The sequence below is a fragment of the Rattus rattus genome, chromosome 9, assembly GCF_011064425.1.
Source record: "Rattus rattus isolate New Zealand chromosome 9, Rrattus_CSIRO_v1, whole genome shotgun sequence".
Taxonomy (NCBI): Eukaryota; Metazoa; Chordata; class Mammalia; order Rodentia; family Muridae; genus Rattus; species Rattus rattus.
In genome coordinates, this window is record NC_046162.1 from 55,326,031 (window position 1) to 55,396,884 (window position 70,854).

At 50.2% G+C, this 70,854-nt stretch overlaps 2 protein-coding genes across 2 annotated transcripts in view; one reads left to right on the forward strand and one right to left on the reverse strand.

Annotated features, from left to right (window-relative positions):
• The first annotated feature begins 28,514 nt into the window (after nt 1–28,514).
• Tns4 (tensin 4) lies at nt 28,515–49,398 on the forward strand. Its single transcript, XM_032913349.1, has 13 exons — nt 28,515–28,609; nt 31,905–32,411; nt 37,629–38,007; nt 39,262–39,686; nt 41,791–41,877; nt 42,161–42,286; nt 43,432–43,524; nt 43,660–43,737; nt 45,323–45,394; nt 46,665–46,833; nt 47,396–47,464; nt 47,696–47,722; nt 48,710–49,398. The coding sequence occupies exons 2-13, from the start codon at nt 31,997–31,999 to the stop codon at nt 48,849–48,851; spliced, it is 2,082 nt and encodes a 693-aa protein (XP_032769240.1). The 5' UTR covers nt 28,515–28,609; nt 31,905–31,996; the 3' UTR covers nt 48,852–49,398.
• A 14,290-nt stretch (nt 49,399–63,688) lies between these two features.
• The window catches only part of Igfbp4 (insulin like growth factor binding protein 4), a 12,434-nt gene continuing 5,268 nt past the window's right edge, over nt 63,689–70,854 (reverse strand). The window contains exons 2-4 of the mRNA XM_032913410.1: nt 68,456–68,601; nt 67,560–67,694; nt 63,689–64,959 (exon numbers count right to left, since the gene is read on the reverse strand). Of these exons, the coding sequence (XP_032769301.1) occupies nt 64,825–64,959; nt 67,560–67,694; nt 68,456–68,601 (416 nt within the window). The 3' untranslated portion in view covers nt 63,689–64,824. The remainder of the gene's footprint in view (nt 64,960–67,559; nt 67,695–68,455; nt 68,602–70,854) is intronic.

The window sequence follows — 70,854 nt, forward strand, 5'->3', positions numbered from 1 at the left end:
CTGCTCTGAAATTCAAACTTTGGAACTTATTTGAAATTTGTCAAAGTAGATTCCTTTAAATAGTGAAAGAGAGCATTGAACAGAGAATGACTCGATACCAAGGTCATGGAATAATAATAAAAAGAAGCCATTGAAAATTTGTTGTCAAAGAACTGCTTTTTTTTTCTTTCTTTCTTATTTATTTATTTATTTATTTATTTATTTATTTATTTATTTATTTATTTATTTTTGGTTTTTCCAGACAGGGTTTCTCTTTTGTAGCACTGGCTGCCCTAGAATTCATTCTGTAGACCAGACTGGCTTGGAACTCATAGAGATCCACCTGCCTCTGCCTCCCCAACGCTGGAATTAAAGGACCTTCCTGGCTGAAAACTGCTTTCTTTAAAAGATCTAAGGGACATTGTTTCTTTATTCTCTGTCTCCCACCTTCAAGAGATTATCTCTAGACAATCACACTCAAAGCTTTTAAAAAAAAACAGAAAATTCATATTACAGGATGAATATAGACCTGCTACATAAGCCTAACAAAGAGAAAAGATAACCAATTAGTTAATGACAATTACAGACTAAGATAATTTATAAGCTGAGAATATCAATGTTTCTCTTTTCTTTTTTTCTCCTTTGTTTTATTGCAACAAAAATTGGAATAACTTCCTAAGAGTGTGTGGGGAGCAAATAGTCTTAATTCTTGGGGGTTTGCTGTTGTTGTTGTTGTTGTTGTTGTTGTTGTTGTTGTTCTTCTTCTTCTTCTTCTTCTTCTTCTTCTTCTTCTTCTTGGGTTTTGAGTTTTGTTTTGTTGGTTGTTTGGTTGGTTGTTCGGTTTTCTGAGACAGGATTTTTCTGTGTAGCCTTGGCTATCCTGGAACTGGTTCTGTAGACCAGGCTGGCCTTAGAACTCACAGAGATCCATCCACCTCTGCTTCCTGAGTGCTGGGATCAAACACCAGCATCCTGCTTGGGTGTTTTTAAAATCTCTTTTGCTCCAGTCCCAATAGACAGTTTAGCTGGGTATTGAAGTTTAAATTGAAACTTACTTTCAGCTCCTTCTCCTTCAGCTCTTCGGTCACCTTGTTCTATTGCCATCTGGCATCTAGAATTGCTAATGAGAAGACTGGTGTTTTTCTGATTTATGGTCCCCCTTTTAATAGTTATTTTATTTGTAATCATGTGTATGCATATGTGTCTGAGTTTGGGTGCCCAAGGAAGCCAGAAGTGTCAGATCCCTTTTTGTTAGTCTTTCCATGTGGGTGCTGGGAGTCGAACTTGGGTCCTCTGGAAGAACAAGAAGCATTTGTAACAATTGAGCCATCCCAAACCTGCGTCTGGTTTGTATTCTCTGGAATTATAAAAATCTTCTTATTTTCCTAGGCATTTCACAGTTTTCAAATCCTGTGTTTTTTTCTTTTCTTTCTTTTTTTTTTTTTTTCCGGAGCTGGGGACCGAACCCAGGGCCTTGTGCTTGCTAGGCAAGCGCTCTACCACTGAGCTAAATCCCCAACCCCCTGTGTTTTTTTATGATGGGGTTTACAAAGCCCTGTTTGTCTGAAAACTGCACATCTTTTCAGTCTGTGAAGTTCTGTTTAATATTCTATTTTGAAAAAAAAATCTTCCCCTGCTTTCTCTCTTCTCCCTGAAATACTTACTAATCAAAAATAAATAAATAGTAAATGAAGGTGGAGACGGAGGTCATTTGGAAGCGTGCTTCCCTAGCAATCATGAAGCCATGGGTCCAATCCCTCCCCAGTACCTCATTCTCTGGTGTTATGTCACCAAGAGGTAATGAGCCAGGAGTTCAAGGTCATGCTTAGCTACTCAGCAAGTTTGTAGCCAACCTGCGCTACATGAGTTTGTCTCAAAAGAAGAAAGAGGAGGAGGAGGAGGAAGAGGAAGAGGAAGAGGAAGAGGAGGGAGAGGATGAGATAGAGGAGGAGGAAGAGGTGGAGGAAGAGGTGGAGGAAGAGGAAGAAGAGGAAGATGATGAGATAGAGAGGGAAGAGAGGGAGGAGAATGAAGAGAGGAGGAGGAAGAGAGGAAGAAGAGAGGAGAAAGAGAAAGAGGGTGAGATAGAGGAAGAAGAGAGGGAGGAAGAGGAGGAGAGGAGGAAGAGAAAGAATGAGATAGAGGGGGAAGAGAGGAAGGAGGATGAAGAGAGAGAGGAGGAGGAAAGGGAACAATACTGGTCAAATGTGGACGTAGTGCAGCAACTGCTTTTTAATATCTCAATCTTTTATCTAACAAAACTTCTTTTTTTTTTTTTTTTTTTTTTTTTTGGGTTCTTTTTTTTCAGAGCTGGGCCGGACCCCAGGCCCTTTTGTTCCCTGGGCAAGCCTCTTCCAACCAACTAAAATCCCAACCCCCAACAAAACTTCTTATTCTTTTCCTTCTTGCTTTATTTTCTATTTCAATATCCCCACTGAGTGTGTGTGTGCGCGTGCGTGCGTGCGCGCGTGCGTGTGGTGTATTTGTTCAGCTGATTTGTTTGCTATGTATTCCCTTTTCGCCCCACTGCTCATGTTTAATAGATACAGGATCTTGTTGAACTCTTTCTTTTAAAGTTCCCTCCCACCTAGGAACTGTCTCTGTTCCTTTAGAGGTCTTATTTTCAGTTTATTTATCTTAGTCTTTCTAGTTCATATTTCAGGCTTCCTCAAATAGCTCCTGGCTTATGCTTGTCCATTCACATTAACAAATGGAGCCGTACAAAGTTTCCTGGAAGCCCTGTGAACACGGATAAGAGGATATGAATGGAAGGCTTTGTTTCCCAGCGGCCTGTTCTCTCTGCCTGGAGACTTCTAAAGGCCAGCCGCCAATGGGCTTTGTTCAGGGAGCCACCTTAAATCTTCCCCCAGACAATTTAATTTTTTTTTCCAAGAAGATCCTCTAATGTGGGAGAAGGAACAAAATGGGGAGCAGAGCAATCACCTGGCTGATGGAGCAGCCCCCATGAAACAGAGAGGGTCGATGGTCCGTTGTAGCAACCGTTCTCAACCTGTGGGTCGTGAGCCCCTTGGGGTAGCATATCAAATATTTACATTATAGTTCATAACTAGCAAAATTACAGTTATAGAGTAGCAATGAAGTGATTTTATGGTTGACATGAACTGTAGGAAAGGCTCCCAGTGGTAGGAAGGTTGAGAGCCACTGCATTACAGACTTTCAGTGGGACCCTCTCTCTCTGGGGCACTGGGCCCATCAAAGTCCTAAGCTTCCCCCAGGCTCCTCAGGCAGCTCAGCTCCTCCTTCAGCTCTGCCAGGCGCATCCCAGGCTGCATCCTGCACTGCCCTCCCGACTCAACTGCCATCCTCTGTACCAAACCCCTTTCCCTCATGTTTCTTCTTGACTGTTTACTGTGAAGGCATTTCTGAAAGAAGAGGGAGAAGGGGGGAAATTTAGGTTGAAAATCCAACTGCCTTGTCATGGAGACCAATGGGCTTGGAAGGTGCTCACTTCCATATTTATATATGTATTTATGTATATATATATTTATAAGTATATATGTATGTGTGTGTGTGTGTGTGTGTGTGTGTGTGTGTGTGTGTGTAAACACATATGCCTATGTACAAGTGGATGTGGAGACCCAAGGTTGATTTCTGATATTTTTCCCTCCGTCTTATGTTTGGGGATATTTTTCAGTTTATTTATTATTTTTTGTATATGAGTATGTTAGTACGGTGTCCACTGAGGTCAGAAGAGGGCATCGGATCCCCTGGGACTGGAGTTAACAGTCCACCAGGGTGAGCTGCCGTGTGGGTGCTGGGAATTGAACCGGGATCTTCTGCGAGAGCAGCAAGCACTCTTTAATCAACTGAGCCATCTCTCCAGCCCCCGAGAGATATATTTTAAAGATTTTTATTCATTGGTAGGTGTGAGTGTTTTGCTTGCATGGACGGATGCGTATCATGTGCGTGCTAGGTGTCTGAGGAGGTTAGAACGGAGTCTCTGATCTGTTGGCACTGGAGTTATAGATGCTTGAGAGCCTCCATGTAGGTGCTGAGAACTAAACCTGGGTCCTCTGTAAGAATAAGCAGTGCTCTCTCTTAACCACTGAGCCATCACTCCAGCCCTCCATATTTCTCTGGTTGGGTTTCCTTTGGGTTGGGTTGGGTTTGGTGTTTGGACAGGCTTTCTCCCAGAATCCAATTGATTTCACTAGATTGGCTAGCCAGCAAGTCCCCCCAAAGGATCCTCCTGTCTCCGGGTCCTCAGGACTATGATTTCAGGCAATTGCTGCTATGCCAAGCTTCTTACATGAGTACTGAGGACCCGAACTCAGGACCTCAGCCTTGTGTGGCAAACACTTTACTGAGCCATCTCCCCCAGTCCCAGTTGCTATAGCTTCACGCAGACCTGAACAGTTTGTGCAGCCTTTCCTGTCGATGGCATTCGTAAAGAATTCAAAAATAGTCACAGGCACGGAAGAGATGCCTTATGTTACATAACACATCTCAGTGTCTGTTGATCATATTTTAAATGCGAAGCTAAAAATCCTTAAATCACCTCTGCAGAACCCTGAAAATGTTACGGAATAGAAATCGTATGAACTATGTTCAGGGCACCACTGGCATAGTTAAAAAAGCACACACACAGATCAAACGAGCCCCATTCACGCTGCCCCAACATCTACATCCTCCAAGTCAGGATGCACTTGACTCGTCTGTTCCTAGCCACTCAGAGTTCCGGGGGACGGAATAAGAGGATGCACAGGCAAAGCACCCCACACAGCGCTTGGCGATTGTTAAGTGCTGGTTATGTTGGTCCACCACCGCCCCGCGTCATAGTAAGTTACTTGCTCCTCTTCGAACTCCCTTACCATTTTGCTCTGTCTTTGCACAGCCCTTTGGCCACCTCATGAGTCCCTACTCAGTCACAGTCACCTTTCTCAACGTTTTTTTTAAAGATTCATTTATTCATTTTATTTATACGACTACGCTGTAGCTGTCTTCAGACACACCAGAAGAGGGCATCAGATCCCATCACAGATGGTTGTGAGCCACCATGTGGTTGCTGGGAATTGAACTCAGGACCTCTGAAAGAGCAGTCACTGCTCTTAACCGCTGAGCCATCTCTTCAGCCCTAAAGATTTTTTTTTTAATGTGTTTGGATGTTTTGCCTGCATGTATGTCTGTGGACCACACGTGTATAGTACCTATGGGAGCCAGAAGAGGGCAGTAGGCCGCCTAGAACTATGGTTACAGTTGCGAGCTAGGCGCTGGGGATCCAACCTGGGTCTCCGAAAGAGTGAGCGCTCTTCACCCCTGAGACACCTGTGCACTCGTTCCTCAAGGTCGGCTGCGTTAACCCTCTTCCCAGACCTCCCAGACATCCAACTCCTCTGTCCTGGGTGCCCGGCTTTCCGCAGCGCCAGTTCACACCCTTGCCATATAGCTCCACTCTCTTTGCAACATGCAGAGAGCCGTGTCCACACACGCCTTCAAGTGGGGAAGGAGTCCTTACAGACAGCGTCCTGACCTTACCCCCATGTTTCCCAGCATGCACTCTAGTCTGAGCCTGCGGGGCGTTCGATCCTCAAGCTCAGATTTCTTGTAATTGCAACAAACTAAACCAAAGTGTGAGCGGCTTTTAACCCCCTGCTACGCCGAGCCGTTCTGCCCAAACTATGACCCACACGGACAGATCCTGACTCGTCCGCGACGCAAACATTTTGTTCCTTTCTTGCAGAAGCTTCTGAGCTGTTGTCATCCTGACCTCCACCCCCACCCCTGCCACCTTGCCAAACACAAGCAAACACGTTCAAAGCCACGAGAGAGAAAGATAGAGCTTTGGTTTGGCTTGGCCCCTGCCCCACCCGATGAGACAGTCAGAGGAGGAAAGATAGTTGGGCCAGACACAGCTTACCTGGAACTCTGAGAACCTCCTGGGTGGGGCTGGGATTTTTTTTTTTCATGCTCTGAATGACATGTCTAGCTCTGGGGCTGGGCTGGGGCAGGCTGTTTTTCTGTCATTTGCTCAACCTCCTTGGGCAGCGCATGACAGGAGACACTCTGTGCTCTGCCAGCTCCCCTCCTCCTTCTACCTTCTCAGGCAAACACAGAGAGAGGATCCAACCAAGAGCAGAATTCTGTTCTGGCGCTTCAGGCAGAGTCCAAGGTCAGAAAGAATACGGTCCACAGGAGTAGTCACCATCTAATAAAGATCTCAAAGTCCCTGTCATCCAGGAGCCTCCAGTCTAACAAAGGGACAGGGGAAACACGTACAGCCACCAAGTGGCTCTTGGTGTGTTGAGACAAGATATCACTACATAGCTCTGGATGGTCTTGAACCTGCAGTATAAAACAGACAAGCCTCAAACTCACAAAGATCCACCCGCCTCGTCCCAAGAGGCTCTTACATTTCCATGCATCTGTCATTCAGAAAACACCAATGGATTGTGGGAAGCAACAGGTGCACACAAGAGCATCCAGCAGCAGTCTCTGCACACATGACTTCTTCTCTCACTCAGAGGACGTCCCGTCTTCCCTTAGAGCCATTGCCGGGATGGCTCGGCCATCAAGGAAAGCAACAGGAAAAGTGAAGTGGCCGCTTCAAAACTCTTTCCTTGAATTTCTCCTAACCCTAAGCAAAGAGACTCGCAAGGCCCAGAGATGCTTCCCCGATCCCTCCCTCAACCACCGTCTTCCTTTAACATCCAGACGGCTCTCAAGGCATGAGCTGTGTGCTTGCTTTTAATCTCAACATCCCAGGAGCAGAGGCAGGCAGATCTCTGTGAGTTCAAGGCCAGCCTGGTCTACACAGCAAATTCCAGGCTAGAGCTACATAGTGAGACCTAATTTCTCTTCTCTCCAAGCCCTGCCCTGATTCTCTTTTCCTAGCTCTCTTCCATGTTTTATGTCAGAAATACCCTTAGACTGCTCCAATAAGCCGGCACCTTTCTTAGAGCACAAAGGAGACCAATAAATAAATCAATTTTTATTATTCTTATATTTATTTGTTTGTTCATTTGTTTTTAGTATTTCGAGACAGGGTTTCTCTGTGTAGCCCTGGCTGACCTGGACTTTGCTCTGTAGATCAGGCTGGCCTTGAACTCAGAGATCCACCTGCCTCTGCCTCCTGGATGCTGGGATTCAAAGCATGGAGCACCACAGCGCAGCTTAATCAGGTTTTTAAAAATTGAGTAAGTCATCCTAGAACTTTCTCCAGTGAGCAGAGAGAGGGGAAAGATGAGGAGAGACCCACACTGCACACTTCCCTTCTGTTCATGAAAGGTCGCCTGGTTTAATCCTCACAGCCATAATACAAGGGAGTCTCTAGCATCCCTAGTTGATAGATGCTAAGGTTGATCTTAGCAGGAAGCCTTCACCAAAGCTTGCCCAGCCTGGAGGAGACCTTGAATGTAAGAGCCTCCACACTTGCACAGAACTCAGAAGACAAACGCCTCTGTCCGGTCCACAGTGCCCCTGGCTGTTTGCACTGACGAAGATGCTGACTAAAGGGTTCAGAGACTGCTCTGAGCACAGCATTCTCCGGGGTGTGGTGAGATCCTCTTAATTCTGCAGGATGTGCATGTGTTTATATTGCTATGTCTCCAGGGACGTAAGGTGACCACAGGGAATTCCCTTGGGGGCTGGGTCCTACAGCTCACTGGAGGGCATTCCACACAGAACCATTCATCCTGAGGAGGCTGGGAGCCTGGGGAGGCATCACCAACGTGAGGGAAAGTGTGTGGACTCTGTGAAGGTCGGAATGGACCAGACTCCAGGGACAGCAGACAATGTGAGAGTAGAGTTCAGTCACCAGGGTGGTGTGACAGAGTGTGCAGGCTCTGCCTCCTGTGGTCCTGCTTCAGGGACGTTCAGCTTTTACAAGTAAGGAAACAGGCCCAAAGGAACTTCTCCCATGGAAGCGAGTCAGGGTCAGGCTTCTGGCTTTTGGTGACACCTCACAGCCAGTCCAGCTGCGAGGGAGTAAGACAAGCTATGCAGAACATGGTGTCTCAGAGATACCGAGGGACTCAGGAATCAAAAATCTCTGCATTTTGGTACCTGGGGCTAGTTACAAGGAAACTTCTGTTCTTGGGGCAGGCTAAGTTTCTCCACGGATAAAAGCCATGCCTTCCCCTGAGGCCATGCCCAGGGGTCACTACTCCATTCTGTTATCTGCCAACCTTGTGATCTTTCTATTGTAACCCAGGTGGCTCTGCCCTGTCCAGTTTGAAAGCTAGTTTTCCTTAGTCCTTCCAAAGGAGAGTTTGAAGCCCCCACCACACTCTCTAAACTTCCTCTTGTGCACCTCTGGGTCACCATGGTCAGTTCACTTATCTAGACTGAGGAGTCTATGGCTCCTGTTGTCCCCAGCAGTCTGGGATTGGGTGCGCTCACTTCTCTTGGGCATCTTTAACCGTGGTCCAGGGGGAATGGGTAGATAGCATGGGTAGTAAGTTCAGGAAAAGAGAGAATGGGTTCCCCCCAGTGGGCAGCTCAGGTCACTGAGAACCATCCTGGCCTGTGTCATTTGAGTAGATAATCCTGGGGGTGGGGAACAATGGGGCTGCTTCAGACCTACCCCACCCTGCCACACACCCTCTCCACCACACACACATATACCCCATTCCACCCCCACTTCCCCACTGACCACCCCTGCTTCCAACCCCCTTGCTGGTCACCGGAAACTCTCTTCCATAAGACTTGCAATCTAAATGTTACTTCTTACCCTCCCCTAAGGTCTGCTGAGCCGTCTGTAAAGCACATCTGTGAAGCTGGGTGGGGAGCCAGATGCCAGAGAACTGGACAAAAATCAGCCCTCTACCCCGGGGCAGACAGGAAAGGAAACAACATCTGGAGACCAGACTCTCTAGGTCCCTAGCAACCCTGTTAACATTGACCCTATGCAAGCACAGTCAGAGCAGGGAGTGGTGGACCTGGGCTTCCTGGGTGACAGGGCCTGGATGGCCTCTTTTTTTTTTTTTTTTTTTTTTTGGTTCTTTTTTTTCAGGGCTGGGGACCGAACCCAGGGCCTTGTGCTTCCTAGGCAAGCGCTCTACCACTGAGCTAAATCCCCAACCCCGCCTGGATGGCCTCTAATGAGAAAGCGCTCTTCTATGCGGCATGCTGTCCTGGCCCCCACAGCTGAGCCCTTCAGAGTCACAGACAGCCATCAGTGTCAGGCCCACTCAGTGGGACCGGGGCTGGAGGTCCTACAACCCACCCACACCCATACATCGTTTGCAGGTTACTGACACCAAGGCCTCCACACTCCTGGTGGGCTCCTAGGAGTTTCAGACCCAAAGCCAAGGAGCATCCAAAGCCCTGGAGAGCTTCCCCCCGGAAGGGGAGACTCAGACCTTACTCTGGGGTTGGGGCGGCTGTTAGGTTTATGCACCGACAACCTCAGGGTTCCTCTACTAGCCCCTCCTTTAGGGAAGGGTGTGGGCTTATGTGGGAAGGGTGGAGCTCCATGAGTAATCAGGTTACAGAGGAATGAACTTCCAAGAGCCTGAGTCAGAGGCAGGAAGAGGAGACAGGGTCTGGATGCCCCCTCACTGGCCCAGTTGACCCTCTAAGAACAACCCTCAGGCCTGCTCCTTTCAAGAAAAGGGCCTTTGCCAGGACATGGGGGCATACCCTAGGAGTTACACAAGAAGATCCTTAGCACCAGAAATTCTGCAGTTTCCAGTGTGTGTGGGGGGGACCTTCATGGCTGCTCTCCCAGGGTCCCATTTGCCCACTGCTGCATGTGAGAGAGAACTTTTCCCACCAGCCACGTGCCTTTGTCATGTGCAACCTGAAGATACCTCAGGACTTTGTCCTTTCAGCCTTTCCCGATGGAAGGCAAAGTTCAGCAAAGCTCCCAGGCTCCCTAGGGCAGATACCTGAGTGTGTCCACTGAATTCGTGACCTCCAGACAAAGCCAGTCATGTTCCACCCTGCTGCTGCCTCTGGGCAGCTACAGTCTTAGAACTCACTCTTTTGACCCTTTGCCCTGTTGTCTGTTAGCCTTTCAAAACACAGGATCGCTGATGTTCTGTTGCTTCTCACTGAACTAGGGATAAAGCCAAGTGTCTAGCCCGGTGCTCAGGGGCTAGCCCTAGGCTACCTCCTTAGGCTCATCCCACCGTTTGTGAGGTAGGTTGCACTGTGTGTGTTCAGTCCTTAAGAGGCCACCACGTCTACCCACCTACCTCAGGACCTTTGCGCATGCAGCTGCTGTCACCTGCAAGCTCCTCCCCGTCCCTCTCTGTATAGCTAACACCTATTGTCTCCGGGGTTTCTTGTTTGTGGGTTGGTCAGTTTTTGTTCGTTTAGGGGGACTCCTCCCTGATGTTCCAAAGTCAGATCCCTTATTTTCAAAATGCAACTTTCTCTCCAAGCACCATCGCAGTCTGATTATACACGTTCCTGCCTGTTCTGTCTCCATCAAGCCTCCATCCCTAACATCCTCCTGCAGGATGTGGATCAAGACCCAGCCCCAGTGCTGACTTCTGCCTGCCAGGTGGCGTAGAACCTGACCCAGGAAGGCCTTGCCCCCCAGGGAAGGGTTTAGAGAGACCTTAATCTAGCTAACCACCTCTCTCTTGTCCCAGAGAAGAACAAGTAGAGGTGTGGGAGGTGGGAGGTGGGGGGTGGGGGCGTGGGCGCCTAGGAGGAGTCACCTAGAAAGAGAAAGCCAAGGATTGTTTGCGGGGAGAGAGATAAGGTGGTCAGAAAACAGGAAATGGTAGGCTGGAGTTGTTGGCTGGGACGGGACAGTTGAGAATCGAGGTTTCAGATCAAAGCCACAGGAAGTGGTGGTTTTCTCAGAAAGGGAAGAACCTGATCAAAGCCACACTTTCCCATCTGGGTGGGGTAGGCAATTCATTCACTCATTCGCTTAATCATTGGTATTTGAAAGTATGAGAGGGCTATTAAACAAACATTGAGCACCGTCTGTGTGCCAGGCACTGTGCTATGCCCCGAGGACGCAGTAGTAGAGTAAAAGAGATGATGAGCCCTCTGCTCTCCTGACGTCACAAGCATTAGTGTCTAGACAGTTTCCAAGCCACCATCTGCAGCCCTGGTCATAAGTTGCTGCCAGCATTTTTAAAAAAGTACAGCACAGAGGCCAAAGCAGCGGTTCTCAACACAGGGGGTCACCGCAACATGGGGAACCGCACCAAAGGTCGCAGCCTTGGGACGGCTGAGAACCTCTGAGCTACAGAAATGGCTCAGGAGTTAAGAGCACTTTCTACTCTTAGGGAGGACCCGAGTCTGGTTCCCAGCATGCACAACTACCTGTAACTCCACTCCAAGGGATACGACACTCTCTGCAGACCTCCACCAGCACCACACTTAAATGTGCACAACCCACCACACACACACACACACACAGAGAGAGAGAGAGAGAGAGAGAGAGAGAGAGAATTTAAAATAAACCTTTTTCAGTTTTCTTAATTATAGATAGATAGATAGATAGATAGATAGATAGATAGATTGAGAGATAGATAGATAGATAGATAGATAGATAGATAGATAGATAGATAGATAGATAGATTGAGTAGATATTTCCCCCTGCATATATGTCAGTGTATCACATGTGTGCCAATGCCCTTAGAGGCCAGAAGAAGATATCTGATCCCTTAAGGCTGGAGTTGTAGATGGTTGTGAGTTGCTACGTGAATGCTGGAGATCAAACTCAGGTCCCCCAGAAGGGCGGCTAGCCAATGCGCTTAACCGCTGAGCCAAGTCTCTGGCCCTGGGACATTTTTAAAGCTAGTACTTCTCAAACACCTCCCTTCCATCGCTCCCTCAGTTCCACAGCTGCCTCCTTCCCTAGCAGGTCATCTCTGATGCAGCCAAGAAAATTTCCCCAAACACAGGCAGGCTTGGTAGTGGAGACCTTTAATCCCAACACTCGGGAGGCCGAGGCAGGTGGATCTCTATGGTCTACAGAGATGGAGTTCCAGGACAGCCAGGGTTCCCAACATTTCCAAAACACACATCTCTGGGGCGGGGCGGGGTGGGGTCCTGCCAGTTTGAAATCCCTCAGGCCCCTCCACTCCTCTGAGCATAAAGTCCGTGCTCCATGAATCCTGGGGTGGAAAGACCGGGTGCTCTCCTCTGCTAACAGACATCTTAATACCAGGTTCATTTTGTTTCAACATCAGTATGACTCCGGCTGGGGATCATGGTGTGCCCCATAATCCAGGGCGGAGAATTGAAGAGTCAAAGCCAGGATAGACAGACAACTTAGCAAGATCCATCTTTAAAAAATCTTTTTTTTTTTTTTCAAGGTCTAAGGATGGTGCTAAGTGCTTCTCTGGCTCAGCCTGTGGAGCCTGGAGCCTGGCAAATTCTACCCCACCCACACTCCACCCCCATCCACAGCCCTCTCCTCCCCTTCCCCTCCGCCCTTCCCAGCTGTGGTTCTTCTCTCCTGGCCAAGGTCATCTTCTCAAATGGGTCTGGCAGAGGCCCAGATTGGCCAGGTGAGTGTGTTCTGTCACAGAGGTGACCACCCAAGATGCTATGACCAGAGTGGCAGGGCATGGATCAACGCTGAGGTCCGGGAACCCCCAGATCCAAATGCCCTTGTCACAAAACAACCAAACAGCACATAGCACAGGCTGACAGCCTGTGGCCCATTCGCTGTCCAGCCACATCCTTCTGCTGTCCCCAGGTGACCCGCTTGCATGCCTGTGGTTTGGGGTTTGTTGGGGTTGGTGGCAGTGACTGGAGTCTTGGCACTCTCCCACTGGTGAGTGGGGAGGGGGGTTCAGGGACAAGTTCTCCTTCAAATAAAATTCCAATGGTTTCCTCAGTTGAGGCGTCTGCAGAGTGGAGAACAAACAGGGTGGGATTAAGTTTCTCTGAAAAAATGAACTCCTCCGGGGAAAGATCTAAGCTGCTCTTGAGGCCTGCGGCCCTCCCTGGTGCCAAGACAGACTCTTTCTACCTTCCAGACACAGCAGTGAGGCAACCCCAACTCTCAAGGCTATGTCCTCCTCCCCAACACCCTCTGTGACCTCAAAACTGTCACCACAAACAGGTTGTGGCTTTTCCTGAAATCAACTGGAACACCCTGACCAGAGAGAACTGGGAAATAGACCCTGGAACCTCCAGGGACTGGTCTACACCAGCCCTGTCTGGTTGCTAGGCAGGATTCGGGATCAGGTTGCAGAGACCAGGAGACATTGTGAGTCTGGCCGTTTCCTGGGGTCCCCGGGTTTCAGTAGCAAATTCTACTTTGACAGAGCAGTGACCACCCACGATACCATGACCAGAGTGGCAGGGCATGGATCAACCCTGAGGTCCAGGGACCCCCAAATCCAAATGGGACAAAGAGGTAGAGATTATAGGTGACTGGCTTCTCCTCACCCTTAGCACAGCACCGACTAAGATGCTACCAGGATCTAGCCATAGAATACTCGGCCACAATGCAGAAGTCACACTAAGAGAACAGCTGTAGACAGAAAGGCCACAAGCTGTAGATTCCATTTACATTCTATATCCAGAAGAGGTAAAGCCACAAAGACAGGACATGGATCAGTGGTTGCCTGGACCTGGGGTAGAGGGAGAAGCCTGGCTGTTGAATGGAGACAGCTTTTGGAGTGAAAAAAAAAAAAATGTTCCAGAACCAGATAAAAAGAGCGCTCACATGATATTGTGGATGTGCTAAGTGTCATTTGTGGAGGTTATGGAATATGCATTTAACACAGTAAACGGAACCATGAAAGATCCTTGCTTTGGGCGGTCAGCTGTGAAGGAGCTGACAGCTGGGGGGTGGGGGGATAACAGACGACAAGTCCATGGGTCCAAGTGGACATGCCCGCCAGAGCTGTGCTCTCCTCTCTAGGCTTCTCTCGGCACACAACATTCTTCCTAATCAGGCAAGAACCCAAAGCAAACCACACCCGGCTCCCAGGGGCCAGCCGGATTTGGAAGGGAGTGAATGGAATTTGGCTTCTCTGGGATGGGCTATCCACACCTTCAGTCCGAGATGGAAACAGGAATGAGATAAGAAAAATGAGACCATAGGCGAGGCGTGTGATCCAAGGGGCCAACCCTCCCCCAGGCAGCTGCCTCCTGGAGTAGAACTCCAAATTATCAGAGACCTGTGACCGACCCCGTGGTTATTGTGAAGACGGATGTCACAATAGAACGTGTGTCTCACAATAGAACACGCTTTAACAGTGATTGAGTTTGACGTAGGACTTTGGAATATTTGAACTTATGGTTTAGATTCATCCTCTATTACTCTGTAACAACAACAAAAAAAACAAAACAAAACGAAAAACCCCACCAACTCAGTGACTTAAACCAATGCCCTTTTATTTTGTGTTTATGTGTGTGTGTGCAATGTGTATGAGCATGTTCATGTATGTGTTCACATGTGTGTATGTTCGTGTGTATGCACATGTATGAGCATGTTGGAGTGTGTGCATGTCTATGAGCATGTGTATGAGCATGTTCATGTATGCGTTCACATGTGTGTGTTCATGTGTGTACATGTATGTGAGCATGTTGGAGTGGGTGCACGTGTATGAGCATGCTCATGTCCATGTGCACGTGTGTGAGCATGTTCATGCATCTATGCATATGCATGAGCATGTTCATGTTCACGCACACGTGACTGAACTTGCTCATGTGTGTGCACACACATGTGTGGCCCTGCAGTTGGAAACTGGAGGACAACTAGGGTGTCACTGGTTACTCAGAAGTTTCCATCCTTTGTGTCTACTGAGGGGTCTCTCACTGGCCTGGAGCTTGTTAAGTAGGCCAGGCCGACTGGCTGGAAGGCCACGCGGGGAGCCTCCTGACTCTGCCTCCTCAGTGCTGGGATCACACGTGCTCCCCACCATGCCTACACTGGCTGGCTGGTTGGTTTGTTCATCTGTTTTGGTTTTATAAAATATATTTTGATCATGTTTTCCCCTCTCCCCCGCCTCCTCCCGGATCCCACCCAACTTTACGTTCTCTCTTTAAAAAAGAAAGAAAGAAAATCAAAACAAACAAAGAACCAAAACAGACCAAGAAATGCCAAAATGAAACAAAACAGAGTCCATTTTTGTGGTGGTGAACGCCTCCTGGGCACGGGGGGCTGCCCTGGCCCTGGCACATGGTTGATAAACCCGGTGGGCACTCCACAGAGAAGACTGATCTCCCCTCTGCCAGCAGGTATCAACTGCAGAGAGCTTCTTGGTTAAGGGCTTTGGGTTTTGTTTTTGCTTTTAGTTTTTTGTGACAGGGTTTCTCTACGTAGCTCAGGCTGTCCTGGTATTCTCTCTGCAGACCAGGCTGGCCTCCAACTCACCAGAGATCCTCCTGCCTCTGTCTCCTGAGGGCTGGGATTAAAGGTGTGCGACACCCAACCGAGCTGTCCTACCCGGTCCTACCCACGTATTAGGTCACATCTGCAGAAGACGGGCGTAGATGAAGTCACTGGGCTCCTACATTGGAGTCTCACAAAGCTAAAAGTTGGGCGTCCACCAGCCTTTGAGGAAGAATCCACTTCTAGGGCCATTCAAATTGTGGGAATTCTTTCAGTCAGGTGGGCTGACCACATCTGCAGTCCCAGCACTCAGGGTGCTGAGGCAGGAGGATCCAGTTTGAGTACAGCCTGGACTAACACAGCAAGCGCATGTCTTAATTAGATCAATAGATTGATTTTTTTTTTTTAATCATTCATGACTGCTAGGTACACAGGGATCTAATCCCCTTCTATCCTAGCACAGCAGGGGGCTTGGCATTGTCTCCTGGATCTCTCCCAACTGGCTAGCAAGCAGGAAAGAGAGCCAGGCAAAGCAGATTTTTCTAGAACCAAATCAGAATAGAGCATGGCTTAGCGCCCTTGGGTCACATTCTACTGGCCATAACTCAATCCATGACCTCACCGACTGCAGAGGAAGCCGAGAAAGGGAATGTGAATCTGAGAAGGACGAAGCATGCTGGTTACCAACGTTCGCTGCCCTCTGTTATGGTTGAAATCTTTTTCTTTTGTCTTTTTTGGTTTTGTTTTGGGCTTTGTTTTTTTGTTTTTTGTTTTTTGTTTTTGTTTTGTTTTGTTTTAAGTTACACATTTTTTTTTAAATTTTATTTATTTTACATATATGAGTATCCTGTCACTACCTTCAGACACGCCAGAAGATGGTTGTGAGCCACACTGTGGTTGCTGGGAACTGAACTCAGGCTCTCTGGAAGAGCAATCGGTGTTCTTAACCACTGAACCATCTCTCCAGCCCTGTTTTTTTCTTTTCTTTTTTTTTTTTTCTTTTTGTAGACAGGGTTTCTCTGTGTAACCCTGTCTGTTCTTGAACTCCCTCTGTGGACCAGGCTGTCCTCCAACTCAGAGATCTGCCTGCCTCTGCCTCCCGAGTGCTGGGATTAAAAGTGTGTGTTAACACACCCACCAGCGTTTTTAGTGCTCTCGTCTTTTACTTATTGTTATTGCCGTTACTGTTACCGTGTGTGCACATGCCTATGAGTACAGACGCGTGCATGCTATGACACACAGGTGGAAGGTCAGAAGACAACTTTCCACTGAGCACTGCAGGGTCTGACCTCAGGGCCCCAGGCTTGTACAGCAATCATTTTTACCCACTGGGCCATCTCTCTAGCCTTACATCTTTCCCCCTCTTACCTTCTCTTAGTCAGTGGCAGCTCATCAGGAAGAGCTGTTCACCCTATGGGCCTAGGGCCAGCATGGCTCACAAACTGGCCAAGGACACCCGCTCCTGGCCACCCGTAGGCAGACAGGTCAGCCACTTAGATCATTTCTGCACCTAATCAGGGATAGGCCATAGGTACCTGTCCCCTCAAGATTGTCCCCTATGTATCCCTCAAGGAGGCTGAGGAGCCCAAGCGAGGCAGGCCCGAGAGTGACAGTTACATACCCCTGTTCCCACCCTCGCTGGTCTTTTTGTAGACACAGTGCCTGGTCTTCTTTTTCAAATCTAACTCTTGGATGTAAGAATCAGAAAGCGAGCTCCCAAAGCCAAGGACAAATACCCTTGTCCAGAGAGTGTCTGAGTGACACTGAGGGCTGTTATTTCTGCCTCCCTGTGTTGAGGCAGCAGGGTGTAGGAAAGGAAAGTGTGGACAAGCAGAACCAAGGACATATGCACCCGCTCTCAGGCCCACCCAGGGCTGCCCCTCAGAGAGCACAGTAGATGTGCCAGGGTTCCAGCCCTGGCCTTAGCATGGTTATATCCCTTTGGCCACGTTCCTGAAGTCACAGGACTAGACATAGTGTGGGTGACGTAGAGAGGAGCAAAGGAATCTCACCTCCTACCTGTCCCATAGCCCCACACAGTGGCAAGGATCACAGAAGGCCATGGCCTGAGCTCAGCCAGCCTCTGTCACTTCAGGAGTCAAAGGGGCCTCCAAGCAGTGTTGCAGAGAATGTGGGGAAGAAAGTTAGAGTTTAATATCTATGCATTTCTATCCAAAAGCAAGACAATCAGGACTTCTAACATTTGGCATATAGCCTGACCCATGTCTTCTCCCTCTGATGGTTGGCCTCTCAAACCCCCTGCATGAGTCAGTTTCTGGAAGGAGTGAGAATGTTCCATTAGGCAGAGGATTTGACAGACCTACCCTCACTCTGTAGCTGACTTTTTTTTTTTTTCCCCTTTTCATTTTTTTGGAGCTGGGGACCGTGTAGCTGACTTTTAATATACCGTGGCACGCTAACACTTACGTGTGCCCGGTTCCAATGAAATCACAGCTTCCAATGCCTGATTAAACTACAGTTAATACTCCCTCTAAAGTGGGGTTTGTAGAGTGTCATGGCCCAAGCCTGAAATTTCAGCACTTAGGAGGCTGAGGCAGGAGGCCCACCTACAAGTTCAGTCTGGACTATATCGTGAGTTTTGGGTCAGCCTGAATTGGAGAAGCCTTATACACACACACACACACACACACACACACACACACACACACACACACACACACTTACTAGCATGGAGGCATATAGCTGAAAGATTTCTTATAACCAGACAACAAGAAAACAGCAGCGTCTCCCACAATGGGCAGACTTGGTTTCCTATCACAGGGAAAGTTAAGATTGCCTCTCAAGTGGACTGGAGATTTCTCCAGGTGGCACCTATGCCAGGATAAAGGTAGTTAGAAGATTCTCCACAGGGGTTGGGGATCTAGCTCAGTGGTAGAGCGCTTGCCTAGCAAGCACAAGGCTCTGGGTTCGGTCCCCAGCTCCGGAAAAAAAAGAAAAAAAAAAAAAAAAAAAGAAGATTCTCCACAAAAGCTGTTGGGAGAGCGAGGTAATACATCAGGGAACTCGGAGACAAAGTTTAAAAGCGTTCTCATTATTCCACGGTTTTGGATGCCTGTATTTCCAAGATCTTTCATATCTGTCCTTCAAACAAGGAGTGAAAAAGAAAAGAAAGTTTTAATTTGCTTTAAAAAAAAAAAAAAAGCCCTTCTAAATGAAGAGTGTGAGTGGGTTTAAAACCCGTTTGCTGGAAGTATTCAAATGCAGTGTTATTCTTTGTAAGGACAACTGATTGACACAGGAGAGGATGAGAGTTTGCGAGCCAATTTTGAGCAAAACCTTTCCATAATTGGTGGATGGAATTGAAAATTAATGTCACGATTTCCTGAGCTGAGCCCCACAAGGCACCTCGTCCGTCTGGATCTAGGTGTCTTCGTGAGGCCTGTTTTTTATCCCTGGCAGCCATTAAAAACTGAACTTTGAAATAAACCAGATTTAAAATGAGACATTCAGATCCTGGCCCCACAACGTGTAAAACCACGATTTTTTTTTTTTTTCAAAAATAAACAGGCGTATTCTGTCACGTTGTTCTCATCGTGAAAGCAAAAAAAAAAAAAAAAAAATGGATTTAGCTGAAATTAAAACACCATGAGATGATTTCAAGATACTGCTCATTTTTGTTTGTTGTAGTCTATACAGTTTTATGAGGTGCACAATATCCTGTACGAACTCATATGTTGCGTGTACGTTTTATAATGCACGTGTTTCTATAATGTAAGAACTCATATTCGCCTACATGTGTAGCTTCTGTATATTTCTATAAAGCTCTGTGCATGCACGTTATAAACACACAGGAGCTGCCGTGACTACTCCACGTCTTTTATTGATGGTTTATGTGAACAATAAACTCTGAATGTTTGTTGGCAGCGCCCGTGTCCCCTCCAGTCCTGGCAGCAGACTACATGGGGCCTAACCCTGCCCTGGGTGTGGACACACATCATAAAGATGTTCCTGGATTGGGCCTGGTCTACTCTGTAAGGGCAAGGGCTCAACTAAAGGCTTCAAGGCATGTGTGCTTTTATAGGTGAGAAGGTACAGGTCTAAAGGAATCAACAGAGGGCAAGAGCTGCCCAGTCGTAAAGCACATGATCTCTTCCTCTAAAGGAGAGCCCGCCTCGCCTTGGTGGCGCATGCCTTTAGTCCCAGCACTCGGGAGGCAGAGGCTCAGGGATCTGGTGAGTTTAAGGCCAACCTGGTCTACAGAGTAAGTTTCAGGACAGCTAGGGCTACACAGAGAAATCCAGTCTCAAAAGAACAAAAGAAGAGGAGGAGGAAGAGGAAAAGGAGGAGGAGGAGGAAGAGGAGGAAGAAGAAGATGAGGAGAAAGAGGAGGAGGAAGAGGAGGAGGGAGAGGAGGAGGAGGAGGGGGAGGAGGAGGAGGAGGGGGAGGAGGAGGAGGAGGAGGAGGAGAGGAGGAGGAGGAGGAGGAGGAAGAGGAGGAGGAGGAGGAGGAGGAGGAGGAGGAGGAGGAGGAGGAGGAGGAGGAGGAGGAGGAGGAGGAGGAGGAGGAGGAAGAGGAGGAGGAGGAGGAGGAAGAGGAGGAGGGGGAGGAAGAGGAGGAGGAGGAGGAGGGGAGGAGGCAAAGGAGGAGGAGGAGGAGGAGGAAGAGGAGGAGGAGGGGGGAGGAAGAAGAGGAGGGGGAGGAGGAAGAGGAAGAGGAGGAGGAGGGAGAGGAGGGGGAGGAAGAGGATGAGGAGGAAGAGGAGGAGGAGGAGGAGGAGGAGGAAGAGGAGGAGGAAAGAAAAGAAAAAGAAAACCTGTCACCTCTTCTTCCCTCTCCCTGTCAAGGAGAAAGAGCTAAAGGCTGCCGGATCAGAGTGGCTTTCGAAGGACCGGAAAAGTTACTGTCTTTTTTGGTACAGCGCAGCTGACTGGCGGTGGAGGTGGTATGAATTCAGACAGCTTGAGACTGGGCCTGTGGCTTTTTACTGCTCTGCTGTCTGGCCCTTGGTTACCAAGCTGATCACAACAGTCTCTGCTGGAGAGTTTTTCTGCTATGAATTTCAGATTTTCGTGCCACAAATTAAGCCTCGGATGTTCAAGAGGCTAAACACCCAGGTCAGCTACACCAACCTCTCCCCAATCTTTTAGGTCTGTCACAAGCCAGGCATGATGGTATATTGATAGGTTATTTCTCTGTGGCCGCCGGTGAAATGAGCCAATTCAAGCCAGATTAGGTTATATTCAAGGCAGGGATATTGGCAAGCTGCACTCAGGCGGGAGTATTCACTGGCCCCAAGGACCGAGGTCAGGGAAGTTGCCATGGGGAGAGGGGAAGTGGGGTAGTAGGGGAGGGAGAAAGAAAGAACGGAAAGGGTGCACTTGTAGAGAGAGAAGAGAGAGAGACCAAGGGGAGACCAAAATGTCTGGCTTATACAGAGAGAGAAGCCTCTGGGGGAAGTGCAGTCTAACTTCTGGGCTGCAAAATTCAAGGATGGGGCAAGGTATGCCAGGTAGGGACCGAGGGATGCTGGAAGAACCTGGAGGCCAGGTCTGCTTTGGTATGCAAAATATGCCCCTCATTCCCTTGATCTGGGGTCCAAAATCAAACAGTATATACCTGTGATTCCAGCCCTTGGGGAGGTTGAGGTGAGATTGCAAGTTTGAGGCCAACCTGGGCTACATGAGAACCTTGTCTCAGGGAGAGAGAGAGAGAGAGAGAGAGAGAGAGAGAGAGAGAGAGAGAGAGAGAGAGAGAGAGCCTCTGCTGCCTATGGAGCTGCTCAGCCTCCCCCGAAGCAAAATGGCCTTCCTGAGGCATGACTGTGGCTTTTGTTTCCTCCCCGTGCTTTTCCTGTCTGTTGACTTTCTCTCTACTTTCATTGCCCGCAGCAGAAAAGCTAGGCTGCCAAAACCAACCTATAATGGCCCATTGTTCTCTATTCCCAAACGACTGAATCAGTCACCTACACAGAAAGGGGTTGTGGTGGTTTGAAGGAGAATAACCCTGATAGGTTTGTATCTTTGAATGCTTGGTCTCCAGAGTTGGTGGAACTGTTTGGGAAGGATTAGGAGGTGTGGCTTTCTTGGAGGAGGTGTGTCACTGGGGTGGGCTTTGCGAAAACTCAAGAAGTCATTCCCAGTTGGCTATCTCTGCCTCGTGACTGTGTCTCAAGATGGAAGCTCTCTCGGGGTTGGGGATTTAGCTCAGTGGTAGAGGGCTTGCCTAGCAAGCGCAAGGCCCTGGGTTCGGTCCTCAGCTCCGGAAAAAAAAAAAAAAGATAATTACAAAAAAAAAATGGAAGCTCTCAGCTACTGCCCCTGTGTTATGTTTGCTTACCTGCTGCCATGCTCCCAACCATGAGGGTCATGAACTCACCTTTTGAAATTGCAAGCCCCAAATAAACATTTTCATTTCTAAGTTGCCTTGGTCATGGTGTCTTATTATGTAAAAGTAACTCAGACAGGAGCCATTGCTAATTTGAACAGCAAGAACCTTTTTAAAGATTTATTTATGCATTTTATGTATATGAGCACTCAGTTTGCATGTATGTCCTCATGCCAGAAGAGAACATCAGATAGAAGAGGGCATCAGATCCCGTTATAGATGGTTGTGAGCCACCATGTGGTTGCTGGGATTTGAACTCAGGACCCGCGGATGAGCAGCCAGTGCTCTTAACCACTGAGCCATCTCTCCAGCACCAAATAGAAAGAACTTTATGCTGTTATCCCTTGCTGGAGCCAGGAGTGGTGCTGCTCATCTTTAATCCCAACAGTTGAGTGAGTTCCAGGGCTACACAGCAAACCTCTGTCTCAAAAAACAAAAACAAAGAACAGAAAAAGGAAAAAGAGAGAAAAGGATAGGAAACTCACTGAAAGGACTAGAGAAGGCCAGCTGCATCTGAAGCAGATCCCAGAAGAACGTGCTTGAAAGACTCACCAGGGATGCAGCTTCTCTCTAGTACTGTGAGGAAGCTTTTTTTAAAAAAAATGAGAAACTACTCGGGGACCGTTGACTGCCAGAACCACACTCATAAATGATCAGGGGATCAAAAAGCCATTTCAACAACTTTGTAGCCACCAAAAGCTGTGGCAGCCCTGACTTCCGATCTGACAGACTGAGAGGCTTTTGGTCAGCTGAACATTCCAGGGCCCTCACCAGGCTGACCAAGAGCAGCGAGCTGCAAGGCAGAAGGAAGATACTGCCTCTCCCAAATCCTCACCCCCAAGTCTGTCCAATGGACGTGACTGACTACCTTAGTGGGATTCCAACAGCAGAAGAATGTGGGAAATGCAGTGTCTAGCACACGTGACCTAGCTCAGAAGGGCTCACCAGAAGGTTAGATGGGGGCCACGTCATGCAGGTTAGGTGGAGGCCATGTTATACACACATTCTCTCTGGATTATTCTCTCAGCAAATTTCCCAGGCTTACCTGAGTTATCACAAAAAAGGAAAAAAGTAAAGAATAAAAAGAAAATCCAAGGAGTCCCTAGAAATGTCCCTCCAATTCCGTCTGCCCATTTTGGACCTATGACACTTTCCATGGGTTAGGGTGAAGTTGCTCCATAGAAAATACGGTGCCCGGGTTGGGGATTTAGCTCAGCCGGTAGAGCACTTGCCTAGGGAAGCTCAAGGCCCTGGGTTGGGTCCCCAGCTCCAAAAAAAAGAACCAAAAAAAAAAAAAAAGAAAAAAAAGAAAAAATACTGTGCTGGGGCTGGAGAGATGGCTCAGCGGTTAAGAACACTGACTGCTCTTCCAGAGGTCCTGAGTTCAAATCCCAGCAACCACATGGTGGCTCACAACCATCTGTAATGAGAGCTGAGGCCCTCTTCTGGTGTGTCTGAAGACAGCTACAGTGCACTCATATAGAACAAATAAATACATCTTTAAAAGGGTTGGGATTTAGCTCAGTGGTAGAGCACTTGCCTAGCAAGCACAAGGCCCTGTTAGGTCCCCAGTTCAAAAAAAAAAAAAACGGTGCAAGCCAGACCCAGAGTAGGCTGAATAACAAACACCCAAAGATATCAAGCAAATCAGGTCCTACCCGCCAGAGCCTTTAAATATTAATTAAATTGTAATTAAACTATTGGCGATGGGGGAGAAGGATTTCAAGGGGAGAAGAGTAATCCTGGCTTATCCACGTGACCCCTAGATGCCACAGCAGTGGCCTTGTACAAGATGGATGGAAGGGGATTGGGCTGGCATTAAGGACAGGAGGGGTGAAGAAGACAAAGGCGGAGATTAAAGCGGCACAGACACAATTCGAAGACTCCAGAACAGCTCCGGAAACTGCAAAAGGCAGAGAGCGAATTCTTCCCTCTGGCCTCCAAAAGCAAAAGATTTCAGGCTCATGACTGTGAGACAGTATATGTGGGTGGTTTAAAGTCGCTGGGATTGCGGTAATTTGAGACAGAGGAAATTAATTTTGACCGTCTATTTTATTTAGCCCAAGCATCACCATTTCAACACAACACTGAGATAAAACGGTGTGAGTCAGAGCCCTTGAGATGGCGCGGCAGAGGGGAAGACCCTGCCAAGTCCAATGACCTGAGTTTGATCTTCGGAACGCGTGTTGTAGAAGGAGAGACCTGACTTCTACAAGTTGTCTTCTGACCGCCACATGCGCGTCGTGGCACATTGCCCCGTCCCACCTCGCACAAGAAGTAAACACATTTTTAATTACGAATAATACAGCTTTCATCTTTCATGCTAAGCCATTAACATCTGAATTACGGCTTACACCAAACGCATCTCAGTGCAGAGTAGCCCAATAGCTGTACCTGACTGACGCCTGCTGTTGCCGTAATAATACAAAGTGGGCACGACCGGTTTCCGCGCGTGTCACCTCTTCACACTGGGCCTCTGGGACTCTCGGACCTGGGTGGTGGCTCCCTGGTGTTAGTTCTGGCACTGTGGGGCCATATAGAACTAACATTAATTTATCTTAGAGGTGGCTGGTTTCGGTGTGGCGCCATGCCACGTTAGCCTAGCTATCTTCTAGCCCCAGCGGTCTCTCAGCTCCCATTGCTAGTGACCCTGACCACCCCTGGCCAGCCGGCAACTCTCTGGTTCCAGCCACCTACCCGGTAAAATCAAGACTCAACAAATTTAACATAACAATCAGATTTAGATGTTAAATACTCAACCCACAATACATCCACAGAATAAATTCACCGCCAATTAATAAAGATAGAAACCACCCACCTAGACGAGATAAAATTGACTTATAAGAGATAAAATTGACCTAGACCACCTGGATCGGAATCATCTTCCTCCATGTTGACTCCTCCCTTCCTAGGCTTTTCCCCGCCTACCCTTCCTTCTCGTCCAATAAGCTTCGCCTTATCCTGGACACGCCTTGCTGCATGATGATATCATCCTACAGCCTACCATGTAGGACTGTGGAGTTCTGGTCTTTTGTAGACTAGCACCAGGCTGAGACTGGGGTCTTTCCCCCTTCTGGACAGTGAGCTCCTTGGAGTTGGCAACCTTGCCCCTTTGTTTCTGTATCCCAGGGCCTAGAGGCAAGAGTGCTCAATGGATGTGTTTTAATGATACCTGATAATGAGTTTAATGACAGAGTTTGCCGAGACTGGGCAGATAACTCAGTAAAGTGCTTACCATGAAAGCATGAGGCCCTGAGACCAAACTCTAACACCCACATCAAAACGGTGCAGACGCGTGACCTTGTAATCCCAGTACTGAGGAGGCAGTGACAGGCAGACCCTCGAGGCTTACTGGCCAGCCTGCTTACCCTAATTGATACCACTGAGGGACCTTGCCTCAAAATTAAAAACAAGGTAAATGGGTTGGGGATTTAGCTCAGTGGTAGAGCGCTTGCCTAGGAAGCACAAGGCCCTGGGTTCGGTCCCCAGCTCCGAAAAAAAGAATAAAATAAATAAATAAATAAATAAACAAGGTAAATGGCTCCTCATGACAGATACCTGAAGGTGATCTCTCACCTACACATATAGACACACACATACATAGATACACATACATGCACACACAGACACAAATACACACAGAGACACAGAGACAGATACACACACACACACACACACACACACACACACACACACACACACACCCCTCTTCTTACTTTGCTTTCTGTCACCGTGACAAACCATTCTGACCTAAAGCCTCTTCGTGGAGGAAAGGGTTTATTTCATCTTGCATTTCCAGGTCACGGGGATTCTCAGAAGGGAAGTCAGGGCAGGAACTTAAGCAGAAAACAGGAAGGAATGCTTCTTACTGCCTAGTTCTCTGCCTCCCTCACAGTACATGCTCTGCTCAGCTCAGGACTACCTGCCCAGGGAATGGCACCACCCACAGTGGGCTGAGCCTTTTTTTATATCTCACTGTCACGTTCACAAGATAAAGACGAGTGAATGCTCAGCTGAGACTTGTTTTCTCCACGTGACTCTAGTCTGGGTCAAGCTGACAGTTGCTAACTGGGACACACCCACACAGACAAACATAAACATGCCCACCAATTGGAGCTTCTACAAGAAAAAAACAATGATCAGGAATAACAGTTCCTAGTTGTTTTTGTTTTTTTTTTCTTTGGTTCTTTTTTTTCGGAGCTGGGGACCGAACCCAGGGCCTTGCGCTTCCTAGGCAAGCGCTCTACCACTGAGCTAAATCCCCAACCCCCAGTTCCTAGTTGTTTAATCAAACTTCTCATCTACTTTCATGAGAAGAGTGTAGGCAACATTGACAAGAGTTGGGCTTTTTTTTTTTTTTTTTTTTTTTCTTTAATGTTCCTTTAAACATCCTGCTTGGGATAGAAGGATACATGCAGGACAACAGCTTGAGGAATAAAATGTTCGAGGTTGAAAAGAAAAGCCGGGTTGGGGCTTTAGCTCAGTGGTAGAGCGCTTGCCTAGGAAGCGCAAGGCCCTGGGTTCGGTCCCAAACCCAACCCCAAAAAAAAAAAAAAAAAAAAAAAAAAAAAAAAAGAAAGAAAAAGAAAACCCATTTAATCACAGCACACTGATTCACGCCTATAATCCCAGCACTCAGCAGGCTGAGGCAGGAGGCTGTGAGTTTCAGTTCAACCTGGTCTATGTAATAAGAGTCTATTAGATGGGCTGGAGAGGTGGCTCAGTGGTTAAGAGCACCGACTGCTCTTCCAGAGGTCCTGAGTTCAAATCCCAGCAACCACATGGTGACTCACAACCACCCGTAATGGAATCCGATGCCCTCTTCTGGTGTGTCTGAAGATAGCTACAGTGTACTCATATACAAAGAGTCTATTAGAGATAGAAAGAGAAGTGGGGGGAGAGCAGAAAGAAGAGAAAAGGCTGTAAATATGAATTAAAGAAATACCACCCTGCCTCTCAGCCTCTCCGTACCCTCAGGGAATCAGTGGGCCACAGGACCCCCTCCCCTTCCACACCCATACATGCATATATTCAAGTCCCTTATATAAAATGATATGTTTGTGCAGGGCCTACATACATCTCACATAAATAACTGGTTTCCAGATTACTTATATCTAATATAATGCAGCTGCTATGCTCAGGAAATAATGACAAGTCTGCACAGACACAGTTTTGCCTAACCCTCATTTTGTTGATTCTATGAGTGCGGAATCCAGGGGTGGGGATTGGTCAGCTGTGATTACCTCCCAAAGCAGAAGCAAGAGGACAGTTCACCGCAGAGCAGAGCGAGGAGGGGTACGGACTAGTTCAGGATGACAGCACGCCAGTTCCCTGCACTCGCTTTCAGAAAACAGGCACGAGAGGGGTGCTTCATGAGGCTGGGGTTACCCTAATGCCCAAACCAAAGGTACTACAAGGATAAGACAGTTGCAGACTGACAGCCCTCATGAGCCTAGGAGCTGACTTCTTCACCAAAATATTATCAAAACCCCACCACGCCCAAAAATTAAGCAACATAACAAGATCTACCCCAGGCATGCAGATGCAAGACTGGAAGCCATCATGGCGGCAGACTGAAGAAGACAGTCCTACCAAACATATACAAAGATATGCCATTCCTTTGACAATGCTGGTCGCGTCAACAAGGGGGGAGTGGGGAGAAGAGGGCGGGCAGCTGAAACTGAAATCAGTGTTCTGGGCTAGTTAAGCTGGGAGAAGTGGTTCTGTGAGAACCAAAAAAGGCTAACTTCGGAGGAAAAAAAAAATCAAATCTAGGACTTCCTACATGCTGGGTGACCAACGGACCAACTGAACTACAACTGCAGAGCCATTTTTCCTCCATGTAGCCCACCCCTTCCACCCAAGAAACTCAGCAGTTCTTCTTCCCACCCACCCACACAGCTAAAACCTACAGAGCATGCCCACCTTAGCTCGAAGCTAGCCAGTTTCTTCCTTCAACGAGCCATTACGTATTCACCAAGCCTGACATCTGCTGAATCATATGGACACCAGAGGACGCCTTTCAACCTTACTCTCAAAAAGAGAGCCTTTGTACCCCTTCACCTAGCCTCCTTCCTCCTGTGGCGGGCTCACCTGCCCATCATGGGTCTTCAAAAACCACAGGTCATCAAAAAAAAAAAAAAAAAACAATCCAGAAAGTAGACCGCAGAGCCAGGTAGAGATGCTGGGCAACCCACACTCAAGATCAGCCTGCTACGGTCATCACGTGTGTCCAGGCTGAAAACACGTCACGCCAACCTGCTCAGATGGGGGTCTGCCACCCGTGCCCCTCATCCTGGCTGGTCATTCCCTCACAGCATGCTGAGGACCCCTGGCAGGGAGGGAGCCATGAAAGTAGGAGAGGATGCCTTCCCCCTAGCAAAGCTCCCTAGGAGGGTGAATCACTGAGAGGCAGGACAAGAAGCCCTAGGCAGAGCTCTGCAGGGCCTCCTAACTTCTTCCCTTAGGCCAGAAGCCTCCTTCCCATGCTGGAGGTGGCCTCAGAACAGGACAGAAGAAAGAAAAGACCACATGTGGGCCTCACAGAGGCGTCCAGATCCAAAGGATGGGTCTGGGGAAGGGTCTCATACCCACTAGTGTCCTTTACTAAGACCCACGTCCTCCCTTCTTACTGTCTCTGCCAATCTACTGTTTCTTCCTTCGTACATAGGGTGAGAGAGAAGCCAGCAGTATACCTTGGTCTAGGCATCTTCCTGATCACGTGGTACACGGGAAGGGCCAAGCTAGGAGCTTGGGGCCCCTACACACACACACACACACACACACACACACACACACACACACACACACACACACACACATACACACACACCTCCCAGCCTGTGCCTGCCCCACCTGAACGGTTAGGACACTGCTAAGGCGTGGCCAGCCGCTGTCAAGGCCACACTAGGACCTTAAGAGAAAAGAGCTCTGCAGGCGGAAGGCGGGCTGTTTTTAAGGCGGGCCCTGAGCCTGTGAGCTCCTCCTCTTGGAACTTACCTGGGCCCAGCACAGTTTGATCCTGAGAGTCGTCTGTGAGTTGGAGGAGCGGCCACTGACAGGTAGGTGCTTTTACTCGCTGGGTGGGGGTGGGGGGACCCAGTTCTGTACTTAAACTAGAGCTAAGTCTGCACTCGGGGTGCTCAGATAAAAGTGTCCAAAGCCAGGAAAGAAGAAACTGGCCCTGGGATCTTGGACACCAGATTAGAGCCTGAACAGACCCAGGTCTCCTGACTGCTGAACAGCGCACCAAGCAGAACTAGGAGGCTGCCCACTACCAGCTGCCCCAGGTGAGGCCACATGGCTCTTGGAGAGGCAAGGGACAATGAGGAGTAGGCCCAAATGATGGGGATTCTGGGCTTGTGTGGTGGGGGAGACTGGGACTTCATCCTCTGTCTTCTCTACCTGGGCTTCTACAAGGTAAACCAGGATGACCAGGAGGGCTTTCCCGCTGCCCCAGGAGCTCCCTGCCCCCAGTTTTGGGGAGGGAAGAGAAAGGAAAAAGAGTTAGAATCTGAAGAAGAGAAGCTAGGAGGGAGCTGCAAACAGGGCAGAGATAACTGGAATCCTTTTACACACACACACACTCACACACACACTCACACACACATACACACATACACACAAATACACACATACACACATACATACACAGACCCACACACACATACACACATACACACACAGACACACACTCACACACATACACACACCACACACACACACACCACACACACACATACACACATATACACCACACACACACATACACATACCACACACACACACTCACACACACACATACACACAAATACACACATACACACACTCTCACACACACACATACACACACACACACACGCTCACACACGCTCACACACACGTACACGAACACGCACAGTCTGAGCCCAGGCACTCCTCCCTAAAACTTAGAGCAGAAAGGAACCAGCTAGAGGGACCTGCTGGGAGGCCCTGGAGTGCATAACAACATCTCAGAGGATCACACAGAACCTGAGCCTGGGTCCGGGGATGACTTGGGAAGGTTAAATGAAAACATGCAGCAGGGTTTCCTGTACCCAGCATCTCTCCCTGAAGCTCAGTATCAGCTGGGTCAGAATCCCAAAATGGGCCAAGGTAGGAGAGATCTTACACCTGGGACAGAGAGCAGAGGGTGATCCTGGAAGACTTCTAGAGGCAAGATTACCTACCATGAGATCCCGGACATATGCCTGTAGCCTGGGCAAGGCCCTCAGTCTTGCCAGCACTGCCCCCTCAGAACAGTTGGGAAAAAGAACGAGGGTCAAGTGTCTGTTATTATCAAGAAATCATCAGACAGATAAAACCTCTGAGATCTGCTAAGAGAAAGAAGTACCCTTATCCACAGGAGCACAAAGGCAGCGTCCAGGCAATCCTGAGTCCTGGGGGACACTCAAGTTCCAGTATATCTTGCCTGGAGTCCCCCTCTCGCTTCCTCTGTAGGCCTGGCAGTGAACTCTGCAAGCTGTGCCTGGCTCCTTGGATTCTTGGAGACTTTGTGGGAAAAGCTGTGTCTTGGGCTTTGTGTCCTCAGCTGCCCCCAAAGGAAGGCACTCAGGGGCCAGTTCCCTTCCACGGCCATTTGTAGATTCGCTTCCCCACATGACCTCTCCACATCAGCACCAGCGCTCCCTCCTCTCCCCTCCCACTTCCAGGACCCAGCCAAGAAGTCTGATAACTTTGCCACAGGAACCTGGGGTGAGGGCTGTGTGCGCGTGTGGGATTCAGACAGGCCTGACTTTTTGCATTAGGTATGCCATGCCCCCATTTCTGTGTCCCCTCTGCCTCTGAACTCCACGTGGCTGAAGGAGTTGAGGTTACAAAGCTCCAAGGCCTAGATTTGAATCTCAAATATGAAGCCTCTTGGGTTTTGTTGGTTATTTGCTTGGTTGGTTGGGGGATGAGGGATGGGGGATTAGGAGTGTCTCAAATATCTCAAGGTGGCCTTGGACTCACTGTGTAGCCCCTCTTCCCCTTCCCTGTACATCTCTAGTGCTACCATCACAGATGTGTGCACCATACCCAAACCCTAGTGCTTTCTTGACTTCTGCAAGTCTGGGTATCTTCAGGGGCAAAGTAGACTGGGTATCTTCCCGGAGGCTAGGGCTTCAAGAAGGTCAAATTACCAGGTGCATCTGTATGGTGACTAGTGGGGTGTTTGGTACCTGGGAAACCCCTTATGAGAATGTCGTACCCCTGAGCCCCAACTCTAACTCAACTCCAGAACTGTCTAATGGTTCCTCACACAGCACATTGTAGCTTCATGCTCTGACACGGCAGGCAGCAAAGCTCACAGCCGCCAGAAGGACTGAGATCGGTGTGTCCCAGTTCCACCCAGCATTAGGCTGGCCCAGGACCTTTTACTTCTTCCCAATACCAACCCATGAGAAACAAGTGTGTGGCATCGAGGTTAGACAACAGGAAGAACTTTTCACATAGAGAAGATTAAAAAGTTAGGACGTTTCTCTTTCTAGATGAACCCCCTGGGGAGTGACCGTCAGCAGATGACGTCACCTCCCAGTTCAAAACACTCTTGTGGCTCCCTCTTACCTCTAGGGTTTGACTTGTCAGTGGATACCGCTGGGCCTTTGCACATGCCATACTGCTGCTTGAACACTTCCCTGCCACTTCATTCTTACCCACCTTGCCCTGCTAGCTCCTTCTTTTCTACTTTTGCACATCCCCTTCTCCATGAAGTCCTCCCTGCTGTCATCCCCACCAGTGCTGTCATCCCCACCAGTGCCACAGAATCTCCTCCAGGTCCCTGAGCCTCCTGTGATATTACTCACACCTGCTTGCCTGCTTGCAGTTCCATTTCCCAACTAGCCTCAGGACCCAAGGTCAGACAGCAGGCAGCCTAGAGTCCAGTCCTGTTCACGGTTGAGCCGTTCTTTTCAGTGCGAAATGGGATAACACTGGAACCTACCTACCTCATAGGGTTGTTATAAGGACTTGAAAGGGCTTCATGAACCTAGTAGTTCCTCATAAACAACTGGCTAACATTCATCTAGAAATATGTGCATGACACCATGATTACTAACCATCCCTTTAAGTCACCTAACCATCCCTTTAAGTCACCTAACCAACCCTTTCATAAACTGGGCACTGTCCTTAGCATATTACTAGGGTTAGTTCATTTATTAAATGAGGAAACTAAGACAGGGAAAAGTTAACTCATTTGTTCAAACTTCCACAGCCAGTGAGTGTCAGAGCCAGGAGGACTTTAACTGAATGAGTTCATCTGTCCTTTGCTGACTACCTATTTTACCTACAGAGTTCACTTCGATTTCACCCTCCCATCTTCCCTCCCTTGTCTTTCAGATCCTTGGAGCCCTCATAAACAGGATCTAGCCCCAGGGCAGAAGTGAGGCTGCTTGGAAGCCAGAGGTAAAGCGCTGGGCTCATTGCCCATCATGTCCAGCTCCCTGCTGACTGGAGGTCATGTGGTCAGCTTGACTCCCCATGAGGAATCCAGGATGGCCCTGCACCCAACCCCTAGCCATGACCTCCCAGCCCTGTGTCCTTACTACACCACAGAGAGCTGGGGAACCCAGCCTCTCATGGCCCCCACACTCTGCAAAGGCAGCTCCAACAGGCTCCAGCAGGCCCAGCAAGCTGAGGCCAGAGCTCAGTGTCTCCTTCAATGCCCTGGGGAGCAGGCCTCAGGGGCCTCGAAGGATCTGGACTTCTCACTGGAGGCCCTCAACAAGATGATCCTGGAGCTAGACCCCACCTTCCAGTTGCTTCCCTCTGGGATTGCTGGTCCCCAGGCTGAGCCTACCAACAGTGTTGCTTCAAGGACCAAGAAGGAGGAACCTGACGCCTTAGGTAAGGATTTGGGGGCACAACCAAGAGGGAATCTGGGGGACAGATCTCAATCAAATAAGAGCTCTTCTACAGAATCCGAGGCACAGGCAAGCTGTGTCCTGTGGGGAGTACTATACAGCCCTAAATAAGCTTCCTGACCTTTCTGATTGCTCTGTTGCACAAAAGGTATGAATATAGGTTTCTCTCGCTATGCAATTCTGTCTGGGTCCTGAGTTTGGAAACTGGTAGACTCCAGTTTCATGTGTTTCTAATGAGAACTTAAATATGTTCCTCCATGTGAGCAATTTCCATGATAACATGCACATAGTGAGGGCTTCCTGACTGCAGTCCTTGGGCCTTGCTTAAGCTCTTGATGTTTCTCTCCATAGTCCAAGTTTGGTCCCCTGAAATTATCATAGGAGTTCTAGGTGCCCCTGACCCTTTGTTTTGAGGAACATCTCTTGAGAAAGGTCTAAGCTTGGAATAGTGAGATGGGAGAGACATAGAACTCAAGAGAAAAGATGCTGGCTCACTGCTTGGGAGGCAGAAGCCATGCTTTGAAGCATCTGCCCATTTCCATGGTCTAAAGCCTCCCATCCTGGCCAGTTCCAAGCTACTGACAAAATCGACCTCACCGTACCAATAGCCATATAGCCTCCAAGCATACATAATGATAAGACAACAGGAATGTTATGTATATCGAGTGTGTCTGCTTTTTCCTTAAGGTTGGTTATTTTGGTTTTTTTGTTTTTGTTTTTGTTTTTGTTTTTGAGACCTGAGTCTCCACGTAGCCCAGGCTAGTCCCTAAAACTCCATCTCCTCTCTTGAATACTGCACCTGATCGACTTTTGTTGTTGTTGTTGTTGTTGTTGCTTTGAATCTAAGTGAATCTAAGTCATTTCACTATCAGTTTGCAGAACGTGATTGTTCATAGTGGCTGTGTTTAGCAACCAGCTAGACAACATCTGAGAATCTGCAGTCTTAGCTCTTTAACAAGCCGGTACAAGCTGACACCAGCCCCGCTCAGTCCGAGAGAATCTGGAATGCCCTGGGTGCCCATTCAGTTTCCCGTGCTCAGAAAAATCACAAGTATTTTGAGAATGATTGTCAGCTAGCAGCAGGCCTATGGGGCTGACCGACAGGTCAGGCCTCCAGGGGTCGACAGCAAGAGTAGGGCAGGGCGGATGGGGATCTAGGACAATGTCCACTTACTGAGCATTTACTGCATGCCTGGTCCTGTCCCTGTGTTGAGTTCCTACTACAGAATCTTTTTTTAAAAGACTGCATCTCGGGGTTGGGGATTTGGCTCAGTGGTAGAGCACTTGCCTAGGCAACCGCAAGGCCCTGGGTTCGTCCCCAGCTCCAAAAAAAAAAAAAAAAAAAAAAAAAAAGACTTTTATCTCATGTAGCCCAGGCTGGCCTCAATCTTGCCAAGTAGCTCAGGATAACCTTGAATTCCTCCTCCTCCTCCTCCTCTTCCTCATCTTCTTCCTCCTCCTCCTCTTCCTCCTCTTCTTCCTCTTCCTCCTCCTACCTTCTCCTCCCAAGCACTAGGATTAGGAATCTTCAGTCCTTCTATCCTGCCTCACTGAGATGAGAATTTGGCCCCTCATTACAGATGAACAAATTAACATGGGCTTGAATAAGGAACCCATCTAGCCTAACTAACCATTAGGCTCAGGCTGCCCTTATGTAAGCTGTTGACGTCGCCTCTGTATCTTTGCTTCTTCATCAATGAAATGAACAAAACAAGAGTTCTTAACCTGAGAGAATCTGTTTGTCCTAAGTCTTGGTGCGCTGAGCTATACAGCCAGCCCCAATTCAGTTTAGACTCTGGGACAGACGCCAGCACAGCACCCAGGCCCTCCTGCACCCAGGAGGAGATCCTGGTCTCGCACAGCCTCCCCTAGTCCTGCCAAGCTATAAAGGAACTGTCTTCTTCCCCAGTGGCATTCTCCTGCTGAAGGCCAGTCACGGGCACATCACTGCAGGGAAGCGCTTTAGACGTAATTACCATGGGCAGGAGCCAGCCCGGGGTTTTAATGTTCATGCCCCAGGGCAGGGATTCCACCCAGCCAAAACCAGTCGGGACAAGATCGGTATTAGGAGTCCACATGGCGTAGGGTGGGGTATGGGGTAGATACTAACCGATGGTGGGCAAATGGCAGAGGGGTCCCCATCCTCAGACTTTTCTGGGTACAGCCACTATAAGCGTGGGTCCATCCAACTCTGGGGAACAAGGAGTACAAAAAACTGGCAGTGTCCCGAAATCCCTCACAACCCTGGCTCCCCTCCCCGCCCCCTTTTAAAAACAAAGTCTTGCTCTTGCTCAGGCTAACCAGCAACCAGGCAACCTCCAACCTGTCTCTGAAGTGCTGCAGGCTACCCAGCCCCCTTGTTCTTTTTGGTAGCCAGTAAACAATCCTGCCCCGACCGCTGCTCACTGGCCTCTCATATCTAAGAACCCCTTCCTCCTAAGACGGTGAGTCTAAATCAGCACCCCTTCAGAACCTGGTCCCCTCGCTCACCGATGACTGCACTGAAGGCCTGCCATGCCCTTCTCGGCCTCCCCAGACCCTCCTGTGGGCTCCTATTGCTGGTGAGAAAGTACCACAGGCCCAGGACACTGCACGTAATTCTGGGTGAGACCCCTTCCGTCCTCACATCCTCGGTGTGGATTCTACCCCTCCTCCGACTCCACCCCACACACGTCCCATCCATCCTCGTTTGAGGGACCCTGTCCTCCGGAACCAGCAGGGGCTCACAGTCCTCTTTCTCCTCCCTTGGTAGAGCTCAACCATTGTCGAGCTTGGCCTTCCTTTCTGTCCAGACAGAGGCGTACAGACTTCTTTGTGTGAGGACTAGCCCCTGTGATGCACATCCCTGCAGCTGAGGGAAATCACAGTGATCTCATTTTACAGATGTGGTAACTGAGGTCGAGGAGGGAAGCCACGGTTCTCAGTAACCCCCTACTGAGTGGCAGGTCAGGCTATTTCTAATCCTGCCTCTCTCCCTAAACTGGAATTTGCTTACAGACAACCTGCAGGCTTCTCTGAAACTCAGCACAGACCCCCACCCCACCCCACCCAGATCTTGGTCAGTTACCCCCCCCCCTTCCTTGACTTTTGTTCACCTTTCTTTATATTTGTCCTTCAGGGTCGCCATCCCTGAGGTCTCCTGGCTCCTAGACCCAAACACCATCTCCCTTATCCTCTCTACGACCTCCCACCCCATCCTTGGAACGGGTCCCCACATTTCATTTTCCAGCAGTTTCTGCCAGGCGAGGCTGTTTGGCAGTCCCAAGGGCAGGCTGTTTAATAACTGTCTCTCCTCCCCCCACCCACATGCCCTCCCTTCCCCAGCCAGGCCTGCGGCTGGCGCCTGCATCCACCCGACACTGCCGGGACTTGCCCCACGGGCCTGTAAACAGCGGCTGCACCCCAGAGATGGGGTGGGAGCCTCCACTTCCCTAGCCATCTACCTCAGGACAAGGGGGGGTGACTCACAGCACAGAGCCCCCACCCCCACCCCACCCGCACCCTACCGAGCTCCCACACAAAGTCATAGCTACTTTTAGGACCCATGAAGTTGGGGGCTAGTAACCTCACAGACCGAGAGAACCACACTGGGGCAGACTTAGGAAGGTCTTAAAATGGGATCTCAAATTCAGTTGACTTTTTTTTTTTTTTTTTTTCCGGGGCTGGGAATCGAACCCAGGACCTTGCGCTTCCTAGGCAAGCGCTCTACCACTGAGCCAAATCCTCAACCCCAAATACATGTTACAAGGTATTGTTATTTTTTTTTTCCGGAGCTGAGGACCGAACCCAGAGCCTTGCGCTTGCTAGGCAAGCGCTTTACCACTGAGCTAAATCCCCAACCCTTAAAATGGGATCTCAAAGAGTTCCTCTTTGTCCTAGAAAAAGCCCCTGAACACAGCTTAGGGGCCGAAACTTCCTCCATTCCTTCAGTTGTGGGCACTGGAGAGAGCCCACTTAACCTAGCCAAGCCTTGGGTTCGCCTTTTTAACTTGGGGATTACGGCATTTGAATGGAGCTGCGGTAACAGCACAGGTAGCAGCTATGCTGCGTGTTAGTAATTGCCTGTCTTTGGTAAAAGTTACGCAAGAAACCTCAGCTCTCCTCCCACGCAATCTCCAGTCACCCATTGCCTCTGGAAAAACAAAGTCTGGCCTGCCCAAGGGCCAGTGTGAGGGTCAGAGGTGGTTATGGGTATAAACACTATAAAGTCTTTCTAAAAATAGAAGTTGGGACTGGGGACACAGCTCAGTAAAGGGTTGGCCAGGCATGCAGAAGGCCTGGGTTCTGTCCCCATGCTATTGGTGCCTCGTAAAACTAAAAGCAGTGGCTCTCGGTCCTGTGATCCCAGCACTGAGGAGGTAGAGGCGGGATTATCAGAAGTTCAAGGTTATCCTGGGCTCCTTAAGGAGTTTGGGGGTAGATTGTGTCTCAAAAGGTGTGTGTGTAAATGTACTTGCCAGCCTCCTAGACGAATCTCTCTCACCTCTCACTCTCGGATCTCTCTCAGAGCCTACAGTGTAGTTCCCCAAATGACCTGTGTCTTCCTCCTCTTTACCCAAAGATAGCCATTGTGAATCAGCCGGCTCTCTTTGGACTACCAAGGGCAGCTGGTAGGGAATGTTCCTCCCTTGAAGAGGTTCACCACGAGCCAGGTTCCATTTATCCCGTGTTTGTTCCTCAGCACCACCCTAGAAGGCTGGGTTGAGATCACAGCTTTGCAGATAAGGAAACTGAGGCCAAGAGAGGTCTGGAAAGTTACTCAGTGCCTCCTGGCTAGAAAGCGCTGACATCAAGATTCACACCCAAGTTCCTGTGACTGCAGAGCCAACCTGTTTCTACATCGCCCGAACCAGCAAGCCCAAGTCAGCCCACTACCCTGTGTGCCTAACCTAATGCTTACTTTCACCAGGGCTTCCGGGAAGGAAGTGTGAACAACCCGGAGGCAGGCTGGGCACCGGAGTTTTGAATAGAGGAGGGATGAGATGTTTTAGTAAACTGAGTGCTCTCCAGGGCTCTACCCTAGCTGCCATCCTGGGAAGCCACGGAAAGGGTTCCTGACCCTCTAAAAGGGGGACAGCTTGTGCACCCCAAGTTTCCACTACCTGTGCTAGACAGTGCTCCACCCCGGGTCTGGAGAGAAGCGGCAGCAATTCCCTCTGGCTCCTGGGATTCAGCAGTGTTTTCTTTCTCCCCACTAAAGATATAAAGTACATCGAAGTGACCTCCACCAGATCAAGATGCCTTGACAGTCCCCAACGCTGCTCCAGCCCGTGTGTCACCCCACCATTTGGCTCCCCACGTAGTGGCGGCCTGTTCCTCTCCAGGGACATCCCCCGAGAGACCCGAAGCAGCAGCAGCAACGAGAGCCTCATCTTCTCTGGGAACCAGGGCAGGGGTTCCTCTCCCCACACCCCTTCTTCTCTCAGCAATTCTATCCCTTGCCGAGAAAGCAGGGCCTCAGGCTCCCCACTGGCAACTCCTCCAGGTTGGGAGAAAGGGCTAAGGGCCCCACAGTGGGGCAGCAGGGTCTCTACGCTGTCAGCCAGCCCTGTATCAGACATCAGCTACGTGTTTGGAAGGTAAGTTCTGTCTGTGCTCAGACTGCAACTGCACGCATCACACACACACACACACACACACACACACACACACACACACACTAACACAGTAGAAGGACACTCTGTTCTGTGAGCCAAATGCACGGGCATCAAGAGAAAAGGCATACACGTTGTCTTTTCTACCGTCACCAGCATTTCTATCTCAAGTTCCTCTCAAAGCATTTAGAACGTAAGTCAGCGTGTGCTAAACTCTTGGCCTCCGTTGACCTTCTGAGAATAGAGTGCTACTTTACAGAGACTCGCCTGCTTTTCTTTCCAGCCTTGCACAGGACCCATCAGGAAGAAGGACTTTTAAAACTTAGGGGTGGGAGCTGGAGAGGTAGCTCAATGGTTAAGAGCATTCCTTCTCTGGCAGAGGACCCGGTTCAGTTCCCAGCACCTATGGCAGCAAACAAGCATCTGTCATTCTAGTTCCAGAGGACCCAGTGCCCTCCTCTGACCTCCACAGGGATCACACTCACATGTATAAAATAAATAACTTTTCAAAATAAGTACATCTCAGAGGTGGGCACAGACTTGGGAGCCCATGATGAAGCATCTAAGAATGAAAGCCCCTACCCCCCCCACAACCTCCCTCCTTCCCTCTGTTAGGAGGGGCCAACCCCCTGGGCCTTACTTACAACTGTCCCAGGTCACTGTTCTTAGGCTCACAATAGAATGGCACAGCAGCCCATTTAGCTTCAACTAAAGCACAGGGCCTCAGTCCCACACACCAACTCCAAAGGCAATGGCCAAGGCAGTCCTTGGCAAAGGAGCCAGGGACCCCACCACCATCTTGCTGGCCTAGTAGAGTTGACCTCCTCCAGATGGATCCTTCCCCCTGCATTGGCCCACGGCATGCCCAGTCCAGGTGGCACAGCCTGTCCCCACGGGGCTCCTGAGAGTGCTAGGTAGAGAAGATGCTGCTGTCTGTGACTATTCCATCAGACCAGCTTGGTTGGGAGAGCAGAAAATCCAGGCCAGGTAGAGGTTAACTCCACTGACTATTTTAAAGGATTAAAAGATCCTCTAGGCCAAGAAAGGCTCTGGACCCTGGTGCAGCCCTTAGAATTCAGATGAGGGTTCTCTTTGCTCTGAGTTTTTGATAAGTTTTTGATATGCAGTGTTCTATCTGACGCAAGGTAGGGCCCCCAGATGGCTAGATTCTAGAGCCTGGCTCTGACCCCAAGTCACTATCACCCAACACCCTAATGCTCTCGTGTATTTTTTTGGCAGCAATCAGTCCCTCCCGCACTCAAGCCTCTCCAGCTATCCGCCATCTTCTAGATCCATGGGAAGTCCAGCCAGCTCTTCTTCCAGTCTCCACAGCCTGGACCGAGGCTCCCAGTGTGTGAGATCGAGTGATGCCCAGGCTCCTAGCAACCCCATAGTGGGCATGGGCCAGCCCCAAGCAGTCCAGTCTACCCCAGTGGCTAAGGAGCAGGCCAGTAGCTGCCCCCCATCTGTCACCAACTCCATGGCGGACATACCTATAGTGCTCATTAACGGGAACCCAGAACCACAGAGTCCCCCAGCCCAGCGGATACCAGGATACCAGGACTCTGTGCAGTCTAGGGCTACATCTCCCAGCCACCTCTGTCAAGCCACCAAGAGCCACGGCAAGACTCTGCCCGATGTTCCTCTCACGGCGTCTCCAGAAAGTACGTTGAAAGCCAACACCTCCAGCATTGCACGGTTTGGTTAAGGGGACTGGGCAAAGTCCAAGGGAGGTTGGCAACAGCCGCTTAACACTGTGCCCACCGTATGCCAGGCATTTCGAGAACACGCAGATGAGCGTAAACCAGTAAGAGCGGCCAGAACCAAGACTTCTCAGACAGCAGTGTCCTCACAGAGGTAGAGAGGCTCCACAGGTGACAGATGAAGGCGCCCGCCAGCGCCCACAAGGCTCAGTCAGGCAGCCTAGAAAACGGGCGATGTTCTGCCTGGGCCACAGCCAGAGGAACGGAGAAAAGGCATTTGTATCGAGGATTCTGGAATTTTGGGTTCTTTAGAAACACAGACATAGTGTAAGAAGGAGTTTTTGTTTTGCTCCCAGGTGTGGGACATGGGGCTGCTTTGGACCGTCTGGAGCAGCGGACGAGGATTCACCTCATGCTCTAGCAGAGCCGTGCTCTTTGCCGGCTGCAGATCGTTTCTGCAGTCGCGTGACTTTGGAATTCTGGGAACTTTTCAGAGGGTACATAAATGCCAGGGCTCCCGAGAGGAGATCTGGGGTTGGTGGTTGTTCAGATGAGATGCTTGTGGCTTGTTAGAAGTCATGCTCAAAAGAAAAACAAAAGGAAAGAAATTAGATCCAGGGATCTCTCTCTCCCTCTCCCTCTCCCTCTCCCTCTCCCTCTCCCTCTCCCTCTCTTCTTTCCTCCCTCCTTCCCTCTCTCTCCTCTAATCTTTCCCTCCTATCTAGTGATAGGAGATAAAACCAGGGAGATAAAGGGTGGAAAAGAGAAGACCCCACAAAGTAGCAAAGACCAGCTACAGGCATTCCTTGCAGAGACAACTGGGACCTCATAGTTAGAACAACAGTGTGCTCACACAGTGTGCACAGTAAGGAAACTTCTGGAATGTTAGGTTCAGGTCGATGAGAATAGTGGCAGATTGTATGAGTCCTCGAATGTCAAAGAGTGGATTTCTTTCTTTGGACTATAAGGGCCATTGGGAAGTAAATTAGGGAAGATGTGTGCTTAGCAGTACGGGCAGGATGAGTTACCCCGGAAGCTGCTAGGCAGAAGGGTTGTGGGGCTGGAACCAGGGCTGAGCAGTTGAGGTAAAGGGGAGGAAAGAGAGCCAAGGCAGCCCTCAGGCTCTCTGAGCAAGAGGCTTGGTGACTAACTGGCTAATCCAAGGAGAGCCAGAAGGTGCAGCAGTCCTCTGACGTTTGCGGATGACGCTAACGTAGAGGGGCCAAACAGAATGGAGACAATGAACTCCAACACAGATGGCTGAAAACCACAAAACAGCAAACTCCCTCCTTCCCGGAGCCTGTGACTACAGACTTCCAAAGATTCCGAAGCAGTAAACACAGGCTGAGCTGTAGCACTCTCTGGGTGCATACTTCCTATGCATGAGCAGAGACCCAAGGACACTGTCCCAGACTCTCCCCCGTCAGTCATCTGCAGGCAGAACCTGGCTCGACTTAGGCTTCCCAAGAGGTGTATAAGAGCTACTCACCATAGCCCCAGATGCGTGACTCCCAAGAAAGCAACACAAACAGGAGTAAATGGTACCTCAGCTATGCCTTTAAAACAACAACAATAACAACAAAAAACTTTATCATTGTTGCCAGGGTGGGGCAGATGCCACAGGACACAGGCGGAGGTCAAAGAATGACTTTTTAAAAGTGGGTTCAGGGGATCAAACTCAGGCTGTCAGACCTGCATGACAACAGCTATTACCCACTGAGCCATCTTGCCAGTGCTGTTGCCAGCTTTTGTGGTAGGGTCTCACTCTGTAGTCAAGCTGGCTTTGTACTCAATGCAGTCCCCCTGCCTCAGCTTCCCAACCGCTGGGATCACAGTCACGCACCAGCAGTCCTGGTTTTATGTTGTGTTAGAGATCAAACCCGGGGCTTCATGCATGCTAGGCAAGCACTCCGGTTGGATTTTCCTCTTTGGGCTATTTGGAGGGACCCAGGAGATGGGCTCAGGAAGGGTGAGCGGATTAGGATCCCTGGGAAGAGGAGCAGGGCAGGTCTTCTGCGACCCTCTTATCCAGCCTACAGAGTGCCTCTCCTCTGCCTGTCTCCAGGTCCTGCCAAGGACATGCAGCCCACCATGAAGTTCGTGATGGACACATCGAAGTACTGGTTTAAGCCAAGCATCACCCGAGAGCAAGGTAAAGCCAAGACTGTGTCCCAGAGGACGAGCGACTCCATAATCATGTCTGGCCTTGTGCCGTGCAGCAGGCAGATGGGGCCCTGGGTCATGGGGGGCAAACAACATCCTGCAGAAGGGTGAGTGACCTGCTGACCTCGTTAGGAAATAAACCAAACATGCAGAAAGTAGACGGGAGAAAGACTTGCTGGGGACAAACGGTTGTGTGCCTTCGCTGTGAGGACCCAGTGGGGATGGGAGTATCCATAGAGAGTGTATGGGCTTCTAACTGAAGACTGTTCCAGCAATCAATCTGCTGAGGACGGAGAAGCCGGGCACCTTTGTCATCAGGGACAGTTCCTCCTACCGAGGCTCCTTTGGCCTGGCCCTGAAGGTCCAGGAGACTCCGGCATCTGCTCCAAACCGACCAGGTACGTGTGTGTCTTCTGCTTGGTCACCTAGAGCTCCTGCTATGATGCTGTTCCAGCTCGAGAGTGGCTATGAGGGTGACTCCTAGGAGGACAGCTGACTCTTGGCTCTCCCAGCCTACCCTCTAGTACCTAGGCACTATGAAAACCAACTCTGAAGACTGATACACTTGCCTCCCAAAATTCCCTTTTCACCCTTGAAATAGAGGTAGAGGAGGAGGAGGAATGTCCCAGCCTCTCCTCAGGCTGCTGTCTCCTGGGCACCTCTGTCTAGCCTGGATTCATCTCCAGGAACCTAATATGACTGATGTATTTGTGGGCTTATCCCATTCCCGATAGCTCATCATTCATAAAACAACTTGCCACTTGTTCAATAGCTCATCCCGAGGGGGAGAGCTTATCACGTGTGTAATCGCTATGTGCAAAAGCTCTCGGGCCCTCCTGTGATCTCACGTGGGCATCTGGTAACTCAGCACCTCTGGAGGGATCCATCAGATCTATACCTGACCCTGTGGAAGGAACCAGGCATGCGTGTAGAGAGCTCAAACATGGAAACCACATCTTTGGGGAGATAGATGAGAACAAATCATGGCTACAAAGCCCCCAGGGTAATAGTCCCCTCGCTTAAACCCAATTAGGAGTGACCACCGAGGAAGTTAAGGCAAAGAATGAGGGTGGATCCCCCAACCTTCTACTGTTAGCAAAGAATTGGGGAGTTGGCTCAGAGGTAGGGGCATTGCCTAATATGGGTGGCAGCCACAGCACTGTGTTGGGAGTTGGGGGGATTCAGTCACTTCGGGGCAGGTGTTTTCTAGGAAGCCTTTCAAGAGGCAATGAGCCCAGATGGAGGAGTGGGTCAGAAAGACTCTGCTGCCTGTGAGAGCCAGCTCTGCTCCTGCAGGGATGAGCCAACAGGAAATAATGTCACCGGGAACAGGCTGGGGCAGTTTCTAAGTACAGACTCTTCTGCGCAGACGTACTGGCACCTTGGGGCCTGTGGACACAGGCTTCCTATCTGCACCTCCACAGGGAGGCAGAGGCTAGCGTTGACAGCCTGGGAGGGACCTGGGAGAAGTGAGCAGGGCCAAGCTGGCCAGGGTCTGGCTAAAGCAGGGATCCGAAACAAAACTCCTTCCTTCTGTGTCTAGGTGAGGACAGCACTGACTTTATCCGTCACTTCCTGATTGAGTCTTCAGCCAAAGGGGTGCATCTGAAAGGAGCAGATGAGGAGCCCTACTTTGGTAAGCCTCCCAGCCTACAGCAGCTCCCCTGGGCTCCCCAGACTCTCCAACCTCCATGCCTCTGGGCTTGGTCTCTTGCACTGTGAAGGGGTCTGGGAAAGTCCTATTCACTCAGAGCTTTCTGCCTCCTTGCAGGGAGCCTCTCTGCCTTCGTGTGCCAGCATTCTATCATGGCCCTGGCCCTGCCCTGCAAACTCACCATCCCACAGAAAGGTAGGTCAGACCCACTGGTCCCACTAAAAAGGCTTCCGGTGGCCACTTCAACCTCGTGTATGAATTGTTTTAGGGCCGGTATCACATGTGCTTGCTCTGGACTGGGTCCATGCGGCTCCACCTCCCACCTGTGAGAATTCAAGGACGTTTGTTCTTCTGAGCTTCAGCGCCACCGCCACCGCCACCGCCACCGCCACCGCCACCCCCCAATACACACACACACAAACGAGAACAACCGTCTCCCAGATCCAGTGAGATTTTTCAGGCAAGGTTTACTGCACAGTGCCTGGTTCAGAATAGAGAGCATAGGGCAGTGTTTCCGAACCTGTTTGGTTAAGGGTTGAACCGCCCTTTCACAGGGGTCGCATTTCAGATATCCTACATGTCAGACGTTTGCATTATAATTCATAACAGTAGCACAATTACAGTTACGAAGCAGCGATGAAGATGATTTTATGGCTGGGGTCACCACCGAATGAGGAACTGTATTAAGGGGTCGAAGCATTAGGAAGGTTGAGAATCACTGCCTTAGAAAGTCTGCAGCCTTCTTTGAAAGGATATGGAAGAGCCTAGATGCAACACTTAATGAACAAGTGTGGTGTTATTCCCCAAACCACTACCACCATCCTTATAACTCTTGCCTACTGCCCCGTTTCATAGGTAAGAAATGAGGTTGTGGTCTTTACCCATGATCCCAGCACATGGGAGGCTGAGGCAGGATGACCAGGAACTTAAGGCTACATAGTGAATTCTAATCCAGTCAGCACTATGTAATAAGACTGATTTTAAAGAAAAAAGAAAAAAGAAAGGTCAAGCAGTGGTGCTACACACCTTTAATCCCAGCACTCCGGAGGCAGAGGCAGGGGGATCTCTGTGAGTTCAAGGCCAGCCTGGTCTACAGAGGGAGTTCCAGGACAAACCAGGGTAGCAGAGAGAAACCCTGGCTTGGGAGGTGGGGGGAGGTAAAGACTTACAGAAAGAAGACACAAAGGAAGAGAGAGAAGAAGGAAAAAATAAACAAGGCTCTAGGCTTAAGCAACTGATCCATGGGCCCACAACCCCACGCCCAGGTCAGCAGCCTCGTCCACGGGAGCCTCAGGACCAAAGGGGTCATCTCAGATGTGCAGGAGTGAGGGTGAAGGAGACAGAAGAGCCAGCCCTAAACAAGTGGTGGACACAGCATCCCTGCTCTAGCTAGGGTGGGGACAAAAGAAGAGGTCAGGGGCTTGTGAGGACATGGTCAGAGCAGCAGGCCAGGACCTGGGAGGCTGGATAGAGGTGGGAAGGGATCAAAAGCTTGCGGGGGGACTGGGGATTTAGCTCAGCGGTAGAGCGCTTGCCTAGCGAGCGCAAGGCCCTGGGTTCGGTTCCCAGCTCCGGAAAAAAAAAAAAAAAAAAAAAAAAGCTTGCAAACCAGGGTCAAATCCTCATTTCCCTAATTGAGGCAATCACACCTGGCTTCCCAGCCTGGCAGTGGGGGCGGTTGTGGGAGGTGTTCAAAGGGATTCTTGAGAGCTGCTCCCCCTGAGAGGGGTCTACTCACTCCACCCTCTCCCTTGGGGCATTTTTCTTTGCCTCTGCTCAGAACTGGGAGGTGCAGAACCAGCATCGGACTCCCCCACACACGGCCAGACCTCTTGCCTGAAGATATCCGCCGGTAAGTGATATAGGGGAGATGCCAGGTTCACTGCACCCCTGGAGACCACGTCCCAGCCCTCCACACGCATGCACACGCACACTCATGTGCACGTGCGCATATACACACGTACACATACATGCACACATGCACATGCACACGTACACACACACAGACCCACACACGAACGTGCAAAAACACATGCACACATGCACACAGGTGCATGCACACACACAGGCACACACCCACACACACACACATGCACACACACACAGAGCCCACACACACACACACCCCCACACAGAACACACACACACACAGAGTCCACACACACACACACAGAGTCCCCACTCACACACATACACACACACAGCCCCCACACACACACACACACACATACACCACACACACACACACACACACAGTACACACACACACACACACCCCCCACACACAGAGTCCCCACACACACACACACAGCCACACAGCCACACACACACACACACATGCACACACCCACACACAGACACACACCCACACACACAGACACACACACACAGAGTCCCCACTCACACACACACAGCCACACAGCCACACACACACACACACACACACACACACACATGCACACACACACACACACACACACACACACACACACACACACGCAGGCCCACACATGCTTTCCATTACTGCTTTGTTTCTGCAGCCTTCACAACCCACTGCCCCCCTCCTCGGCTCCATAAACCCAGAGATGAGAGACTGACGCCGTGGGTCAGTGGGGAGGGAAGACGGGTGGGGGCAGGGGTGCTGGTAAGCCGAAAGCTGACACCCTTGCACACACTGTCCACACATCTATACTAGGGTCTTTCTGTGTTTGAGATTCCTGCCCTGCGGGTGGTCCCCAGGTCTGGATCCTCTGTGGGGGATGAGGTCTGAGTCCTAAGGATTTCAAAGCCCAAGTGCTCTCCCCACTTCAGAGGCCAAGCATCCATCATTACTCAGTGACAGCTCCTTCTTTGTGCCCCACTCCCCAAAGCACAAAGCCTGCCCTCCTTTCTCTCCCTATGCTCACCAAGGGGTAGGCTAGCCCCAGGTAGAGGAAAAGATATTTTGCTCACCTTGTACTCCAAGCCTTTTCCATGGCTCTAAAAAAACCCCATGGAGCCGTGACAAAGAAAGGCATTTTCCCTGCCCGTTCCTGTGCATGGGCATGGGCGTAGGAAGGACCAGAATCCAGTGATCCCCATACACTAGGCTACAGACCCTGTTCAACATCTGTATCCTACAGGTTGCCACACGCTGTACCTGAGCTCTGTGAGTGTGGAGACCCTGAGCGGAGCCCTGGCTGTGCAGAAGGCTATCTCAGTCATGTTGGAGAGGGATGTCCTCCCCACACCCACTGTCGTCCACTTCAAAGTCACCGAGCAGGGCATCACTCTGACAGATGTCCAAAGGAAGTAAGGGCCTCTCCTAGCCCCTGGGCTGCAAGGCTAACTAAGAGCAGGGCTAGATCAGGGTCCTGGATCCAGTAAGAGTGGTAAATGCTGGGTGACACCAGACAAGTTCCCCACCTTCCCTAGGCCTCCCCGCATTGGTCCCAACAGGGATGAAGTTCGGCAGTTTTTACCGGGTGCCAATTACGTCTATGCAGGCCAGACACTAATGACTCCTCAGACATAGTGTGGAACGCGACCACAGCTCTTCCCAAGACTCAATCTAGCCAGAGCTTTCCCTATTTAACCAGGAGGGCAAGAGTAGACCAGGATGTAACTCCTGACTTCAAAAGAATGAATGGCACATGGCAGGGGGTGTCCGAAGACCCCAATATAAGAACATAAAGCAGACGTATCCCATGGGAGGAGAAAGACACAGCCTGTGTGTCCAGTGCCAATAGTGAGAGACCATGACAGGTCGTGGGAATCCTACTAGGACAGGACATGTGAGCTTTGCGGGAGATGCTGAGATGGGGGACAGGAATAGGCCCTCACCAGCCCGGCTCTTCTTTCTGCATCCACTCAGGGTGTTCTTCCGACGGCACTACCCCCTCATCGCCCTCCGCTTCTGTGGAATGGACCCCGAGCAACGGAAGTAAGTTCGAGGCTGAACCAAGCTAAGAAGGCCGTTCCAGGCCTAGCTCCCCTCCACAGCGGCTGCTGACTCTGGCACTGCGATAGCAGGGACAGCCTGTGAGCACTAACGGGTCAGGGATCTGGCCAGGTGGGGCACGGCAGAGGTCGAGCCACAGCTCCCTGTTTATCAGGGTCCTGAGGAGCAGAGCCCCCATCACTCATTCACTCCTGTCCTGTCCCTTTCTTTCAGGTGGCAGAAATACTGCAAGCCTTCAAGGTAAGCTCCTCCCAGCGCTCAGTGTGGGAGCCCCAAGGGGGGAAGCCTGGGTGTGAGAGTGCACACCTGTGATCCCAGCATTCAGGAGGCAGAGGCAGGAGGATCGATGTCAATTTGAGGCCAGCTTGGTCTATGCAGTTAGTTCCAGGGGGGAGGGGGACGGAGGGAGAAGTAAGGGGGTGAGAGAGAGAGGAAGGAAGGAGGGAAGGAAGAGGGAAGGAAAGAAGGAAAGAGGAAGGAAGGAAGGAAGGAAGGAAGGAAGGAAGGAAGGAAGGAGGTTTCCATCTTGATCTTAAAAGCCAGTGTGAATCAGCACTTAAGAGATTCCCCAGCCTTTGCCAGAGCCACATGTTCTACCTCAGAACTGTTAGGATGAAAGCCAAGGACATGCTGCCTTAATGGAGCTTCCAAGTCTTTTCCTCAGGAAGCCCCTTTCAAAATGAAGGAAACCCAGAGCCTGAAATACGCCTTTCCCTGTGTGACCAGGGAGGCACCTTCTGCCTTAAGCTGTCTCATTATAAGGAGGTACCAAACATGCTGGGGAGGTGACTCTCTGAGTATAGTGGTTGCCACTCAAGCACAGGACACAAGGCTGGATCCCCAGAACCCACGGAACAAGCCAGATGCAGCAATGTGTCTGGGGAGGCAGAGACAAGCCGGGTCCCTGGTGCTTCTGGGCCAGTCTAGCCAATTGGTGAGCTCTAGATTGATTGAGAGGCCTTGTCTCAGTGAGTAGTAAAGAGCAATTGAGGAAAACACCCAACCTCCACACGCACAGACACATGCTATGTCCACACAAACGTGTGCAACACACACACACACACACACACACACACACACACACACACACACAAGATGCAAGCCGCAGAAGCCAGTTGGCTTGGGGGAGAGGCAGTCAGGTTCAGGCTGAGTGTCTTCCCATCCAACCCTCCCCTCAGCATGATGTCTCTCTAGCCCACATCCCTTCAAACTGTCCTCTCTCACCAGGATCTTTGGGTTTGTGGCCAAGAGCCAGACAGAGCCACAGGAGAACGCATGCCACCTCTTCGCAGAATATGATGCAGCCCAGCCGGCTTCCCAGGTCATCAGCCTGGTGACTGCTCTGCTTCAGGACACAGAAAGGGTGTAGGAGAAGGGCGGTGTCCGTGTGCCTTCCTTGACATCTCAAAGGACTTGTCTGGGACATGGAGCTGTGGCCACACGGACAGGCCTTGGACTGGAGGATCGATCAAGTTGAACCCTTTGAACCTCTGGTGACTTCAGCAATAACCTTCACCAGGCTCCGGAGCCTCGGTCTCCTCAATTCTAAAGACAGCTGCTCCCTGGACACTCGGCTGGGCATCTTCAATGCGTTCCTCAATGCCACTGAAGCCCACCCACATCCAAGAGTCCCTATGTAAAAACTGCCTGCAAGGACCCTCTGGCTTCATTGGCCTGAGCCCTCCCTACATGGCAGGTTGTGCCAGAGACCTATGACCCCTGCCTTGTGGTAAACAGCAGGTGTTGGGGCAGAACCCATGAGTTTCCTGGCTGGCACTTGGTGGTGATGCATGCAGTTTGGGGATTTGGGGACAGATTCTATTTCCCCACACCTGTTCCTTGTTTGCTGAGGGCCTTTCAGATCCACTGGCCCAGGATTCTTTTTCTCTTCAAGAGAGTTAAGGGTTTGGGGCTGAGGATGTACGTAGCTCAGTTGGTAATCGCCTGACATGAACGGGGCTGGGTGTGGTCACCAGCCCCACAAACCATGCACGGTGGCAAACCGTTGTAATCCCAGCACATGAAGGCAGGAAGATCAGAAGTTCAGGGTCATTCTGAGCTACATGACGAGTTTAAGGCAGTCTAAGCTACATGAAACCCAGTTGAGAGAAAGAAACAAACAGGCCTGTCTGGGTTTGATTGAGACCCTGCCGCAAGTTACAGTGGAAGGCCAATGGAGAATGATTCTTGAGGTCAACTGTATTAGCGTGCAGACCAACACGCAGTGAATCTTACTCAGCTCACCCATACACAGGCAAACATGCACACACACACACACACACACACACACACACACACAACACACAATGGGGGTGTTAAAGTTTTCATAAATCTCAGTCGATGGTCATCTTTACCTGAAGAGACCACGCTCCACCTCAGGCCTGGGGGCATCGCTCCACAAACAGCTGCTTTGGGAAGAGGGTATTAAATGAGCAGGCGCCTACAAGGTTCAGTCTGTGATGAAGAAGGGACCAGTTTGAGGGCCTCAGCCAGAGCAGACCAGGCTGCCACAGCGCATGCGCCCTACAATGCAGCCCACTTCAGCTTGCTTTGGGGGAGGGGCATCAAATGCAGCCTGGCCGAAAGTTGTCGAGTTTGGGTACAGAACAGGAGTGAGTTTTCAAACCCCCTGCGTCTTCCGCTTTGTAACAAAGGTTCTGTCGGTGTGGCCTTCTCTAACGCAGTATTCACCGTGTGCTCCCATCTCGAGATCTAGCTATTGCGGTCCGTTCATCTCCTAGCTGTCTGGTGGAACGTTCTGGATTCCTTGGATTTTTAGGTGTAATTTGCCAAGGTCTCAGACTCTTTTCCCCAAGAGCACGATAGGAAGGTCCCTGGACTCTTGTCTAGCTTTATCAATTATTCTGTGATGTTGAGTCAGGATTCTGAAGGCTGGCTTTGGCTGTGGCCTGCTGGGCAAGCTCAGAAGAAGACCCTTGTCCCCTGTGATCAGAAAAGACTTGGCAACGTTCACATTCTTCGTGTCTAATCCCTCCTCGCCCACCCATTGCAAATGAAGGCAATCTTTGCTTTCAGTTTCTTGGTAAGCAACAGCTGCCTGGCACTGCTCAAGGAACCCACATCTGGTGGATAGGGAAAGAGACCCTGTTGCTACAGTAGAAGTGTATCTCTGCCCAGCTCCAGTCTTACTGGGTCCTCCAGCCCACACCGTACGGCATCACCAACCTTACAACCACTAGGGGGCAGCAGAGAGTCAAGAATGCCAAGAGGCAGCTTTCCCAGCTGGTTAAAGACGCTGGGCCTTTTTCCTCCCACACCCTGCCAGCCCTGCATAAACCATTTGTTGCTCTCGATCCGGCCCGCCTGCCTCCTTCGGAGACCATTCCATGGCATGCAAGGGGAAGCTCACAGAAGCAGCCCACTGTAGCTCAGTGTGAATCAAGTGTTTATCCCTGCCCGCTCGCCATCAGCCTACAGCATCATTGTCATTGGCCAAGGTCGGACCTGAGGGATTGTGATTTCAAGGCAGGAAAAGCAAATCAGACTCAGAGTAGGGGGTGCTAGGCCAGTGGTACAGGCCAGGACCAGCCCTCCCAGCATGAGATCAGGCTCCGTTCCACCCTTGGGGTCTGCGGGATGTTAGCAAAGTTTTCCCAATTAGTAGTGCCCACTTCTAGGCTGAGTGGGAGAGTCCTCCACACCTCCCCGTGTGCCTCGTGAAAATAAAGTTGCTCAGCACCATAGCTGGTTCTGGAACATTCAGAGCTATCTCCTGAGTCCTGAGCAGAGAAGGGGACCGACCCCAACAGAGCAGAAATTAACACCTGAACACACCGTGTGCATTTTGCATTGCCCACAGAGGCCAGAAGAGGGCGCTAGAGCTCCCCCAGAGTCACAGACAGTTATGAGCCACCGTGTAGTGCTGGGAATTGAACCCATGTCATCTTGAAGAGCAGCCAGTGCTGTTAACTTCTGAGCCCCCATGGATTTGTGTGTGTGTGTGTGTGTGTGTGTGTGTGTGTGTGTTTCTTTGTTGTTGTTAATGTTTGTGAGTGCAAACATGTATGGGCGCATGCATGTTACAGTGTATGTGTGGAGCTCAGAGGGAAATCTTAGGTGCCCATCCCACCTTCTACCCTGTTTGAGGCAGGGTCTGTCTGTTCTTCACTGTGTGTACACCAGGCTAGGTGTCCATGAGTTTCCTGAGATTCTCCTGCCTTTGTTTCCCATCTCCCCATTGGCATGTTGGGATTACAGATGTGTACTGCATCTGGCTTTATGTAGGTCGGGGGAATCCAAGTTCTAATCTTCAATTCTGCGCAATGAGGGCTCTACCCACTGGGCCACCTCCCTGTTGTTTCATTTTGCTTTCCTTTTGGAGACAGGGTCTCAGTCTACTGCCCAGGATGGTCTGAAACTCACAGCAATCTCCCTGCCTCAGCCTTCTGCATGCTAGGATTAAAGGCATGAGCCACCATGCCCAGCTGTGAGGCATCACCTTTTACTGGAAGGACTTCTCAGAGTTCACTACAATGTGGAGTGACTCTTACACTTGAGCCCATTCTTCAGATTTGGAAACTGAGGCTTGGGGTCCTGTTATAGTAAGCAGTGGGGAAACTGCCTTTCTGATCCATGCCAGCCCTACCTTTCCAGCATTCTTCGGCAGGTAAACAAATGTGTGTATGAAACAGGGGTATGAAAATGTGTTACATTCAGTGTGACTGCATGAGAAAACACTTGCCATGTTCAATGTGCTGCATAAGAAAATGTGTCATGTTCAATATGGCTACATATAAAGCTTGCCAAGGAGCAGATGAAAGAAATGCAGGGCCACTAGGACCTCTGTACCTATCAAGAATGTCTAAGGAATGTTTGTTTGTTTGTTCTTTTTAAAGAATGGATCATCAATTAACACTAGCTTTTCCTTTGGGGTGGAGGTTATTTTTTTTGTTTTTGAGATAGGGTTTTTCCGTGTAGTCCTGGCTGTCCTGGAGACCAGGCTAGCCTCTAAGTCAGAGATCCACCTGCCTTTGCCTCCCATGGGCTAGGATTAATGGCGTCTGTCCACTGCCATTCTCCAACAAGCTCTACCTATTCTTCCAGATAACCCAAGTTTTATTCCCAGTATCCACATGGCAGGTTAAGACCAGGTATAGCTCCAGTTCCAGGGCATCTGACACCCTCTTCTGACCTCCAAAGGAACCAGGCACGTATGCAAACATTTACATGCACACAAGCCAATAATAATAATAATAATGAGGTTAGCTTCAGGACCACTGTGTACTGTTGAACAGGTTGTGCAAGGCACAGTCATCAGGATAATCCACTTGGACTTCACCCTTGAGGTAACAATGGGGAGACCTCAAAGGGCTTTTCCACTAAGAGGAACTGGTCAAACCTGGGCTTTTGAAGTACGGCCGTGGGGCAGGAGATGGGCTCTGAGCCTGGGGCTAGGAGGAATGTGAGGAGTGAGGAATCTGAGGACTTGGAGATCAGAGCAGGACAAGAAACACCTAAGCAGAGGGGCTGTAACCCGGCTCTATCTGGGCCTAGGTCCCTGCTTCTCTGTGAATGTAAGACGACTGGGTGGGAAAAAAGCCAGACTGGAGATTCCATCTCCTTCAGGACATGTAACAAATACCACACCGCTAGGGAGGCCTCAGACATTAGATACTTACTTCCCAGACCGCTGCAAACCAGGTGTAGAGATCAGGGTACAGCATAGCCAGGCCTTGCTGGATGCTTTCCCTGTCTCACAGACAGCCATGGCCTCACTGTGAGCTCACACAGGATTCCCCCAAAGAACCTGCATGGCAGGGAGACTTCTTAGAAAGCATCAGTCTTGCCTGGTGGTGCACACTGGGGGGTGGGGGGAAGGTGGCTCAGTGGGTAAAGCACGCAGGGAGGCAGGAGCAGGAAGATCAACGGCCAGTTCATGGCCAGCCAGGGATACATAGTGAAATGCTGCTCACAACCCAAAAGATAAAGAAGTGATGTGCTGAGCTATTGTATAAGGAGTGGGCGAAACAACGGGGCTCCTGGGGACAGGCCAAAGCTGAGCAGGACACTGGGAAAACCCATCCTTTCTATTTCTACCTGGACACTGGTACACCTCCCCCCCAGCATCCCGCTCTAGGAGCTGCACAAACTGTGATTCCCTGGTAGAGCACACACTCTCCCACCACACTCTCCCTAAGGCCCAGGAGGGGCCAGGACGGGAGAAGACAGATGGAGAACTCCCTGGTCCTGTGCTCTTAACAGCCAGCAGTTCCCGTTTGCTCAGCTGTCTCCTTTGTGGCTCATTTATTCATTCAGCAAACACTCACTGAGCATTTACTGTGTGCCAGGCCCAGGACACCCAAAGGGAACCAAACGAGAGCTCATGCGTGGTAGATAAACAGAAAGGTAAATGCTTGAGAAAGCACAGTGAGTGAAGAGGCACACAAGCCCTCTAAAGCAAGGTGGAAGCCCCGAGGTGGTGATGCACAACTTTTTTTTGTAAAGATTTATTTATTTATTATAGATAAGTACATTGTGGCTGTCTTCATATACACCAGAAGAGGGCGTCAGATCCCATTACAGATGGGTGTGAGTCACCATGTGGTTGCTGGGAATTGAACTCAGGACCTCTGGAAGAGCAGTCAGTACCCTTAACCACTGAGCCACCTCTCCAGCCCCCATACCCTTTTTTTTTTTAATGCACAACTGTAATCCCAGCACTCAGGAGGCAGAGGCAGATGAACCTCTACATTTCACCAAGAAACCCTGTCTGAGAAAACAAAACACACACACACACACACACACACACACACACACACACACACAAAGAAGAAGAAGAAGGAGGAGGAGGAGGAGGGAGGTGGAGGAGGAAGGGAAGAGGAGGAGGAGGAGGAGGAGGAGGAGGAGGAGGAGGAGGGTATGGTGGCTGGTGCCTAGACTCAACATTCAGGAGTTTAAAGAAAGAGGGTTACTGTAACTAGTTCAAAGCCAGCCTGGGCTACACGGTAAGTTCCAAACTAGCCTGAGCTACAGAGACCTTCAAAAGAAGAAAGGGAGGGAAAGAAGGAGGGAACAAAACAAAGAGAGGAAAGGAATAAAAGAAAAGGTGGGGGGGTTGGGGATTTGGCTCAGTGGTAGAGTGCTTGCCTAGCAAGCACAAGGCCCTGGGTTTGGTCCCCAGCTCCAAAACACAAAAAACAAAAAAACAAAAAACAAAAAAACAAAGAAAAGGTGGGGGGAGATACTGTCCGTGGAATGGCAGAGACACAGCTAAAGGAGGTACCATCAGGCGTAAAGTGGTTCTGGTGGAGGGCGCAGCATGTGCCAAGGCCCTGGGGCTGGCGTGAGTGGTAGTTAAGCTTAAGGACGGTGTATGCGAAACCCAGGGCAGTCAGTGGGCGGGGGCTGAAGATGTAAAACAAGGTCAGAGGTCATCCTTCCCACCTCTCTCCTCTGCTTCTGAGCCTAGTACATCACAGCCAGGATTAAGGCCCAGGTTCATGGCCCCAGGCTCCTCCCACGTGCTCACACATCCAAGCCTCTCACATGGGGTCGAGGGCTCTTCTATCGTGCCTCTCCTTCCATCTTCCCAAGTGACTCTCAAATGCCCTGTTTACTCAGGTGCCTGAAGATTCTCCTCTCCAGCCTGGAGGTGAATTATTGAGGTAAGAGCACTGCCCTCATTCGTCATCTGCTTCTGCCACCAGCTTATCTGTGGGCTCAGACAAGCAGGTGTCAGGTCCAGGCCTGCCCGTACCCCACCCCCCAGCCAGCCAGAGCTGGCCCTGCTCCGCCTGCCCACACTCAGCTGTCTCTCCTCTGATACGGCACTACCCCGCTGTCCCCAAAGTTGCCTGTGTTCCCCACAACTTCATCATCTGTACGGAGTAGGGTTGGAAGTGACCGGCCTTTTTCCTTCTTAGAGCCCCCAAGAACAATCCCATGAAAAAGTACAAGGGCCGTTTGCATTCGGGGGGGGGGCAACCTTGCCTTCTCGGTCACTGTCGGGGGCCTGGGTGGGAGCATCTTCAGTACTTTGGAGGTCCCAATTTATATTCATTTTTATTTGTTTGGTTTTGTTTTTCCAGATAGGGTGTCACCGATATAGCTCTGGCTGTCCCGGAACTTGGTATGTAGACCAGATTGGTCTCAAACTCACAGGCGTCCTCCTGCTTCTGTCTTCTGAGTGCTGGGACTAAAGGCGTGCTCCAACATAGAAGCCCCTCTGTGCCTACATTGAAGAGTCACCAGCCTCTAAGTCAGCTCTCTTTTGGGGGACAAGCGGCTAAGGCATGCTGCAGAGGCTCCTACCGACCCCGCTGTAGGACTCTTTTGAAAGAGATGGTCACAGACCCAGGGAACACGGCCTGGCCTGACCCCTGGCACAACTGCAGACCAGGCCAGGGTCACCAAGCAGTCACATGTCACATTGAATGAGAAGCCTTCAGCTATGGCTGAGAAATGAAGTCGGAAAACAACTCCGCCAAAAGCGATTGGACTTCTCTCTTTATTTAAAAGAAAAAAAAGTTTCGAATGGGGGGAAAAATACCCTATTGTCCAGCTAACCCTTCCACGATGCTGGAAAATTGCATTGGTTTCCTGAGCAGTCTGGTCTAATTTCCCCTGCACCCTTCCCTCCCATCTCCTCCAGCCTGGAAGGTCTGGCTCAAACACCAGGAGGAGGAAGCAACCCCCACCTGGCCCCTGCCTGCGCCTGCGCATGCGCCTGCGCCTGCCTGCCTGCACCCAAGCCTGCCTTGGGCAGCCCCTGCAGCTGCTGCGGGCCAGGCCATCTGTTCTGCAACTTCTCCTCACTCTCTCAGCAACCTGCGTGCATGCGTGCTTGCCTTAGCTTGTTCACACCCAGCTGGGTCACCTCGGTCTCAAGGCCCAAGGGCAAGTTGAGAGACGGAAGCAACTCCCGGTAAAGCATTCGTGGGTGTAGCTGCCAGACTTCCGAGGCCGCCCTCTGCGGCTGGGGAAGCGACCAGGCCCCAGATCTCCCACCCTGGCACCCTGTGTGAGAACCTCTCTGCCAGAACCAAAGATATAAGGAGTATGATCTTGAGGCCACACCAAGGAACCGAGGGACAGGGGTGATCAGCCCCTACTTAGCAAGCTATGCCTCAGGTGCGGGACATGGGGTAACGCTCCTGGAGAAAAGGAACGCTCACCCCAAGCCTCCAGAGAAGATATTCAACAGCTCCACCTCCTGCCCCCAATACAGCTGTCCACCAGCTAACAGAAACACTTCTGGGTCGCCAGGGAAAGGGAGGCACAATCCCCTTCTATCTCCCTGCCCCCATTTCCCTTAGGTGTCCCCTGCCTTTCCCCGGGTGGGTTTGGAGTACTGACTTTTCAGACAGGTCTCCAGTCACCGTAACCAATGGTGTCTGATTCCAATGGGGAGAGCAGGTTCCCAGGCCCCAGAGGAGCACAGAGGTCGGAACTGGGAAGCCTAAATGGGAAATTGAGATTCCCTTCTTGGGGGGGAGGGTCTTAGTCTCATTGATAAAGGGATTTAGGAATGGGCTCAAACAGAAGCTCAAGGACAACTTTATAACCATTTCGAAGAAAAATGTCCAGGGCAGACAAGCCGTAAGCCTCAGCAGCTGCCCAGGGAACGGAGGGGAGGAGGGAAAAAAGCTGTGCTCTTGAAGCTGGCAATGGAGGTCAGACGTTTGGCAGACAAGCAGGCTCAGGTGAGAATAGAGACTTCAGAGGGAAGAGTAAAGAAGCCCAAAAGTCGGGGTTGGGGGATTTAGCTCAGTGGTAGAGCGCTTGCCTAGCAAGCTTGCCCCTAAGGTTGGTCCCCAGCTGGGGGTGGGGGGTGGGGTGGGGGGTGGGGGAGCCCAAAGTCTGGGAAACCCAAAGTGTTAAGGAAAGCAGGCTTAGGAAGGGACAGTGTGAAGAAAAAGGAAAACAAACAGGCCGACTTGCAAGAACACATGGTGGGAGCCCAGAGAGTGATTGTGCTGGGGCAGGGCTTCTGGGAAGGAAATACACAGCATCTTGTTAAAGGACTAATCATTCCGCCCCTCGCCCCTCGTTGGGTTTAACGGAGGCCTCTCATCTTGAGCTGTAGGCTGGCCTCAAATTCCTGATCCTCCTGTTTCAGCTTCCCTGGGACTACAGACAAGGGCTGCCATGCCCATGACCTTATTTCAGTCCTCACAGCTTCCTCCCTTGTTTCTGAACGGGATTCTCTGAAGACAACTGCTGATCGACCCATCCGGTTTGTACTCTATTTGCCCCATGATGTGAGCTGCGAGGACAACAGCCGGGACAAGTGAAATATCTAACATCTGTTGCTTAAAGTGGTCCTGAAGGCCTCACTGGTACCAACTCCTCCAGCTTTATTACTTACCATCTCCCAACGTCGCATTCCTTTTGCCAGAAGCTGTGCCTCTACAGAATGCTACAGACGCTTGGTTATGTGTTTTAACGACACAACTACCAGCTGATGACAATAGCTAGCTACACCTCTTTTTAAAAACAAGGTGGTGGCAGGGGCTGGAGAGATGGCTCAGTGGTTAAGAGCACTGACTGCTCTTCCCGAGGTCCGAGGTCCTGAGTTCAAATCCCAGCAACCACATGGTGGCTCACAACCATCTGTAATGGGATCTGATGCCCTCTTCTGGTGTGTCTGAAGACAGCTACAGTGTACTCATATATAATAAATAAAAATAAATAAATCTTCAGAAACACCACCAAGGGGTTTTGAGGGGCTGGAGAGATGGCTCAGTGGTTCAGAGCATTGACTGCTCTTCCAGAGGACCCAGGTTCAATTCCCAGCAATCATAAGATGGCTCGCAATTGCTAGCACTCCAATTCTAGGCCTCTGTAGGTTCCAGGCTCTCAAGCAGTGCTCAGACATACGTACAGAAAAGACGCTCATTCACATAAAACATGTTAAAGGAAAAAAGAGGAGCAAAATTATTTTGAAAATTAACTATGCCGATTTACAGACATCTAACACCTATCACTCCTTAGAGGGCTTACATAGTTGTGGCTTTGTTTGTTTGCTTGCTTTCTTGTTTTAAACATGGTTTCCCTGTGTAGCTTTGGCTGTCTAGAACTTCCTCTGTAGATCAGGCTGACCTCAAACTCAGAGATCCACTTGAAGGCTTACATACTTTAAGAGCCATCTATAGGTAGAGTGAATGTCGGCAACAGTTAGCTTCATGGCTACATTTAAAACATATATATATAGAAGTTACTTCTGGGGCTGGAGAGATGGCTCAGTGGTTAAGAGCACTGACTGCTCTTCCAGAGGTCCTGAGTTCAATTCCCAGCATCCACATGGTGGCTCACAACCATCTGTAAAGAGATCCGATGCCCTCTTCTGGTGTGTCTGAAGACAGCTACAGTATGCTCATATATAATAAATAAATAAATCTTAAAAAAAAAAAAAAAAAAAAGAAGTTACTTCTGGGGCTGGAGAGATGGCTCAGTGGTTAGGAGCACTGACTGCTCTTCCAGATCCTGAGTTCAATTCCCAGAATCCACATGGTGGCTCACAACCATCTGTCATGAGATCTGATGCCCTCTTCTGGTGTGTCTGAAGACAGCTACTGTGTACTCACATACATAAAATAAATAAATCTTATTTTTTTTTTTAAAAAAAGAAGTTACTTCTTTTGTGGGGGTGGAGGGTGTAGTCCTGGCTGTCCTGGAACTCATTATGTAAACTAGGCTGGCCTTGAACTCAGAGATCTCCCTGCTTCTGCTGGGAATTAAAGGCACACAGCACCAGATCCAACAAAAGCAGTTTCTAAAGTAAAATTTGGAATCTTTGGCTTAGAAGAATATGTCTATAGCTCTTCTTAGTTGGGATTATTATTATTATTATTATTATTATTATTATTATTATTATTATTATTGGGATGAAGCACCATGACCAAAGTAACTTGGGGAGGAAAGGGTTTATCTGGCTTACACTTCACGTCACACAGTTCATCATCAAAGAAGAAATCAGGACAAGAGGTCAAGCAGGGCAGGAACCTGGAGGCAGGAGCTGATGCGGGGGCCACGGGGCTTCCTGGCTTGTTCCCCTTGGCTTGTCAGCCACCTTTCCTATAGAACCCAGGACTGGCCCCACTCATAACGATCTGGGCCGTTCTCCATCCGTCACTGTTTAAGAAAATACCCAATTTGTAGCTTGCCTACAATCTGATCTTACAGAGGCCTTTTTCTTTTTCTTTCTTTTTTTTTTTTTTTGGTTTTTTTTTTTGGAGCTGGGGATCGAACCCAGGGCCTTGCACTTCCTAGGCAAGCGCTCTACCACTGAGCTAAATCCCCAACCCCCCAGAGGCCTTTTTCTCAATTGAGGATCCCTTCTCTCTGATGGCTCTAGCTTGTGTCAGGTGACACAAAAAAGTAGCCAGTACAAGGGCCAACAGCCACACTCTGGATTCCCTTACAAGAAACGCTGTCAGTTATTGTAAATAAATTGTGTACACGTGTGCCTTCTAGGCGCAATAGCAAAATGTTTGCTTTGCCAGAGTAAACAGGTAAAAGGCAGCTGATGGCCCTGAAGAGGAAAGAGGAGAAAGTGTCCCTGGACGAAAATGACGCCAGAGGCGGATGGGAACTTCCACCTTAACTCTACCTGGGCCCAGCCCCCTTCAAGTGGCAGGCACCCCCAAACTGTGTCTCTGTCCCCTTGTGGTTGCCAAACCTGGGATCACAACTTGAGCTTTGGCCACCTATCTTCAGTAAGCCAACGACAGGAGCCAGGAAGTGGAACAAAGAAATGCTGAGAATGCCCCCAAGTCTTCCAGGGACCTCAGGTGAGATTACAGTTTAAGCAGAGGGCCAAAGCCAGGCATGTATGAACAGTCCCCGCCAGGGCGTGGCTCTGCCCACCAGTAAGCCATTCGTGTCAGGGCTTCTGTGTGAAGTATCTCTCTGAAAGTCATGTCCCTCTGAGTCGAACCTTTTCCTTTTCCCAGCATAATATTCCTGGAGAACAACCCATTGCTTTGGAGTCCACTGTACCAATCAATTGTCCAATTGAAAGACAGGTTATCTTTTTTAGAATATCTTCATTTCTGCTAGGCCTGTTAGGAAAGGTATCACCTCTCAGGGATAGTGAGTGTGGTGGTTTGAATATGCTTGGCCCAGGGCGTGGCACTATCAGGAGGTGTGGCCTTGTTGGAGTGGGTGTGGTCTTGTCAGAGGAAGTGTGTCGCTCTGGAGATGGGCTTTGAGACCCTCCTCCTAGCCACGTGGGAGCCAGTCTTCTCTTGTTTGCCTTGGAACAAGATGTAGACCTCTCGGCTCCTCCTGCGCCATGCCTGCCTGGATGCTGCCGTGCTCCCGCCTTGATGATAATGGACTGACCCTCAGAGCCTGTAAGCCAGCCCCGATTAAAAAATGTTATCTTTATAAGACTTGCCTTGGTCGTGGTGTCTGTTCACAGCAGAAAAACCCTAACCAAGACAATGAGTAACCTGGTCTGTGTGATTCTGGATTCTGACTCCAAAGTTGAACCCAGAAAGTCACCAAAGGTCAGTTCTGGTCTCCAACCCTCACCACGCAGCCTCAACTTCTCTCCGGGCCCAGGATCCAATGATATCAGCTCAGGGGGGAAAAAGCAACAATCCAGCATCTGTGGTCATAGCTGGGTGCCAAGGTCCTAATCCTGAGTCTGGATTCCCAGCTGGGCCTCGACTTCCCCATCCACAGAGCCCCGGCTGCCTATAACTGGGTTAACAGTGGTACAGTGACTTCCCAACCTCCTGTTCCTGTCCTCCTGAGTGTATCTAGATCCTCCCTCCTTGGCTTGGGTGGTCTTTAGGAAGAGGGTTCTGGCCCCAGTTTCAGAATTTAGAGTTGGGAAAGGGACCAAGAGAATGAAGGGATCCAGCCAGCCATGGAAGCCGCTAATCTCCATTCTTTCCCCCCAACTCCACCCCAGGGGACCGCACTGCTGCCTCCGCTGAAAGCAATTTGTCATGCCCTGAATTAAGTGATTCCAACAAGGGTTTAATTTCAGTTTAATGGCTCTGTTTTTATGTGTAATTAAATAGCATCGCATGGTGAAAATATGTTGTTTGCACTTTAGAGACTGTGTAAAAGCCCTGGGAAGTCAGTCTCTTGGAGTGTTGACTCAGGCTCCATCAGCCTGGCTGGGATTGTCTAAGTGGGGGTTGGGAGGTGATCTCAAGACCAGAGGAAAGAAGGAAAGGGGAGTGGTGGTCTTTGTGGCGCCTGCCACTCAAGGGAATATGTTTCTAATTATCTGCATAACCCCCTCTTCTACCCTCTGACCTCAACCCTCCCCAACCCTTGGGGCCTCCGACATAGAATGGGCCGGATCTAATTAGATCCCTGGCTGAGACTAAGGTGCTCTCTGTCCCCCACAATGTGCATTGCCCAAAGGCTGGTTCCTTTGCTTCCCCTCCATCACCCTCCTGCACATGCCCCTTCCCTCTCACCTCTCTGTGAGGACCCAGCCTCTCATCTGCTCCTGGCTTCCCTACTCCTTCGACCCACATCCCTGCTCTCTCCTAGATCCGAGATGGCACAATTGTAAAGGCCTGAAACATGTGGTAACTTCTTCAGCCAGGAATGTTTTGGGGGTCATTTGCCAAACAGCCGCATGCCTTCCAGGAAGGGGAACTTTGGAAGTGCCCAAGTCCTTGCACAGGTCCTGACATTCCTGGAGCAGCTTGGTGGCAGAGGGACAAAGGGTTGGGATGATAGGTTTTTTTCTGGAAGGAGCTAGGGAATGGCCGAAGTTAAACTTCAGGACTTTGCTTGACTATAGGGCAGAAGGCTGACCTGCCCTCAGCAGATCAGGGTTTGATCTCCACCAAGTGATGGGAATGGAAACTAAAAACCAGTGCGTGGATGAGCTAAGAGACCCCAACCCCCACCCTACCCCCGTAGAAATAACTTTTTTGGGGGATATATTTTTTTTCTTTATCTTTTTTTCGGAGCTGGGGACCGAACCCAGGGCCTTGCATTTGCTAGGCAAGCGCTCTACCACTGAGCTAAATCCCCAACCCCTCGGGGGTATATTTTTATGTGTTTGTGTGTGTAAGCGAGAAACACATGAATGTGTAACGTGTAAGCGTGCTCATGCCACTGTGTGCCTATGGAGGTCAGACAACAACTTGCAGGAGTTGATTCCCTCTGCTACGTGGGTCTCGGGAACTAAACTCAGGTCTTCAGGCCTGGTGACAAGTGCCTTTACCCACCGAGCCACCTCGCTAGTCCAGAAATAACAAGTTCCTTGTGGTGGCAGAGCAGAGCCGACAGGACCTCAGTTCTCAAGATGCATCGACCCCACAAGGACATACGAGTTTGGTCCTCGCCTTCTCCCTCCTAAGCTGCCAGTCCTAGGACTACAAAGACATTCAAGGACATGGGGAGGCCCAGGTCAGGAGGGCATCCCTGATTCAGGGACTGTCATGAAAACACAGTGACGCCTTTTTCTTTGACCTAAGACAACCTACACAGGAGAGAAAGTGTGTTTGTGGGAAATGTGAAACCCTTCCAAAGCACATAGCCTCTGTTACTTGGCGCTAGACAGCTCTCTCCGAGGCCTACAGTTTACTCCATAAAAAAGATCCACTCATGCATTGCCAGGAGAGAAACACACTCTGTAGAGGTCACATTATCACACACACACACACACACACACACACACACACACACACACACACACAGTGCACCAGGCATATGCACATGCATACGCACCCACTCCTTTAGAAGAAGCAGCTTTGGGAACATGTCTATGAATCCACAGAGGAACAAGTTTCGAAGCACAGGCTGACACTGAGAGTTTCATGTCAAAGGTTTGCATTCTCCCAGTCTTTCAGAATTCATGTTGGCGTATGCCCACCCCCCAGTGGAGAACACGATGGACACTGGCACCACGGGCGGAACTCGCTGTCATTTACCCACCTTACCACCACCAACCAGTCCCTCAAGTGCACAGTGTCCTCTCCATCCCCATCTACATAAACTAAATTGAGCTGTGACCTCATTCTGTGCAAACTCTCAGGTTATGTCCCAGGTCCGTTGAGTACCTCATTCAAAAGCCAACTACGCCAGATGAGGCTTCCTTGGCCTCCCAAACCACAGGACCCCACTCCACTGTGATAGGACTGCAGGCTGGGGGTACCTTGGGAGAAACCTCAGGGAGAGGGCTTTTGGAAGCAGAGAGGTCCCACCTCCCTCCCCCTGATTCATCCCGGTGTCTCTAACAGTAAATAAATCAAACGAACACATTTCTCTGGATACTTTTTGGTTTTGTTGTTTCATTTTGTTTTTTTAAAAAAAAGAAAAAGAAGAATGAATGAATGAAAAGACGCTATAGCCAACAAGCAGGTCTCTAAATCTATCCAGGCAAGCCAGAAAATGCCCAGGGGGGTAGAGAGATTGGGACAGGAGGTGTCAGGGAAGGGAAATATGGGGTGGGGGGAACAGAGCCACAGGTGGTGGGCAGTTGGAAAGACAGGGTCATCCTGGTGACTTACTTCATGACCAGTCACCACAAACAGGGACTGGAACAGGACCCCCACAGCTAATCCCCCAGCACGAGTCTTCCTCTCCTTCATACACACGCAATCCAATCTCACATTCTTTCTTCTCTCCTGTTTGCTCACATCGACGAGCCCTCCTCTCTGCCCCCTGTCCCTCAGGCCTTCCTCACCCCACCCCCCTCCCACAGTGGAGATCCATCTGCCAGGCATTGTCAGATGACTGACTCCCCAGACCCAAAGCTGGGCCCTGTCCCTCAAGCTTGTGCCCTGGAGGACCTGAGGAATGACCTACAGAGCACAGAGCGGAGGTGGGTCTCATGAGCTTCGAGCCTCTACCCCACTCCTTCCCACACTCTGGCCACATTGAGAGGGAGGGTGTTCAATGTTCACAACTTTCTCTCCGACTCCAAGAATGAGGTTTCTTTTGTCCCACAGGCCTCTAGCTGGGAACACCTCGCATCCCACAATCAAGAGGAAATCAGGATGAGGCTTGCTGGGGCCAAAAACTAAAGCTGGCTTGTAGTATGTGGTCAATAGATGTTTTCAGATGGCTGAATGAATGAATGAATGAATGAATTCAAGATTGACTTGAAAACTCACCGGGGTTTCCTGTTGCTACACTCAGACCTCTTGGGCTATTTAAGCCCACTGTGGGCACGCCAAGGCTCAGGTTTACCCCGTGGGGCACATCCCATAAACACACACACCACACACACACACACACACACACACACACACACACACACACACCAAGGGAAACTTTGGGCAGGGCCAGAGGCAGAGAGCCAGGACTCAGGCCAAGACTCCATGCCAGGTCAACTCTACAATCCCCAGAGCATAGGGACCTAGTAGGGGGCACTGAGTCCCCCCACCTGCTGGCAGGTCTCACTCTTGGAGGCTGTCAGCCAGTTGGTGGCAGTCCAGCTCCCCCTTGGGTTCCAAGCCCCCTGGAAGCTTCACCCCTGTCTTCCGATCCACACACCAGCATTTGCCACGCTGTCCATCCAGAGCAGGATGACACTGCCAAGACAAAGAAAGGGTATGAGGTCAGGTCCCAGGCAGACAAAGAGCCCAGGTACCCACACCACCTCCAATCTAGGCCCCCAGGTCAGACAGACAAATGTTCCTTCAAGATGATACTCGAAGGCAAGGGCTCTTTTGAAACAACAGTTCCCGGAGCTCGTCCCCGGAGCTCACTGTAGTGGGGAGACTTGTCCAAGGAGACATCTACAGAGCTCCTAGAGGCAGGTCCTGAGAAGGTTTGGACTTAAAGGGATAGATGATTATAAAGGCTGGGAAAATCAAAAACCAAACCAAACAGAGACTATGACCCTTGACCCTTTATCTCAAAACAAAATCTCAAAGACATTTCCACAGGAGATGTTCCAGCTTCTTGTGACTGGGCTGGGACTTGAAGCACGGGCTTACAAGCTGAGGGCAAAGGCAGCATCAGGACCACAGATGAGGATGGCTTAGGGATACGGTTAAAACAGGAGCCGGGTGACACTGAGACCCCAAGTCAGAAGCAGTTGGATCAGATATGGTGGCACAATGCCTATAACCCTGGCACTCAGGAAGGAGAGGCAAGGGGATTGTTGCAAGAAGCTTAAATCAGAAAAAAGACAGACGTCAAGGTCAGAAGAGTTGAGGTCAGGCTAAAATTCAGGTCAGAATTACGGACTAGGGTAGGAGGAAGGGGCAGGGCACAAAAGTATAATTCAAAGCCAGACTCCAAAGTTAGAATGAAGGCTGGCTCAAGACGCAAAATTTGTTTTGAGATAAAGGGTCAAGGGTCATGGTCTCTGTTTGTTTGGCTTGGTTTCTGATTTTTCCAGGCAGAGTTCCTCTGTGTACCCGTGGCTGTCCCGGACTTGCTTTGTAGACCAGGCTGGCCTCGAATTCACAGGGATCCACCTGCCTCTACCTCCCAAGAGCTAGGATGCCACCACGCCTGCCTGCAAGCACCATAGTTTTTGTTGCGATAAAAATTAGGGGGGTTGGGGATTTAGCTCAGTGGTAGAGCGCTTGCCTAGGAAGCGCAAAGCCTTGGGTTCGGTCCCCAGCTCCAAAAAAAGAACCAAAAAAAAAAAAAAAAAATTAGGGGTAAGGGCTGGAGGGATGGCTCAGAGGTTAAGAGCACTGACTGTTCTTCCAGAGGCCCTGAGTTCAATTCTCAGCAACCACATGGTGGCTCACAGCCATCTGTAATGGGATCTGATGCCCTCTTTTGGTGTGTCTCAAGACAGCTACAGTGCACTCACATACATTAAATGAAAAATAAATAAATAAATAAATAAATAAATAAATAGATAGATAGATAGATAGATAGATCTTTAAAAAATTAGGGGTAAAAAATATATGTAAAAAAATATATGTAGCATTTTATGTAACAGGAAAAATGAATCCTGGTATAAATGTTGGACCTTAGTCAGCAATCAACTGTACCAAACACAATTCATTACGTCACGAGTAATGAAAGAAGACACAGTGCAGGCACGGGACACGATCACTCTGCACTTTCTCCCTTTCCCACACACCCAATGGTCAAGTCTTTTGGTCTTGTTTGTTTAATTAAGGGCAAGAGGTATTAAAAATTGAGACACAGGGGTTGGGGATTTAGCTCAGTGGTAGAGCGCTTGCCTAGCAAGCGCAAGGCCCTGGGTTTGGTCCCCAGCTCTGAAAAAAAGAAAAGAAAAAAAAAATTGAGACGCCGAGTTTATGTTGGACGGAGGCTGAAGACAGGCCAGGCGCTGGTTCTGAGGAGCCTCCTCTGACCCTTCTTCACTCATCGCACACAACTGCACACCTTCATCTTGCCCCGTATAGACCGAGAACAGTTGTGTCATCCCCCCGGCGAGGCCTCTGCTGCTTAGGTGGCATCTGACTATGGGGATGCATCCGCAGCGAGAGGGCAACATTCTCTATGCTCACGGAACCTAGAGAAGCAGGACAAGGCTCCCCAGGCCACATTCAGCCCAAAACACTCCAACTCCAGTACCCTGCCCAGATCTGACGCCTCCTGATGGGCCAGGGATGACATGGGACGGTCTGCTCCTGCTGTACACGCCAGCTGGCGTGCTGGATGGTGCGAATCAGTGAGTCAGTGTGATGCGGCTACCCGCTGCCTTCTCTCCCGGCCCCCGTTTCCACGTGACACTCTCAGGCCACCAGACCCTGCTCTACCTCTGTCTTTATTGCACCCGGGGAGTCTGAGCTCAGCTGCAGACTGACTTCTCATAACTTGGGATCCGCCAACCCAGATGAAGCTTCCGATGGTCAGAGACAGGGAGCACTACTTTGAGGAAAGGAGGAGGGGAAGCACAGGGAGCAAGGTCTACACCATTGATGGGGGGCGGGGGACCTGATGAGCTGCAAAGGGCTCCGGAAAGAAATCAAGTCCTGTCAGGAGCTCATTCTGGCCTTTGGGCTGGCCTTTCTGAGTCTGAGTCTGTCTCTCATCTCCAAAAGGAATGAGGTGGACAGACCACGCTGAGAGTAGAACAGAGCTTAGGGAGACCCAAATGGTTGGGTTGGATTTGCAGGTCTTCCCTTCCTTCGGAGCATCCTGCGGAGTCACCTCAGGCTGAGGCCAGGGCGGAGCAGCAGGAAGGGACACCCACCTGTTTGGGGTGGAAGTTGCCGTTGCGGTCACAGTTGGGGATGGGGATGATGAAGAGGTCTTCGTGGGTACGGCTCTGCGAGGCGGCCAGTCGTTCCAGGGCCCGGTGCAGCTCGCTCTGGCAAGAACCCTGGGGCTGGGGACAGAAGAGCAAGGTGCTCAGCAGATGAGAGAGGCAGATGATCAAGCTGGGGCTCTGAGCTAACGTGGGGGTGCGTGGGTAATGATCCTGAACCAAGGGTCAAGGCCTGGGCACGGGGCAGGGGCTTAAGAAGCAAAACCAGAAACTCAGACTCAGTACCAGCCATGGATACTGAGGAGAAGGTTTTGACACTAAGCTCTCCTAAAGAAGCAGGAGGTGGGGACACATATCTGCAATGCCCGCCCTCTGCAAGCAGAAGCAGGACAGTTGTTGCCAGTTCAAGGCTAGCCTAGCATATTTAGGAAGTTCTAGGCCAGCCTGGGCTGCAAAGGGAGACTCTGTCTTATAACAAATAACCATTAAGCAAAACAAAACAGGCTGTGATGGTTCATGCTTTAATCCCAGTACTAGGGAGGCAGAGGTAATCCCAACCTTTAATTCAAGGCCAGCCTGGTCTACAGAGCAAGTTCCAGGACAGCCAGGGTCACACAGAGAAACCCTGTCTCAAAAAACCCAAACCAAACAAACAAAAAAGGACCGAGAAACATTAGGGCGCTTGGGCCCTGCTTTTACGAGTCAAATATTATCGTGCAGAGAGAAAAAGGAATCGCAGGGAGAGATAAGGAGTCTCCCCGTGTCCCAATGAAGTCATGTTGCACATAGAGAGCTTCCATGTTTGCTGGGTGGACATAGCCCAGGTCTGGCAATTTCCGCATGTCTATAAGCATACACATCTGTGGGCTAGAGGTGCTCACCACAGGACGGGGTTCCTCCCGAGGTGTCCCCACAACCTTCATCTTGCTCCGATCTCTCACTTTGGCCATATGCTTCTGCAGGCACCTGTGATCGTGGGCGCTGCAGGGGTTGAAGCTGTTGTTGGGATGCTCACTCTCATCCTTGTCTGTGGGGCCGTCCAAGAAAGGCAGAGGTCAGCATCAGGTCAGAGGTCAACACTCCTCCAACGCCCCCAACCCCGCCCCCAGCTTCCTCCTCCACCGGGAGTCTCGGGGCAGGAAGGAAGGAATATGACCACCACCACCACCACCCCCCATCTCCACCCCAGTCCTCTGGATCTCTTGAAGTCCTTGACTTGTTCCTCTCCCCACCCAGGTCACCATGATGAATCACCAGCTGCAGCTGCCCAGATGGCAGGGGGGGTCCCTTGGGCCCTGCAGGGAGGTCTGAGGCAGGCAATGGGAGGTGGGGCTACTGGATCTTCTCCCTCTCTGTTCGACTCCTCCCACCACCCCCCTCTCTCCATCTGCTCTCTCTTCCTGTCTCCTTCTCTGCTCTTTCAGCATCTGGCTGAGCCTGCCGGGGATCCCTAGGGCTAAAATCATATTTTCCATGAGCAAGGAGTCTGGCCCCAAAGTTTCTCTCACTGTCTGAGTCTGCGTGTGTGTGTGTGTGTGCGTCTAAGAGAGAGAGAGAGAGAGAGAGAGAGAGAGAGAGAGAAGAAGAGAGAGGAGGAAAGGGAGAAGGAGAGGAGAAGGAGGAGGAGGAGAGAGAAGAGAGAGAAAGAGAGAGAGGGGAGAGGGAGAGAGAGAGAGAGAGAGAGAGAGAGAGAGAGAGAGAGGGGGAGAGGAGAGGAGAGAGAGAGAGAAGAGGAGGAGAGGAGAGAGAGAGAGGAAGAAGAAGAGGAGGAGGAGGAGGAGAGAAGAGAGAGAGAGGAGAGAAGAGAGAGAGAGGAGAGAAGAGAGAGAGGAGAGGAGGAGAGGAGAGGAGAGAGAGAGAGAGAGGAAGAGGAGGAGAGGAGAGAAGAGAGAGAGAGAGAGAGAGAGGAAGAGGAGAGAGAGAAGAAGAGAGGAGAGAGAGAGAGAGGAAGAGAGAGGAGAGAGAGAGAGGAGAGAGAGAGAGGAGAGGAGAGAGGAGAGAGAGAGAGAGAGAGAGAGAGAGAGAGAGAGAGAGAGAGGGGAGAGAGATCCTGTAGCTCCAGAACAAAGAAAACAGCCACACACATTCCTCCAGCCTCTACCTCTAAAGTCTCTAAAGTCTTACATCCTTAAACTTGAGGCCTCAGGGCCTCATTCAATGTCCATGAGAGTCAACCAGAAGCAAGCAGGCAAAGGGCTATCTGGAGATGCAAATTATGAGGACAGATCCTGTCTCCACGGCCTCTCTGAAGGCTCCGTGTGAGTTGCCCCATGCAGAAGGCCCTGCATTGTGACCCGCTGCTCACTTTTGGCTGCCAGGGCCAGAACCCAAGGCTGAGCTGGAGAAAGAGGCTGGAAGACTTCTCAGTACATCAGAGGCACCTCTGAAATACTCAGACTTGGCAGCGCAATGCGGGCCCAAGTGCAGAGGCCCTGCCAGCATTCCAGATGTTGGCAGGCAGACAGGAGGTTACATCTGGTTTGCGTCAGGACTTTTTTTTTTTTTCCTGAGGATTTAGCAGGTTCCTCCATACATGGCAACAGTCCCAGAAGCTGCCTCTGGGTCAAATGGTATTTCTCTGCCCAGCCAAAGTTGGGGAGTTGGTTTCTGTCTTATTCTTCTAGTTTGGGGGACAAGGGAAGAGAAGCACATAAACGAAGGGACACCAGGCAAGAAGGGATCTAAATCATCATCAAAAACAACAACAACAAAAAAAAAAAAACAAAAAAGCCAAAAGACAAACAAATTCCATTAAGTTCCGTACCAAAGTAAACCTGACTCACTACAGACAAATTGTGTCTTGAGAGAGGAGCTAGTGTAGAATTAAGTAACAGAACTAGATGGAGCAGATAGGTACAACCATCCTCCTGCCTATATCGTCAAAGGATTGTCCCAAGGAGGCTCAGGGCTGCATCGAGCTTGGGAGAGTCAGCTCAACTGAATGGAGGAGATCACTGGGACTCACATGACACATCTCAGGACTGACTCTAGGCACACCGTTCCAACCGGTTTATTCTGTCCGATGCGCTGTCCTTTCAGCCACAATGGCACTGCCAGCCTCAGTTCTTCTCGGTTAAACATGAAGTGTTTTCGGCAGGAAAGAAGAATTTGAGGCTAGGCAAACATTCTACCCCTAAGCTACTATCCCAGCCCTAATGTCTCTTTTCTTTCTCTTTCGGGTCTCACAGAGCCCAGGCTGGCCTCGAACTTTCGATGTAGCTGAGACTGACCTTTAATTCCCCCTCCTCCCAACTTTGTCACACCAAAGTATTGGATCATA

Coding starts and splice junctions, on each gene's coding strand:
- Tns4 (XM_032913349.1), top strand. CDS start 31,997: ATGTCCAGCTCCCTGCTGACTGGAGGTCATGTGGTCAGCTTGACTCCC. Junction 43,525..43,659: donor AGATGAGGAGCCCTACTTTG/GTAAGCCTCCCA, acceptor GCCTCCTTGCAG/GGAGCCTCTCTGCCTTCGTG. Junction 45,395..46,664: donor TTGCCTGAAGATATCCGCCG/GTAAGTGATATA, acceptor TGTATCCTACAG/GTTGCCACACGCTGTACCTG.